At 38.1% G+C, this 60,948-nt stretch overlaps 2 protein-coding genes across 2 annotated transcripts; one reads left to right on the forward strand and one right to left on the reverse strand.

Annotated features, from left to right (window-relative positions):
- Positions 1-28,012: 28,012 nt before the first annotated feature.
- On the reverse strand, positions 28,013-30,086 carry LOC110163304 (leucine-rich repeat transmembrane neuronal protein 4). Its single transcript, XM_055162022.1, is given in 3 exon segments — positions 28,013-28,125; positions 28,128-29,585; positions 29,995-30,086. Coding segments are annotated over 3 exon segments (1,626 nt in total). The 5' UTR covers positions 30,050-30,086.
- Positions 30,087-39,101: 9,015 nt separating this feature from the next.
- lrrtm4l2 (leucine rich repeat transmembrane neuronal 4 like 2) lies at positions 39,102-40,757 on the forward strand. The gene has a single exon (XM_020928233.2). It carries the CDS (start codon positions 39,102-39,104, stop codon positions 40,755-40,757), a length of 1,656 nt encoding a protein of 551 aa, XP_020783892.1.
- The last annotated feature ends 20,191 nt before the right edge of the window (positions 40,758-60,948 follow it).

Raw genomic sequence — 60,948 nt, forward strand, 5'->3', positions numbered from 1 at the left:
TACTTTCTTGGAGATATAACTGCAGTTTCTATGTTCCACATTATGTTCCACAATATGGCAATAAATGTGCAGTATTTCCATGGAGATATGTAGAAAATTTACAAAAAAAATAAAAAATAAATAAATAAAAAAAAGCATATAAATTCAAAGGAGCTCAAAGTAAATTAATCTCCATCTACTTTCTGAATGATGAAAAACTAGGACTGTTCCCATAGCAATCAACAGTTTAAAACTAAGTATGAATGGAAAAAAGTCCTCAAAATGTTGCATTTATCATGAAATTGAAACAAATTAGTGGTACATGCCCCAAAAATCTAACCCAACCCAGCCCGAATTCAACCCTGCACTGACCCAGACTGAACAATTTCCTATAGGCCTACGTTAAGACCCCCACAGCAGAACCCACACATGTTCACACAAGCAATCACTTTGTAGTACATAGGCTTACACCTCAAGCTGTGCTGCTTTAGAGGCTGCGATTTGAATGGTTGTTTGTGTGATTTATCATATCAAATATACAAAGAAAATCTTGTCCCTGCTCTGTGCTGGCTGACGTAACCGGCGTGTTGAGTTCACACAGGCCTATAATGATGTTACAGTAGTGTGTTAGCGGGGGTGGTGATGCATGAGTAAGCCCCACACACAGTCCAGCTTTCCTCAGACTTGACAAGTTGCAGATTGAACCAAGCGCGATGGCAATTTGCTTTTGTGTGCTACGTGCTCCACTAAAACGCAGAGTTAAAAGAGAGACATTTCACAATACGTTATAGCAACTGAAAATGCAAAAAACATTACAACTAAAACCGATGCTGGCACTAAAATGTTGTGCAGAAGAAAGCATCTACCCATCATTGATTCACTGATATGTTTAGCCAGACATTAGAGGCTGAATGAGACAGCTTTAATACACTGGATTGCATTTGCTGCGTTTAAGTAGATGATTTGGTTTGATCGTTTTTGACAACAGAGACACACAATGACATTTAGGCTAAAAACAGCAAAAGCAGTGAGAAGAATAAAAAGTGCACTGCCTCTTATGACTACATCTGGGTTACACTGTTACAGAGCAGAGGGAGAAAAAGCAAAGAAATATCATGTGAAGTTGAAAGAACAAATTCTATGCTATATTATTAAAAGATACTGATAAAATAATAATTGTAAAATATGATACAGTAAAATACAAAAAAGGGGAAATGGATTAAAACATTTACTATGTATAGTGTGTAATTTATTTTTGCTATAAGCAAATATTTTTAAGTTTTGTGATCAATGTACATAAGCAACCACATACATTTTTACTATAATAACTATGTAATGAATGGGGGGTGGGTTAACATAAGTTTTCTTCTTCCCACTCCTTTTTCCAGAAATATGCTTTTTTTGTTGTTTACAATGTATGTTGTTTACAATGTGTGTAGTATGTATATGATTATTTTTTCTCTCTTGGCACAAACTTGAAACAAAAAACAAATCAATCAATAACTGCACAGCAATGAAAATGCTTCATCTGTCTAGTATGGAGCAAAACTAAAAAAAAATAAAAATTCAAATGTCTAACTCCTAAATATTTTTGTACCGATCCCCTATTTCTTCAATGTTAATGTCATAAACAAAAACATTTATCTGTGACATTTAACACAAAACAATAGTCAAATGTCCGAACTCCTCTTCAAACATCTTTCATGTGCTACAGAGGATAAAAAGCCCCTAGCTTATCTTTTGACCATTTAAAATAATTAGATCTTGTTTTGATTAAAATCCAATTAATTGGCCCACCCCATCTGGAATTACTCAAGCTATACCACAAAAAGAACATATTAATGCAATAGATTTCAAAGTTAATTTAAATGGAATAGAATTGTTATTTATAGTGTTAAGTTGACATGAAATGTCTTCAAATATTGTCTTTGCTTATAAAATGTCTTCAGAATATTCAATTATAATGTTTTCTTCCCGCAAAAAAATATATGTAAGAAAATTAGGAAATCACACTATGACAAGATGATGAGTTGTGAATACTGCCAGAGAAAAGTTGAATGGAGAAAGAAAGTAAATCCTTTCTCCCGTGCAGTAGAAAGACTATAGAATGACATTTTTGAGAAATAATAATCACTAATAATAGAATATACCTGAGTAGTAACACCAACCAATAGGACAGAGAAACCAGACACAGGCATTCCCAGTAATGTCTGACATGCATGTGCCTCTGCAGATCAATACAAGTCCTGATCTCACATTGATGAAACGCTGTGTGCTGTAGCTCCAGGGATTATCTTTGTCAGTGATTTATCGAGACCTGGGGCCAGTGTCCAACATACTCCCTCTGTCTCCCTCTGTCCTCCCCATGTCTCAGCCTGCCCACCTTTCATTTATACTGGTGACAGCACTCTGTCATATGAGAGCCGGATACCACAACTGCATTGTTCATAAGGAAAGCAGATTCTAATTTGTATCCTTTCAGAAACACTCACACACAATTATAATAGGTTCTACAATATTCTGTAATGCTATAATCGGAGTCTTTGCTACAAATGAATGAGTTTTTTTTTCACTAGATTATGTTTCAAATTGCTCAGTCATTCTACAGTTGTTTAAGAAGCCATTATTACAACTCAATTTATAACAAGTGCCAGTTGAAGCAAAGCCAGGATACTGATGACAAAGTATTTTTCATATTTAAAAGGTGCACTAAGTAACTTTTTGGTTGAGAATCCACCACCTGCTTGTCTCCACAGAGTGTTTATTGCTTTGCCTAATGTTCCAGTATGACATTAAACAAACTGATCTCTAAGGAGACAAGCAGATGAAGTCACCAGGACAAGTTAAGGCCTATTCATACTTCATAAGAACATAAGAACTTTGTTTTTGTTCTTGAGGTTGTAAGAACAAGAACAAGTTAGTTTGAGCTCCAGCATTTCATATTTCAAAAGATGTTCTGCTGCCGAACTCCCCGCCCCCTCGCTCCTATTAACCAAGTATTAATAGTTTACCTCCATTTGACTTGGAATATGAGTCATATTGGTGGATGTTTCCCTGTGTTTGACAAGGGAGTCCAGCCACTGCAGGCCTCCAGCCTGACCGCTCTTTTTTTGGTGATCCGCCTTTTGGCTTTCGCAAACTTGTCATGCCATACTCTTCTGCACTGATTTTCATCCGAGGCTAAAATGTCCGCGATCTCCCTCCATGAATTTCTTGCCATTTGGCGTCTTTGTAGTCATTGAGCGTCGTGTCGTATAGATGTTTGTATTTTCTCACCACTTCTGCCAGCTGTGACTCAAAACCATCAATTTTTTTCTTGTTCCACACCACGGCCACATAAATAACCAATCAGAGTAAAGATGTCGGACGGTGCTGCCAAACTGCTAAACAAAGTTCTGCTCAGCTGAGATGTCGAGAACAAGCCATAAGAACTGCAGAGCAAGAGCTGACTGAACAAAATGACATTGTGTTCGCCCAGTTCTGAGTGAAAGAACAAAGTTCTTATGTTCTTATGAAGTATGAATAGGCCTTTAGAGGTCAGATGTGGAGAGGTGAGTCTATTCACAAGAATATATGAATTTCAAGAGAATTTTTAGCAATAAAACATCTTTATTTGAATAAATGCAAAATAAGCAAGTTTAATGCCATGCTGTCGGAGTATTTAGTCTTTGGTTCACGCGGTATTACCCTAAATGTAAATGTAACTTGTTCGGTTAAAAAAATACAATATAAACAATAACATTCATTCTTCTTCTTTGATTCTTCTTCCTTCCTTGCTTCATTATTCATGTGAACAAGCTTATTGCAATTCATTAAAGGGATACCAATTATGACTGGCCCCTTTCACTTGTCAACACTAAAGGTTAAAGTTTATTGGCAAACTGTACAAAACTCCTCTAGACAGAATCATCTCATGTCATTGTATCCTCTGATTATAGAAATCCTGAGGTCCATAAAACACATCTTGGTATTGACATGTTGGTCAGGGCAAACAATCAAAATTTGTCTGTATAAAACAACTATAACAATGTTTCAGATTAGGTTTCCAAGGCACACCCTATATTAACGCCTATTGTCTAGCTGAGAGAATAAGCCAAAAAGATGAATGAATTCCGAACCCGCAGAGCCAGTGTGGTCTCCGTGCCAAGATAGACAGACCAAATAATCGCACACAGTTTCTCTTCTCCACAGTTCAGCACATTTGAATGCTGTGCCCAACAAGTGAAAAATTAGGTTAATATTTGCCTGATACCAAACCTGCAACTGATTTGACACCACCCCGGGCTGGAGACAAGCCATCCCACCTATCAGAGTGAATTACATGCTTTTTAGAAAGAGTCATGTAAAAATATTGCACTGTGACAAAGGGGCCGTCCCATTTGTTTGGATACACAGCTGTCTGAGTGAAGCGGGGCGGGCGAATGGATGCTATCTCCTCCACCTCACCACAATACCTGTCAGTGCACATGACACGGAGGCAAATATTGGGCCATTTCCACACTCATTTTCACATCCAAATGTTGTGGCGGCGTTTTCTGCTCGTTCGCTGTTTGCTCTGATTGCAAGGATGGCTTTGGGGCAATTCTATTTATAGGCTCTTTGGACCAAATGTGAAGAACAAAATGTGGGTGGTGCTTTTTCATAAAATGTCAAGATTGTGTTACTGTATGTCCTGAAGAAGGAAATATGTATAAATAAAGTAGTGGCAGTCTGGGTTTTCTCTTAGAGACATTAGCAAGTATTCTGCATGTGAATAAATTTAACTTCATTATGCACACATTGGATGACAAATGGATTCTGAGTATGTAATTACTTGTGCAACTTTTTAAGTAGGTTATGTACTGTGAAGTTTGAGTGACAGCTGTTACGGGTTATGGTATATGAGCAACTTCTGTCATGAGAATACAAAATCAAAATGCCATAGACCAAAAACATGCACAAAAGGTAAAATCCTACAGCTAAGGTAGTCCTGACCTAGCTCCAGATCTGATGCCACCACATCACTGAAGGATGGCTCAAATACAAAGGACAATTTTCCCTATGTCACAATAACACCTGTGCCTTAAAGGGCCCATATTATGCTATTTTCTGATTTCTGTGATAATGCTGTTTCCTTGTCACAAACGTACCTAGAGTTGTGTTTTGTTTCACTGACACATGTTTAACATATAAATCCTGCATATTTAGGCTGAGTTCTTCACTTAAAAAGAAACCACTCAGTTTCACCTTGTGATGTCATGTGGTAACACAGGAAGTGCTCTACTGTGTTTTTAAACTCCATATGCCTTCACTTGAATTATTTGCATGATTTCAGCTTTTAAAATTGCCAATTTACACTGAACTAAAGGTTCAAAGATAGCTGTTAATTTGAAAACTACTCACAAGGTGAAACAGTGCATTTGAGTTTTGGAGATGTAGAAACAACAAAACACAACTCCAAGTATGTTTTTGATGAGATAACTAGATTATAACATGGCTTAAAGCTCACAAGAGTAATTTTAAGTAATACACAATTGGACCCTTAACCTTACCTAATTTGATTATTTTGTGGTAACATCTTGGTAGAGAATATGTTTCTTATTGCATACAGTTACAGACAATTTTACCAACTACCAGAGCTAAGTCTAATATTTAAGTTATTGATAATTTCATTTTATCCATGTTGCCATGGTAAATTAAGCTCCATTGTAGGCCCATTCACCACTTTGTGTACCAAACGGCAATGCTGTACCATCATATTCACTTATGCTTCAAACACCAGAACTGATTTTGTGGAGGTTCACCACCATCTTGCCAAAAAAGATCAGTCAAAGTTGCTCAAAATTCCGTATTCCCCTGTGGGTTCACTTGCATATTTATTTGCTTGAAAAATTTAACAAGAGAGTAAAATTTTAATCTGATTTATAATTTTCCGCTGAGTGTATGCAGCTTCATGACATTTCAATCAATTGCAGCCATATCTTTAGCATGCTAACCACCAGCCTATCCTTCACCTCACTTTGTCACTGCCGCATAGGGGAAAAGAAAAAACTGCTGATGCTCCGGTTCACATTTCTATTATGCTCTGGTTTTCCCTGAAGATGACAGGGCTTTGATTCGGGATGTTTGCAGTCATTTGGGATCATGTGAGTTTCCGTCACTCACACACCGCCAGGCTGCTTTAGTTAGTGGATCCTGATGGGATTTCTCTCCGATCCGAGTCCCACATCCGGATAAGACGGCGCTCCCGATGATTCCTGCGCGCTGCATGTAAAAGGCAGATCTCTGTTGTGATGGGGCCCAGGCTCTGAGGACTGACACAAAAGGCCATTACAGAAACAGCACTGAGCTCAGACTGTGTGAGCACTACTGTCTAAAACTGATGTCTGCAGCTCACATGTCTGTCCTTATATAACTATAGAGCTGTCCAAAAAATGAGATTCAGATACTCATTGATTCTGAAACAAGTATTAGTACAGAAACTTTTTTCTACTGGAATTGATACTGAAAAGATTGCTTAAAATTGGACAATGTTGCTAAATAGTGTTAGAATATCATCATCAATCTGTATTTATAGAACACACAAGGTGACCAAAGTGTTTTCCAGTAAAATCAACACTAGGGCTGGGTATCATTAAGAAATTGCCGATATAATACACGCCTCGATACATAGACCAATACAATGCACTTTTTTGATACAATATATTTCAAATCGATTTAATACGGTTCAATAAAAAACAAAGGCTAAATCAAGGATGTGATTCTAAAAGTCCTTATTAAACCACTAAGTCTGTGCATAGTTAAAATGAAAAATGCCCAACTTACTCATCAAAATAGTGAATATGTCAAATGTATAGCACAAAAAAATATCCTTTCTACAAACAAGCAACACAATTGTAGCTCTTGCACAAAATAAATAAGTAGAATATACCAAAAAACCCTATTATTATTACCCCAATATATTGATACCACAGCCCACGATATCAATACTGTATTGTCAGATCAAATTATATGATATGTAGATATTGCAATAATTTTGCACAGGCCTAATCAAAACAATATAAAAACACACAAAACATGAAATAAAACAAATTGTGAAAAGAGTTGCTGCATTACTGAGAGTTAAAATCCAGCCTGAATATAAAGTTTTGAGCCTGGATTTACACAGGCCAAAGTCTGTGATAGTGCGCATGTCAGGGGCAGTTTGTTCAGAGTCTGGGGCCAGTGACAAAGAAAGCCTGATCACACCAGTGTTTGAGTTTGTCTCTGGGGACTTCCAGCAGAATAGTATTATGGTAATACAAAAGGAGTATTTTTAAAAAAATCAGCATTGCGGTATTGAAATCTACATTGAGTTTGACAAGGTGAGGTAGGGTCACTGGCATTTTACCACTTCTCCATTCACACACATCTATACACCAGTGTATGCAGACAACAGTGGCAAGAGATGTGCTTTGCCCAAGGACACAACACCAGCATACACCTAATGGAACTGGATTTGAACCAGCAATGCTAAACCCAGACATGTATCAATATGTAAAAATAATGGTATTCCAAGCACTTTCTCTAATTAGCTAAAGAGAAAAACGCAACACTGCAGCAGAACCCCCCCAAACTACGAAGACCGCTGCCAATGCAATGATTAGCAGCCAGACCTGGATTCAATGGATGTAACATTTTTTTAGTTCACAGTTCAACAGTTCACAGAGTACACTAGAAGCACTGCAGGTGCTGTGGTGCTTGTTCAGCTATAAGGAAAATGATATCCTTGAAATGTGAAACACTCAAACAAAGTCACGTTTTTGATGTTGAACACTGTTTTGTTACTTACTGAAATGCCAGAATCCATTACCTGCAATCAATTTGAGAACCTTCAAGCATACTATCTTTGCAAATACCACCAAGTACATTGAGGTGTTTTAGCCCATATACTGCAGTTGTTCAGTTAATAAAATAGCTGTACTTTTGGTTTCTCTTCTCTTTCCTTCTTGAACCATCACTTTAAAAACAAACATAGCAGAATTCTAAAAAGCCAGAAATGCACAAATCCACTGACATTCCATATGCTGCAGTGGTACATTTGGCGTGCAGTATAGCAGGATTATCAAGCATTTGTAAAACTCAATATAGCAGACACAAAAGGATTAATTTTACAGGCTTAAACTGTTTATGACATCTTTTTCTGCTTTATAATGAGATGGAGAAGATTACGTGTTCAGGCAGGAAGTGTATTTTGGAGCAGCTTTTGAGAAACATTGAAAATACCAAAACAGGCTTGACAACTTATAAGTGTAACAAGATTATGCTAATTCCTGCCCTAACTGTTTTAAATTAGTGTTCCTTATTCAAAAAACACTGCATAACATTTCAGGTTGTGCTTATTTTGGACAAATGTATGACAGGGCTGCCATAATAACGAACAAGAGTTGGCAGCGACATTGACTGACTCTCCATTTTGTCCCATCACCGTAGCAACATGATGAAGAGCTGAGAGTTCCAGGGGAAATCACAATAGTATCTTGAGCTCGACTGCAGTCTTACAAACAACGTCCCTTGTGGCAGGAAAAATAGTCTTGTTTTGAGACAAGGCAGAAAATACTATTTGCCATCAACAAGCATCCTAAGGGTTTATGTGCCAAGTCATGGCATCATTTGGTCTTTAGTACGAAGCACTGAGTAAAAAGGACACCTGGAGTACAGTAAAGGTCCTATACTCCAGTGGTTAGATATAAAATATAACTTGTACTAAAAAAAAGTCCATAGTAAATACTTACTATTGCTGGGAAAAGACTAAAATGGTGTAAATGGTCACAGTTTTAGAAACCACTCATCCATTCATACACACACTCACACACCATTGTATGCTGACATTGGAAGCTAGGTGAGTTAAATGTCTTGCCATAGGACACAATGGCAGCATTCATCTGCTGAAAATGGAAAATGGAATTGCACTGCTAACTTGTGGGTCAGTGGATCTGACCACTGAATCAATGGTGTTGAGACTGGGATTTAAACCACCAACCTCAGATCAGTGGACAATCACTCTACTAACTACTAGCTACTGTTACCCCAAATAAAGTAGTAAGTGGTTTCATTATCTCTCCTGAATGGAAATAGTATTTTAAAAGAGCATTATATAACAATTGTGGTGGAGACTCTGCTACCAGCTTCACTCCATGGAGATGTTACTGGTTTGCCTTCAATGTTCCACATATAATCTCCATGGAGAGAAGCAGAACTTTTGCAGACCAAAGCTGCAGTTACAACTAAGTTGGCTCACAGAGAATACGTATTTTCAAAGTATTTCAAGAGCAATAATACACAATTACATACATTAAATACTATAGAACTTTCCAAAGACAAGAAGGTGGCAGCCCCTGTAGTGCACCTTTAAAGAACATTCTGGCTTAGGGAACCAAGTCAACAGTTCATTCATCTCCAAGTTCTTAGCTGTGAATAAAACTGACAGAGTCGCCTGCAGTATGGCATCCCAAATGAGTGTAATAACCCTAATTAAATGAATCATCTCCGAGTGAGGACCTAAATAGGCAGCAATTGCTTCAAACTCTGTAGAGAAACGAACATGGCTTCTGTAACTATAAAACAGCATCAAACACAACGTCTAATATTCTGCTGGTGTATTATTCATTCTGTCAGTGGTGCCCGACTTTTCATAAAGCGCCAGATAAGCTGTCGAATCCCATTATGGAGAAGTATCACTGATTGAGTACAGAGGCTTAAAGAGGCAGAATTCAGGGCATGTGATTACTGATGAGGAGATAGACCACAAGAATGGAACTCTCACTATGGGATTTTTTTAAGTACAACATTCCCAGAGAAGCAAAACTGTTATTTGAGCAAGACATTTGGGAATGTTTGTGAACTAGAATTAAAATATTAAAAACAGACTCTGACAGTGAATTCAAGCAAGAAACCTACAGCTGACCTTCAACTTAAGAACATTAAAAGTACACTAATTCAAGTAGGCCTGTGTTTCTAGAGGTGGACGATGGTGACGAAAATGTATTAATAATGTAAATATTTCTAACATTTCTAAAAATAATAATTAATTTTGGCAATCTATCAAAAATGTACCAAAATGTGTCTTTAAATGTATTCATTGAAGTTTAAATTTAAGTATCACACCACTGTGAAAGGACTGTAAAATTATCCACAAAGGAAGAAATATCACTTTATAGTTTATAGTGGAAATTTACAACATAAGCCAGTATCATTATTATTTTTTTAACCAGCTGATTTTGCAAAATAAATCTGAAAAAGTAGATCTAATATTCACATTTTGCAATAAGCAGCACTGAAAACATTATTCATAATTTCATATACTGCAAACCTTTGTTACCAAATATTATAGTGTCTAAGCCCTACCTTCCACATGAATCTCACTGGATAATATGCTTTTCACAAAGAAAATAAAATGTTGGAAAAGAGAAATGTCTTTATATGCTACACTGCACAGAAAGATCATTGTGATGAGATGAACATCACACAGGTACTGTAGGAAAGCTGCACTCATGTAGTAATAAAACCAAACCAAACGTGTGTTCTTAGCCAAAGTTTCAGGAAAATGACAACTGACAGACAATGCAGATAAGCATCTAAACACATTTTCTTTGAATAAAATGCTTCAGAAATGCATTCACTATTGTATATGTTTAAAGAATGATTCAAGCACTGGACAAGGGGGACTCTGAGAAAAAAACTCTAATGAAAAAAATCACTTTCCATTACCCGTAGACAGACACATAGTGAGTGTGCCAAGACGGATTTAGCAACAAGGTGACATCCAATATTTTTTAAGTTAGAAAACTTTAGCCATTTCTCCTTTAGTTAGCAGTGGCCTGTGTTGTGCCAAATGGCGTTAGACAGGGTGGGGTGGGTATGTGCTGGTACAGACAGCTCGGTGACAGTGAATGCTCAGGGATATAACAACTATCTACAGTCCCAACTCCCACCAACGCATATATACCGTATATGGACTCCCTGACATTTCAAATAACAGTACACCAATTTTGACCTTGGATTACTATATGCTACCTACACTATAAGGGGTATTATTGTAGAATTACATTATTCTTCCTTTAGGGTTTAAGTTGTATTCACAGAAATAATCTACTATGTAAAGAAGTTTCATCTGCATAAGGAATTTATTTTAGGACTTGGCCATATTTTGCAATTACTGCAATTCACAGCGCTCTGTCTGTCTAGAAAACACAATAAAAAAGCTTTATTACAGCAAGAAATTCACAGACAAAAATTACACCCCAACACATTTAGTATGACCTTAGTAAGGAGGCAGTCCTTTCTTATAATTCAGCACCTGCTTTAAAACCTATTTTTAGATATCCATCCTAATCATTTTTATTCATAATAGGCCAATGCATGTTGCCCAGACTTAATATTAAGACAGGAGCCATCATAGGGTTTATTATAGACACTGGAATGTTTATCCAAAACTATTTAAAGCAAATGTCTAAGAATCTCCGATGAATTCCTTTGGGAATCATGCCAAAACCTCTTTCTGGGTCTATTACTGATCAAACTCCATCCAACTTTTCTAATTAATACGCTTGAATTACCTTACTTAAGACAAAATAAAAACGGCAGCAAATGCGCATGGGAAACAGAAAATTTACAATTCAGTAAGAGTAATGCTGTCTGAATCTGCAAATAATATTCTGTTAATTTATCAAATCCACCACCTTTGGAACAGCAGAAGTCACACTAAATATTGCTTTAATTTGAACATTTGGTGCAGTGGACCAGCAGAATACTAATAGCACATAGGACTTTATTAAAACACACCTTTAATAAAGACTAAATTTGTTTTAGCTGATTTGCCATTTCCCGAGCATAATAAGAGCCCTGAGTACAATGGAAGAGAAGTTTAATATTGCATTAAATATTCATTACGTTTGTGTGGCTGCGGGAGCCAGGCCGCTGCAGATAGAAGGGCAAAAGTTAGAGCCTTTCATTCAAATCACTTCAATGGAAAATTTGATTCACTGTCAGATCTTTTTAACTGGACTAGCCTGGATTGATTATAATATTTTGTTTTTCTTCTAGGTGAGTTAGCTACCTTACATTATTAAACCTAAAGTCGAAACTACATAAAGTGTTTATTTCATTACATTTCATCAACTCGAGTCTATCGATTTTTATCTGTAATGCTAACTTCAAAGCAGTTAAAGGGAGTTTTTCACTGGCTCCAATCCAATATGACTTAAAAGCACAGAATTCTGCAATTTTGTACCTTACATAAGATACAAAAAATATATCTGGAAAAAAAACCAAACCTTTAAGACAGTTTCAGGTTAGTGCCAACAATGTACCAACTACACTTAACAAAGGTTTACCCTCTCCACCCATAGTGTCTGGTAAGTGAATGTGTGATTATCTGATATGAAGTGCATATAGGAGTTAATGATGTTGTCAGTCAGAGCTGCCCTCAATTTAAAACAGAGGTTTGAGGGTCAACAAAGCCTTGACTTCTATTTCTCTTCTCAAACATTTCTTAAACTGCAGATGTGACCACAGTAGAAGAGGTACTCCGTATTTGTTACGATCATTTCAGAGCTAGAATAGTCAGATTTCAGCTTTGAACCATGAAGTTATTGTTTTTAACCTTGTTTGAAATTCAAGCTCTAAAGAATGTACAAACCATATGAATAATGAATAAATTGTAGGGGTACTGTCTAAGGAGGTCCACCACCTGCTTGTTTCCTGAAGATTTTATTGTGCTGGCAGTAATGTTCCACAGTATGGCATTAAACTAATACATTTTGCTTTTTTTTTTTTTTTTTATAGCTAGACAAACTTACTGTGTATGGACTCTGCTCTCCTTAGATCTAACAGTCATTTGGTGACAGATGTCATCTACTTGTCTCTATGGAAACAAAATAAGCAAGGCAAATGCCATACTGTAAAACATTTCAAGCAAAGCAATAACATCTCCATGGAGACAAGCAGGTGCCACTCCATCAGAAAAGTTACATAGTACACATTTAAGATATCCATCTATCAGAATGCAGTTTAAATCCCAACTTAATGCACACTGTTGTTGTGTCCTTGGGCAACATAGTTCACCCACATAGCAGGAAAGGCATCTGACATTAAAACCAACCCAAGCACTGTGAATATGTAGTAGGGTCCAATGGATGTGGATTTTTTTTGCTGCTGATATGACATCGATAAAAGATGACATTCTAGTCTGTAAAGAAAGTAATTAAACACTATTAGCCTTTTCTGGTAAATTTACGCGCCACAGTAATAAATTATATGCATAAATGCTGATCATTCACACCTCTGTTCACAGCTCATCTACATACCAATGCATCGCTCCCCACTCACACAGGCTCCTCTCAGATCACAAGTCTTTGCAAATAAATGTCTTTTTAATCCTGACTCAAAACAAACATTTGTAAAAAGAATATAATCCAGCATGTTGACAGCAGCTGTGTGTGTCCTCTGTCTATGGGACAGTCCTCTCTTCTTTGCACTTGCACTTTGATAAAAACAAGCAGTAGTTTTGTTGCTGGCTTAAACTGCGCTAGTGAGTATTGTAGATCAGACACAAGAGCATTTAAACCAGCGCTTCACTGGTGTAAGCAAGTGCACATGAGTCACGTGATGTGTCTCTGGAGGTGCGTTTAGGTGCAGTATGGTGTCATAGACACAGACAACTTACTCCACAGATAAATACTGATGTGGCGCTACATATTAGGACATTTATCCTAAATTAGATTAAATGGACATAAGGTATAACATGCCGACATGGACTATCGGCCCATATCAGCAAGATTTAGTCCAATAATATCAGCAAACCGATATAACGGTCGGGCCCTAATATGTACTGTGTGATATTTGTTGCTATTCACTACCTTTGAACCTGTTCAAACTTAAGCTCATTGTATACGTTATTAGGTTCGGTAAATAAGGACATCTAACGCAGAGTGAAATTCAATAATCTTCGTGGTGAAGCGTGGAGGAAGTGCATCGTATTTTCCGGCTCTCCCATTTGAGGCATTTAGCAGGTTGGGCCGCACGCTATTAGCGCCACATAATGAGAAGCATCAAAAACATTAATTGGATCATGGCGGAAATGCTACCATGAATTATTAAAACAACATTGTCGCCATCGCCACATTTACAAGCTATGTTTAGATACCAGTGCATTACAGTGTAGCGTAGAGGGATATGACGGGCCTCACGTGGTGCTGGCTTATTAAATGGATTCCACCTCTTCACCGGAGCAAACTTCACACCTCCAACGCCAACATCTGTCAAAATGTGAATCATGGCTCAGACCTGGGAGTCGGACTGTGGAGGCATGCACAGCTGTAGAGAGAGGAACACAAGACCAATCTACAGACAACCACACACTTACGGCTTGCATCCTTAAGGCACTGCTATTTAATATGTATAGTCTTTTTTTTCTATAAGATTGATGTTCAAAACGATTATGCAAATCTCCTATTGACCGCTTGTATTCAAAGGTCGGGAAAGGCTAAAGGATTCTCAAGAGATGTCCAGAAGTTTATCAGCTCTGCAACAATCTGGCAGACCTATGCTTGCAATGACTCACTCCAACAAATAATAAAACAGAACAAAACAAAGTATGAAATAACATAAAGGTGGACTATGTAACATTTTTGGTGGAGGGACTGCTACTTGTCTCTAAGCTGTAACTGATTTGCTTACAATGTTTCATATCACTGTATTAAGTTACATAGTTCATTTTTTTTAGAGAGCCTAGATAAAAGAATCTAAGGCTCCAGTGGCTTCCCATATGGAAGAAAACTGGGAAAAAAATATAAGAATTTACCACTGTCTTTGTAGTAAATCTTTATATAAGGTTTATATGTGTCATGTGTGGTTTACTCCTGAAAGTGGCCCCTTTTGCATTTTTCTCATACAACTATATTATGAAAAACTAGTAAAGATAAAGTGAACATTTTGCATGACATTTACAGGTAATGTGCATGATAAACTACATTTTCTTTGTATGTTCCATGTAATGTTTGTATTCTTTAATTATATGTTGCAGAAAAAACAATCAGAGGCTGAAGGGGGATTTGAACCCAGGTCTCCATGTGGAAGTCCACTGACTTACCAATTGAGGACAATTACAAGTATCGATATGTACTGATATGACCTCTTGTCATTTGACACATGTGAAAAAAACATAAGTGTATAGCTGCTTTTTGGAATATCAATATAGACCTTTGTAACAATTAGGATTTTGCAGAGTAAAAATGTTTTTACAGCCTGTATGTTCACTGTGATATCGGTGGAACATGTTTTTTAAGGTTGTAAAGCAATATTTGCATTACTGTGTTTACCCTCATGCTGACCAACACACACATGCACGCACACACACACACACACACACACACACGTCACACACACACACACACACACACACACACACACACACACACACACACACACACACACACACACACACACACACACACACACACACACACACACACACACACACACTCACCCACACACAAACACACACTGTGATCATTTTCTTTCTCACTCTCATACACACACAACACAGCAATCAAGTTTAAGGAAACAATCATCATTTCACTTGTTTTTCTATGAAATAAATGACCTTTGTCCAACACTTGTAAGGATCTTGTATGTGGGTTAGTGTCATATACAGGCCTTGCAGGTTACAAAGTTTTATATGTTTCATGCTGCACATATTTACCAAAGATTTTGTAAGTGTTTTCATTGTCATATACAAATCTTTTAGGATTCATATGAAAGATGTTAAAATGGTGTGTCTATACCTTTTCCATATGGGTTTACTTTTGTTCACTGCAAACGACGTGGACTTGATCAAAGCCCATTTCTCATGTGTACAACTAAAGACTCCTCTGTATGCTTCTGTTACACTAATTTATGCATTTTATATTTCGGCTTTAATAATTTTAGGTTATCAGAGGTAAAGAATTGCTGGAAAATAGAGCAGTAAATTTGGATCTTTGGTGGGATCCTGGACACTGACTAACAAGATGCAGCGTAGATAGGTAAATGGACATGTCTTCAGAAAACATGCAGACTGGCTAAATATTGTTCTACTACTGCTGCTACTACATGCACTTTCATATTGCAGGTATACAAAAGATAAATTGAATACATGGTGTTAGGACTGTCAAAAACAACTGCAGAATTAAGCTGCCACTAGATAGATACTCATTAAAAATGTCTTAGTTGTCCATGTTTTAGAATTATCTTAAACTTTATCAAATCTAGTCAAAGATCCCCTATTAATAAAAAAAATGCTATGTGGTGAAAAAGTAACTAGAAAAATTAAAATCACATTTGAAATCATAGTATTGTGACAATACTACAATGAGCCTATATTTAAGCACTAAAAGGCCTATTTTTAAGCACTAAATAATGTGTAAATACAAGGATGATTGTTTTACACGTTGACTGATTGTCTGCCTTTTTCTCAACCACACACTCTACTGCATCTAATTTGCCAAATATACTGAAATCTTAAAATATGACTAAAGAATCCACCATTCCAATCAAACCAACGATGGTTTTAAATCCCGCACAGTTCTTTATGAGGTTTTGATCATACCCGGTCTCCCATAAATTTCCCCATAGACGAGCTGTTGTAGTGATTATATTGCTAACCTTGATTTTGCCATGGCAGAACATGCCTCTAACACGTCTTATTGCAGTCACATGATGGAGGACTGCAATCTGTGCTTTTTACATGCCACAGATGAGGAGCAAGCTGCCACACTGGCACACAACTCCCAATATTTTCATCATCTCTCCACATTTCCTCTCCCTGACATTTTAAAGAAAAGTCTTGAGATGTATGATCTGAATGGAAATAAGAAATACAGACTTCCTCACACAAACCATTACTTTTTAATAAAGCTACAAGGAGGAGCTGGATTGGAGGAGCTGGAAAGTATGAAAAATAAATTTATGAATGATTAAGGCTACTTCTGACCTCAATTCAAACTTTTAAACTAGGTTACATTCATTGGCCTAAAGTATACACAAGTAAAGGTGAGTCAAACCATGCTTTGTAAAGTAACTAAATGCTTCTACCAAGATCATGTATACATTTAAAAACACAAAGGAATAAAACAAAAATGTATATTTACAATACCAACTGTGAGAAACTATATTCTGGGACTGTTACACTTTCATTTGGTGGTATTCACAATACAGTAATTAAGTACTGTAAAGATTCAGTACTTATGATATACAGCATACAGTATACAGCTGCGTCAACATGTCTGAACACTCACAGACAGTGGCTCTCTTTTTTTCTGCATCAGTAGAGGAAAAACAAAAGCTAAAACAAAGTCGCTACAACACAGTACTCAGGTTGGACCATAACACAGTTTAACACAGGTATTCAGTATACTGTAACAAAGTACAATAAAAAAAAATTAAATCTTTCCATCAATAGTAATGCAAATTAAAACTGGGAAAATATGTTTTATGTTCATTAAAGATCATCATAGTTTGCTATCAGCATCAACAGCTCTTCAAAAACACAAAGCATAGTAAAATATAAATGTAATATTTCTACCTCCTAAGTGCTTTATATTATGGAATCACTCACCCATTCAAACACACATTCATTTGAGGGTGTCTTGCCCAAAGGCACCACAACAGTATACATGCTGTTATGCTTAAATGTTTATTTAGAAAATGCTCTTGTTGTTTTTGTTGATTTAACTTCTTAGAGATGTGTCAAATTAGAATTTCTATTTAGCTTCTGTTTGAAATTTAATAAACAGTAAAAATGTCCATGTTTATAAATACTGACATTTACAAACCCTTTCAACAAACTCTCCCGATATTTAAGTATGGAAGTTGTAATCTACTTCTAACAGTGCTTACCAAGTCTAGTCCTACAGCAGTCACTAGCTTCCCTTAGTGAGTCTACCCTTTTCACAGCCAGTTTTAATTATCTCAGAGCAGGATCTCCTCACCTTATTAATGCCACGAATTCTGCCAAAGAACAAGAACTGCCTTTGGGGTTTCGGCGGGAGGAATTTCAGCGTAATATTTCCTACTTCTCCTGATCTGGTGGGTGGACAGTGAGACTTGCAGCTGCCGTATGAGCTCCAGAGGGTGGCACACAAGTTTTTTATGTTCTCATTTTTTGTCAAAGAACGTGTCACAGGATGCTTCAAAGTCTTCCTAAAAAATCAAGTTATTCCTGGTTTCGTCCCATTTTACCCGAGATCTAAAGCAATTTAGTATTGCTTTAGAATGTAATATAACTTTAGATTTGGTATTGCCAGGGTTTTATCTTAACAGTTTATTTAATTTTTTTTCATTTTGTGCCAGTATGGTAACATGACACTGCTGAACTCTACGTGAATAATACATTTCTAAAATAAAATAAAACTGAATGGGGAAAATACAGAGTAGTGAGCGGGGGGTAGGGGAAAATGGGAATGGCACCTTGAATGAAGGGCAAAATAAACTACTCAAACATGCATGAATCATTCATATTACAACTTCAAGTGAGTTAATGAATAGGGGAAACCCATTATAACAGTAAAAAGCTCAGGGTCAATTTAGCATTTTTATATCTGGTTTGGTAGTTGGCATTTTATGTCCTGCCTTTTTTTCTGGTTTAGTTAAGGCTTTAGTTCTGGTTCAGTCCTGGTTTAATCCTGATTTAATCCTAGTCTAGTCACAGTTTTGTTCTGGATAAAACCTAATTTAGCCCTGTTTTAGTTCTGGTTTAGTCCTGGTTTAGTCAGGATTTCATCTTTATTCATCCCTGCCTGGTTTAGCTTGGCAGACCTTTTTATAACCATCTATCTTGGTTTCTATCTTAATTTCTGGCATACTTGCTGCTGCAATCCCCACCCCACATGTAGTGCCACAAGAAGAACCCAGTAGAATCTCAGTTCAAAGTGTTCATCAAAATTCACAAGTGTAGTTTGCAGCGCTGAAGCCGACCTGCTGAGCTGTGCTGGAGGAAATCTATAGTAACAAATTAACTCCAAGTCTGATGAGCATGTGCAGAAGATAACAGGCGTCTATTAGCAGCCCCTCTCTCCTAATTGAAAAACACTCCTAATAGCATAAGTGCTGCCATGTGTGGGGCGATTAAATAATGGACCAGAGGGCACAGTGTCTTTCACCTGTGGTTCTCAAGCTGTGGTGCAAGTTTCTGATGAGGTTTTCTGATTGTTTAGTGAACCAGAGTTTTTCCTATGTCCACGAACTCAGACACGGTTAATAATTTCAATACTCAGAATGCACAAGGTAAGTGAGAAATAACTTTAGTCCACTGCAAGTGCAACCCCTTTAAAATTTATTAGCACTGTTTTTCAGATTATAAGACAGTAAAAATCAAGTACAGCACCTTTAAAGCATTTCCTTGTCTTCGCTATGCAGATTTCATACAGAATTAACCAAGTTTAGACTAAATATTGTGCTGGTTAAAGATGCACAATTTAACTTTTCTTGTTTGTGCTCAGAAGTAAATCACACTTTTAAAGTCTCAAATCTCCCAAATTTGTGCAATACATTCAGTTCATACAGTTGCAGTATGCTGTCACCATAAAGCTTACTAGCTCCCAGTGTGGTCTGGGGTCAGTACGGTACAGCTCTAGGCTTAGTTAATGACCAAAAGAGATGACTGGGCAAGAGAGAACACAGAGTCAAGTGAAAACAAAACAGCAAAAAATAAATACAAACATAAAATAATAATTCCTCACCAAACACTGACCGACACTGAATGATCTTGTGATAAACTGCTGTAATTCCAGTTATAGCAACTTTAATATTGAGTGCACATGCTCCACAAAACAAAACTAGCACAAATGCAACAGATGTTTCCCGTTTATGGATGTACGCCACTCACATATAAAGATCGAAATTATTATATTTCCAGTGCATAATGCACCTAACATGAGCCAAACTCAATGCATTACATTACATAATACATGACCCGCTCCAAGGCGGCCCCAAGCGAACCGTGCCAATGGAAAAGAGGCTTATGTAACTTTTCTGATAGAGGGTCCGCTACCTGCTTGTCTCCATGGAGATGTTACTTTTTCTGGAATGCTCCAGAGTATGGTCTTTAACTAATCGATCTCCATAGGGACAAGGAGGTGCCACAAGATAGACAAGGAAATGCCCAACTGTCGAATGCCATTAAGATGAATATTACACAAAAAACTGAATATTGGAGACTTTAAAAGCATGACAAAAATTTGAGCTAAGAAATAGGTTAAAATTGTCAGCTTTCTTATCTTTGAAGTAATACCTAATATAAAATATTTGAGAAGGGCATATTGGACCATCTAGCCATATTTATAGCTTTGGGTTTGAGGCTAAAAGGCATGTTTCAGACATGGCAGCGCTCTTACTTTGATCTTCCCCGCACTTGTCTGTCTGTGAGCCATTCAATAAAAAGTGAAAGCCTTCTTCATCACTCAGACCAGAAGATTGTGCTACATTTGGAGTATTGTGATGCAAATAGCTACAGACACCACCACCTCACAACACTACTCTGTGAGACATGGGCCCAAATCAATTCTCTCTTACATCTCCCCAATGAAGACTGCTTCAGTAGTATAGCACTTATAACATACTATTCAGTTATATGGATGGGTGGGTGACATTGACAGAAATGTATATTTAAATTTATTTGAGTATTAACCTGATGACAATACAATGTGTAGGGTCTCTCTGATTGGTTAATCTACCCTTTGAAATCAAGGAGACAGGATACAGTTCCAGATCAACTCGTCTTTGCAAAGTTATTTTGCCAAAGCGTGTGGTTCTGGCTGGCCAGATAAAGTAATAACCACAAAAGTACATAAATCTCACTTTATAACCTGTTTTGAAAGATTGCTTTAAGTGCATGTTCCTTTTGCAGCCTTTTTGATTCATTTTTATTATAGGTGATATATTCCACATTATAATTTTACATATCTTGAGAATAATAATTATCTCACACCCATACGTGCTATAATCAATCATCTAAATGCATTTCAAAATATCAAGCTCAGATGGTGTGTATATTTAAAAGCAGAAAAATTTTAACGATTTTTAAGCAGTTCGATTGATACAGCGGGTCTTCATTTTTCTTACATGACAAATCACCAAATCACATGGTTCTGGCAGTGACCCAACCCAAATGTGACCTTCTCATTTTCACTGATGATATACTGGTAGATGAACTAGATGAATGTTTGGATTTGACATATGATATTTGGCTAGCTGTGTAAAACTATTACAAAAGTGTATTTGTAATGTCAGCCAGGCTCAACAAATACTGAAAGAGCATCTGGTCTCTGGTGAATATTTACCTTTCTAAAAAACACTAAAAACTAAATTTCTATATTAGGTGACGATACTGAACTGTAGACAGGAAAAGAATCCACACAGAAAAGTCACAGATGAGACTCTGTACCTCTGATGGGCTATTAGTTATTCTAGCTAACAGAAGCCCCATTAGCTCTGCCATTTAACCACGTTCTTGCACCAAAGCCACAAGATTGATATGCCGACCATCTCGCCTCCAGCTTCCCTTTCCGCGTGAGAAATGCCCTGCCACACACAATCTGACAAAGAGCTCATTTACCTGTGTACCACATGGAGAAAGGTGTGGGATTGTGACATGGCACAAGGAGGGAACAAGCCAAGATATCATCACTACTACTACAACTACTACAACTACTAGAAATTTAATTTCTCTCCAGCAACTAGGTCAGGAATCAAAATACAATAGACGTTTCACAAAAACTCCGGAGGTGTAAGTTTGGGCCAATCAGCGAAGCCAATCAGCGAAGAGCCATATATTCAGGGTTGTCAACAATTCCCAAGACTGAGGATTTAAAGCCAGAATTAAGAGAATGTTTGGTGAATTTCATCAAGGGGAGAGACATTATTGCCCTTCTTTCTACAGGATTTGGAAAAACTTAATATACCAGTTAGCCCTGTTAGCGGTGTATTACATAAGTGACTACCAAATAGCAGCGAGTGATTAAATGATAAAAAGTACCCACCTACTGTCGAGCGAATGAATTCTAACAATGCAAGGTCACGCGGTTTCTACAAAGTGAAACCCGCTGATGAATCAGGCTAGCCTTTGTTCCCTATTAGTTAAAGTTAAAAACCTTTCTATTCCAGTCACAAGGTGACTAAAATTGATGTTGAAATGATATGGTGTAGCCAGGACACACCATAATGTTACATATCAGTTTTATCCAGCTTTTCTACAACATTTCAGACATGATCAACCTAACACAATGAGACATGTCAAGCTCTGGATACAGTCTCCAGTTGAGGACACAGAGAAAGTGGGGCCTGAGTAACGCTCAGTACATGGCCTCTTTCTGACTTAAGACATATAATACAATGATTTATAGAGTCTGTGTAGAATATAGGAAATGAGTGGTGTGGCAGTGCAAGATAAAACTTCCCTCACAGAGCAGAAGCGACAGACAAAGAGTGGGAGAAAGATGTCGCACTAAAATGTCTCCTACAGGTATAGCTGCGAGAAATCTTCTAATACAATTGTCCCGACCAAACCTGTCCTTAATATCCATGCTGACGAGAAGCGGAGCGAGCAGGACTGTGCAGTGGAGCTACTACAGGTAAAGAGGTCATAACTGTCTATGCAAAGTTGCTAGTTTGAGTCCCAGTGTTCTTGTTCATACAGTCATGTCCCTGGGCAACACATTTTGCCAACTGTGCCTTTACTATGAGTGTGATTGGAAGTACTAATCCAGTTTTTTCATTTCTGATACTGATTCTGATACTATAGCAACCGATACCAGTGTAGAGACTGAAAACAACATTTATTTCCTTAAAACAAAAAGTATAAAATAAAGACAAAACTGATCCAAATGGATTATGTAGCCATCATTTATCACACTAGAAACCACTGAACAACTTTGTATATATAAAATTTCAAACATTATGGGCCAACTATGAGCTGTAATCAGTCTTATTGCATAAATTTATATGTCCAGGCTGAACCTATATTTTTGAAGCCAATATCTGATATAGCAACTTTTTTCAGTATGTGCACTGATATCCGATACCAGTATCAGATCTGCGCATCTCTAATTGGAGGTAGTTTGAAAGCAGAATGCCTACTCCAATGACAGTGTCTGTCAAGGAGGGCATCTGATATAAAACAAAAGTGCATTATATAATTTTTTTTTGGTGGGGGGTCTGTCACCTGCAAGTCTCTCTGCTTTACCTATACTGGCATTTAGGCTTGTCAAAAGTACTGAAAATCAGATACTAATCAATTATAAAATTAGTATCGAGAGACTACATATAAGACCAGATGATAATATAAAAGAAATTACTATTGTTTAATACTGAAAAACTGCATTCAGTGGTCTAAAGAAAGAGTGATTTTTATCATTATTTTTTACCATTCTGGTATTGGAATCAGTATTGAGCACTAATGGCATTTAACTGATTTGGTAGGGTATACAGACAAGTCTTCATACAGACAAGCAGATGGCACCATTAGGCAAAGTTACAGGTCAGATCTGTGTTTTTGATTGTATGTTTGAGCCAAACAAACAAACAAACAAAAAAAACAAGATAGATCAGTATAATCCCATACTGTGGAACTTTGAGCAAAGCATTACCATTATGGAGACTTGCAGGTAACTGACCCCCATCAGAAAAGTTATATAAAGGCATATTTCATGGTTTTTGTCTAGCACAGCTCAAAAGAAAGTAGGTTTTGTTAAATTAAAAAGGAAAAATACAAGACCGTAAAAGTCAAATTAAACGCGAGTAGATTGATCTGTCTCAGTGTCCAATGTCTCAAAGCAGTTCTGTTCAGGGTGACTCATGTGAAGTCCTGCTGCCCCGAGCTTGATTCATTCATTCATTTTCCCCAGCTTATCCTTATTCAGGGTCAGGCTGGCTGGCACCTGTCCCAGCTGACGGAGTGTGTGAGGGGGGCACGGAGGAGGAGGCGGGGGGCACCGGGACAATGGACAATTAATCGAGAGAGCTGACACTGTGGGTACAGCCAAACTCAAGGCTAAATCTGTGCCGCTCCTATCAGAGGGGGCAGGGTACAAATGTGGACTTTAGTGAAATAAGGCTACAATGAAATGTGTTTGAATAAGAAGTTATAAAGGTTTACAACATCTAAAGTTTAATAAGAAAACATGACTTGTTGAACTACTGCTAATTACTGCTGCTACTAACATAATTTCCGTGACATTGCTAATGCCATTGCCATCAAGGTCAAATAATTTAAGAATAACAATGAATGATAGAGTGAAAGAAATGTTGTTTAAATAACAAGTTACTTCCTACTTAACATTTCTATTAATTATTGTGAATGTTGTAAGTATAGAGCAGAGGGTGATGGTAGGCCTGTCATGATAATTAGTATATTGACTTATCATCTTATATATATGAAAACTGGAATATTTTGGAGCTTAATATTTGCCAAGTGTACAATTTCTTTGCAAAAATGTGGAGCTTTTGGATATTTTTGTTATAAAAATAGATTAGAACTGTAGAACAATGAATAACGGTCATTCCACGCCATCTAAACAAATGGCCCACGCACTTCAATCTCAAAAAATTTAGAAAAAATTACCAGCTGGTCCCTTACTATCATGTACCAACTCTGTGAAGTTTTAGTAATTTTCAATCAATACTTTTTAAGTTACAGCTCATTTAGTGAGGGGAGTATGTGTCAATTTATGGGCCAAAAATGCACGTCATTTTTTCTCGGCTGTTTTCACAGCTTGATATCTCCATAAGTAGCACACATACAGGGCTGAAATTTTGTAGGCTTGTAGTCCTCTACTATGTGATCAAATAACATCAATCGAAAGTTTGGTATCTCAACTCATTGTCATTTTTTCTGAACTTAAAAATGGAAAAAAAGCTTTTTCATTTCCATGGCATACCATATTTAGCCCCTTTTTAAACCTACTTGTAGGTGTAGTAGACCCTTAAATATTTTTGAGGATCAAGATATGTACTAGGACTGTTAAAAAAAAACACCAGATGTTGAAAATTTGAAAAAGGTTCAATATGGTTCGATTTTCACATGTAATTTTGGCATGCGGGTAGTGATAAATAATTGCCCATGCCTAATAAAAAACATAAAAATAATTTACTGGGATTATCTGGGTTTATTGTTATTCAGTCACTAACAAAGTAGTTTCACTATTATTGTTTATTGCAATATATCTCTGTACAATATATCATGTTTCAAAATGTGTTATCTTGACAGGCCTAGGTGATGAGAGATAGGGGGTAGGTAAAAACTGAGATTTTCAGGGCACTCAAATGCAGGGTGATACAAGATTACTCAACATACAGGTTTGTGTAAGCAAACTGTTAGGGAATACCATGTTCATTAAAGTAGATTTTTAATATGTCCCCTTTAAGCATAATACATTCTATTAAACCAATTATCTTCACTATTTTGCACTTCCTTCCAAAATCATTAGAAATCAAGTCACTAGCCTGCTTGCCTCACTTTCTCAGTAAAACACAGAGGGAGCTACAATGTCTTGGCTAACATATCCCTACATACAAGACAGCTCAGGCAGCTGCTGGGTTCACCATGGGGACATTAAGCTGTTTTACATGACTTCAGTATTGAAGGCAACACTTTACCCTGACACTAAACAAAATGATAGGAATCAGTCTGGATGCTTTGGCCTGTGTTTTGCTCTGTTTTGTTGATGTAGGTTAATTTAGGTCAGTAAGGCACAGTTCATGAGGATGGCATTTACACTCACAGAGTCTCATTTGCTTTCGCCAAGAGCTCGCAGAGGCAGTGATTTGTTGTTTTAGGTGACTTCTGTTAGAAATTGACACTATACAGAAATGATTTGGATAGAACAACTACTGGTAAGTGTGTATGAGTAAGTGGACTGTAAACAGGATGTTTGGTGAGCAAGAAGAAAAAGCCATTACAAGTGGGATACATTGCCTAAAATGGAGCAAATTGATGCATGCCAGTAACAGCAATCAGACAATATGATGTAAATACAACAGAAATGTGTTGTCTTTAAATGTATGTGTTTGTATTTGTATTTTGTCTATTAGCCAAATGTGAAATCATGGTTTTTGTCTTCATTTTTTACAGGCTCATTTTGCTGCAACATTGATTATATTATTCAAATTTCCAAAAAAGCGGCCCACCTCCAGGCCCTATTAACCCTGATTTCGTAGTAGTTAGTCCAGTGCCCTCATTATTGCATTATTCATTTTTTTTTTTCTAGTGTGGCTACATTTGTGCCCTGACTGAGTTCTGTCTTCAGTTCTAGCCAGGCATATTGAAGTTAAGCCCCAGTCTATATTTAGTAAGCTTTTTGTTCTCAAAGAAAAGCTAAATATAAATGTTTTTTTTCTTTTTTCTGTTTGACAAAGACTGCGATGGGCAGGGGAAAGCAAGCCAGGCAAACATCCCAAACAAATGGACAAACCAGAAGGGGTCGTGAACTTTTGTGCTTTGTGGTTTTGCAGTACACAAAACAGCATCCAATATTTGAGATTTAATTTGTGCCGTTAAGCTGAAACTCATTCTGGCCAATACAACTTTACCCCAAAAATCTCTGAACAGCATAATGCAGCCTGAGAGCTATTCCTGCAGTAGAGCTCCATTGCCAAACAGGGATGAGTGCATAATTTATCTTTTATTTGGCCGAGGGCTTTTATTACGCTGCGTTCTGCCTGCTGTGACTGCATGAAGTCAATTTGAACTAACTAGCGAGTAAAACCTTAAACACACTATCCCTCGAGGTGGGGAAGTGGATGGGAATACATACATAGTTAGTTTATATGACTCTCAATATTTACAGATGCACAACTACACAGAGTATACAGTAATTCTCACAAGACACAAGACGAACGCACAAGGGATGGCCACCTGCACAGTAACTGGATCCCATACATCATAATCAGGACAGATGGTCATTTGAGCAATTAACCAACTGGCTAATAAAATGCAGGGCTGTTTTATGCCAAAAAGGAAAGGTAAAAATTTCATAGTTGCTTGAAAGCCACTTTATTTTGTGGGCAGAAAAGCTGTTGCTACACTCCAAGCTGATGGTGTGTATATTTTAGCTGTAAAATATGATTCAGAACAGCAGCTGGGTAATCATATGGAAACAAATAGATGAGGCATATTGCAAATACAGTCACTGTGCATGGAAGCTCCTTACCAGTGGTTCTCAAACTTTCTGAGAAGGGCCTGAACCAAGATTAAACCAGGCCAGAAACCAGACTAATTAGGATAAACCATCCTACACTAGAACTAAACTAGCAGTATTGTTTCTAGCAATAAGTCTGTCTTAAAGATGCACAACATAATTTTTCTGTTAGAGGCTCCGCAAAATTATGTTGACGTGGAGATGCAAATCCACTCACAGCAAGAATGCTTTTTTTTCCAAGATTATTTTGACCACTAAACACACTTGATGATAGATTCTTTTAATTCCATACTGTAGAACATTACAGAGAAAGCAATAACAGAAGAGTTACATAATCCAACTTTTAATTAACATTAATGAAAACTTTAAACCTGACCTTAGTCAAACTAGGATTGACAGGAGTTAACAGTAAATAAATGAAGCCTAATCCAAACTGAACAGGGACTTAACTGGAAGTATAACTAACCAAACCAGCACTCAAGCAGACATGAACCAGAAACCTAAATAAGCATGTAACACAAACATAATCAGTAACCTATTTAAGCCAAAATCAGAGCTAATGTGAGCCTAATTCTAAACGTGGACTTATCTACAAGCTCTTACCAAACTACAACTACTACAACTACTTACCAAAACTCTACAATAATCTATTTCAGTTTTGTAGTGTAAAAAGTTGCAAACAGCGGTGGAGCCTTATCACAGTTTGAGAACCACTGCTTTGTACACACCAACACAGACAGAGGAGAAAAGAAAGTCAATATCTTTTTTCCTCTTCCACAGATTGTTAGAAAATTTACCTCTCATGCCGCGCAGTGGAAATGGATTTTGGAGTAGGGGGGCAACGGTCATACCTCACATTCCCTGGAGCCTGAGATGGTGTACGTGTACGGTCCTGTTCCGTTAACCAACACGTCCATAGTCTCTGAGTGGGACGGCTTGTAGTCCACATAGTACTCTGCAGTGGGGAGCTTAGGGAGCGCTCTGCTTCTCTTGTCTTTTTCTGCCTCTTGTTAACCGCTGCTGAACGCTGCTGGAGTTGTTTGATACTACTGGGATAGCGCTTCCAAGAGACATAGATAACAAGGAGAATTATAGCCACTGATAGGAGCAGAGCCACGCTACCAGCTATGATCTTGTGGAAGGACACAAATTCGCTATCGGGTAATGGGATAGTTGGGGAGGCCTCGGTGGGGCTTGCAGTAGACGTAGGGGGTGCAGTAGAGGTGGCTGTCCTGTTGGAGATAGGCGTATTATCCACAAAGGGTTGAGTGGGCAGAGGCACAAGCTTGGGTTTAAACGTGCTTGTGACTGTTGTGGTTGTGGTGGGGTTAGGGCTTGGAGTTGGTCTGCAAATATTGTAAGTCTCCACAATATCGCTCACTTTCTCGCCTTGGGATTCTTTTGGGCTGGCGCATATCATAGCGGTTTCCTTGTTACCCTTAAAGGCCTTTAACCAAGCCGCAAGAGGGCAAATGTTTGGGTTGCAGTACCAAAGATTCCCAGCTAGACTTATGGTAGTGAGAGAGATCCACGTGTCCACGGTCTGCTGCGAAATGTTGGTGAGCTTGTTTGAATCCAAGTTGAGAGTTTGGAGATTCGGGAGGCATTGGAAAGTGCTCGGGTCTAGTTCTTCTAGTTCATTTCCTGAGAGGTCCAGCTTTTGCAAGGAAGTCCACATCCATGGCGGGCCCTGGGTTAGCAGTCTTATCCGATTCCACTGTAGGTATAGTGCCCTCAAGTTGGTCAGCCTTGGAAAGTGTGCCAGATTTATTTTGGAGAATTGATTGTGCTCCAAGTGCAATTCAACTAGCTTAAGGAGTCCAGCAAAAGCATTCCTCGTCAAGCTACGTAGTCTGTTGTAGCCAATATCAAGAAATTCCAAGTTGCGACACTCAAGGAAAACCTTCATAGGGATAGTCTTTAAGGAATTGGATCGTAAGTGCAAACTCAACAGTTTTCTTAAGCCCACAAACTGACTGGGCTGGAGAACTTGGAGCTTATTATAAGAAAGGTCAAGGTTGCGCAAATTGGGGACATCATGAAAAGTGTTATTTTTCAGAACCGTGATTTTATTTGAACTTAAAATGAGTTCTTTGAGTCTCCGGATACCATGGAAAGCCTGTCCATCCACAGCGGTGATGTAGTTGTGGTCGAGATAGAGCCAGACTAGTTGGCTCAGGCCGGCAAACTGGTGAGAGCGGAGGTTCATGAGGCTGTTGTAACGCAGGGACAGCCCTTGTGTGGTGACTGACACGTTCCTGGGCACATCTCGAAAAGCGTTGGACTCGCAGTAGATTATTTTCCCATCGCATCTGCAGCTTAGGGGGCAGGGGCGCTCCCGGGGGCCACTGGGGGCAGCAAACAGCCAAGCGGGCACAGCCAAGATGAACACAAGCCATCTGAACAGCACTGCCAGCCCTACACACATAAAGAGAGAGGAAACTAATTTGGTGAAGAAACCTGCACTCAGCATTCACAGAAACAAATGGAATAGAGTAGGCAATGAAGCAGGAAATCAAATATTACAACCAACCAGTGTCTCTATAGCTGTGAGGCGCCATCTGCATACTGCCCGTGACAAATAGACACTTGCATGTTATCACAAAGTCGTGTTCTTGAGACATGGCAGCGGCTAAGTGATAACCGGGAGCATCAGGCGTGATTTGTCACAGAGTTGGGGGGGAAAAAGTCCCTCTCCACAGCCTGCAGTCATCACTCAGAATCCGCAGGGGGCAAATACCAAACGTCCCCTTTTTTAAGTTAATCTAATCAGGAAATCAGACAAGACTTCAAACAATTCCCGTTACATTACTTGAGTCGCACTTACCCATATTGGCACAGTGTCTTCTCCCCCTCCGCTGCTTCACGGCTGGCTGTTGCATGCGTCCCGGCTCCACATGTTAGAAGCACTCGGCGTTGTGTCCAAATAGTTGGACATGGACCCTGGTACAATGTGTGCGCGCGCCGTGAATACAGCCTCTTTTAGCGCGACGCTGCAGCCCGGGTCCCCCCTTCGCGCACACAGCCACACACCTGTCGGAGATGGAAGTAGGTCCAGAAGGTGTGCATTCAACCTTTATGCCTTTAGTTTCCACAGGCGCCGTACAACAACGACTCGCTGCATATTTTAGTCCGTCACTCTGTCACTAGAGGAGCTCAAGCTTTTTTCCTCTTGAAAATCACATTGTCTAAAAGCTGTGAAAACATTTAAAACCACGAGATGCCAATTGTTGAATCTAGACTGACTGGAAGAAATATGAAAAGCATTCAAGTGAAGAGGTACAAAGTGGTCCGGAGCAGGATAAGTTAGCTGTGTCCACGCCTGGATGATGGCTGAGGGGCTGAGGGAAAAGGCGCAGTCTTCAGTGGATTACGCCGGTTGACCGCGGCATCAAGAATAAATCAGTTGTATAGCAACAGGAAAGATGCTGGTGTGGGATTATGGCGAGTGCACTGCTGCTCGTTCCTAGACCCCGTACGCCCTCTGCTGGACATTCCGATGCACCACAATGTGAACCCACGCGAGCAGCACGAGCAGGGAGCGTGTCCATCACGGGAAGGACAAGGTCGGGAGAAAATCTTTTCCCCTACACTTTGTAGTTTGATTTAAAAAAAAAAAAACACCGTTCATGTAGCGATCATGGAGTTGAACTGAATAAAGCACAAATGACAGCATGCCATGTGACAGCACAAGAAAATATTAAAACGGCCCGTTCAACATTGAAAGTTTGCATATGCATAGCCCACATGTACTAGACATCATTACACAAAGACCCGGATCTTGTGATTGCACGTTGAACTTTATTAAATGACTATCAGATAAGCGATTTATTATCATAAAGTAATAACATCGCAGACATTGATCTGCTCAAGCTGCACATTAGGCTATTGTAGGCCTAACTTTCCCAGTCTTGGTATTGGCCTAGTTTAGTCCGGTCCAGTGCGGGTGTCTTAGATGAATTTCAGTCCTTATTGTCTAGTCTAGGACTATATTTTGTCTTGCTTTTGATCTTAGATAGTCAGATATTTTCTGTTTTCTGTTTTTGCCACAGTTGCTGGAGTCATTAATTGATACATGTTGTGTGATCACAGAAGCTGATGGCTATCTAATTCAAATGAGAAGATGACATTAATCAGTACTGTAATGCATCAGAAAATCTTGACTGACAGTAATTCCTGGAGCAAAACAACAGATGGTGTTGTGCTACATGTGCTTATTTTTAAGTTATTTTCTGTTAGAAGTTGTTATTTTAATTAACACTATAAAAACACAATGGGTTATTAAAACACACTGCCTATCAAAAAGCATTATGCACAAACATAGGGTGCTTTTAAAATCCCATAATGGGGCTTTAAGTCTAGGTCAAAGTCATCACTTGTAATGACTCCCTCAGCCCTGCCTCTGAACGAGCTGCATAATTACCAGTAATAGACATTAATGAACATTTTAGCCTCCATCACAGGCAGTTTGTGACAAAAATGTGAGAACAGGCAAATAAAGCAGCGTCGCCAAGTGCATCGACAGCACATACTGATGCTGTTACTGTTAGATCAATGGGCTAACACGAGGTGAAGGACGGACCAGCCACACTCAAACACCAGGTACATCCAGAGGACAGGCTCGCCCTAATAACTTAAGTCTTAAGCACACACAGAGGAATGACTAAGGCTGACTTTACAAAGATTCACTTAGGCCTATACAGTATTTAAGTGCATTTTTAAACTGAAAATGAAAATACTTGAAATTATAAAAGAAACTAACTTGTTGCTATAATTTACCTTTTTTTTAGTCTAATATCTTTTTAAGTTACAAAATAAGAACATTATATTTTCCCACCACCTTACTCTACAGTTTTTCTTTTTACTAAGCACAATTTAACTTTATTGACAGTAGAACATACTTTACCAGGTATGTTTGTAAATCCCACCATTATTCATATTAAAAAAAACAGTCTTGTTGCCTGGGGAAGAAACCTCTGCTTTTGTATTGGCTTCACTTTGAAATGAAAGTTTTTGTTCTGTTTATTTTATGAACACACATACATGAATATCAGGAGACAAATACTATTCCCTTCTGTAACACTTCAGATGCACATGGTCCCACATTGGTTCACATCGAGTCCCAAAAGAAATCTGGCATGCCCTACTTTTTACAGTGTATCTATGGTCCCTGCTATCACTGACAGGTATAAAATAATACATAGCAAAATGTATGCTTGAATAATTTAGTGATTTACAGCATCTAGGTTGTGGGTTTGATGTTTCGGTGGGCTCACTCTGAATGGGGCCTATACGCTTATAGTGATTCTGTGGCTGGATTCTCTCCCTCCCACCATACAAAGCTATATAGAATAAATGCTGCACTTCCAGACACACAAGTTTAGTAGAAAGTTGGCATCAATCATTCATTATCGCATGTTTTTTAAGTATGTAGAGAGCTGCAGCTTAAACCTAAGTAAGAGTTTCATAACCAGGGTTAGGGAGACCCCACCCCCCGCTTACTAAATAATTAGATCATACGTATCGGGGTCCTTGAGTATGATGTAAAGCTTAGGGGGTACTTAGGGAACCACTGCCCAAGGCTATCGGTCAGTATTGGTTACTTTCTTATAGATTCATGTTGCCCCAGCCTCATACTTGTTATAATACAGCAGGACTCTGTGTTAACCTTGTCACCAACTGGGGACAGGACAATAAACTATAGAGATTAACACAGAAGACAATAATGGTTCATGGTACATTTTGTATAATTGTGATAATCACCAACAAAGACGATCATAATTATACCACCACACTGTACCTGATCCATTTTGTTCTCCTCTAAAGCATTGTTGTAATCTGTGTCTACAATAGTTCAAGGTGCAACGTTTCTGGTGGAGGGTCCGTCACCTGCTTGTCTTCATGGAAATGTTATTGCTTTGACTAAAATGTTCCAGGGTAGAGATTCAACCTATCTATCGCAAGGGAGACAACTATAGTCTACATTCCAGATCAGATCTGTGGAGACGCAATCCTATTTACAGAGAGATTTATTGTATTGGGCAACAGGAATGAATGTTATGACTGAATGCTAGATAGACGTGTTTAATACATTCCAGGCAAAGCAATAACATCTCCTTGATGACAAACAAGTGACAGACTCTCTGCTAAAAAAGTTGCGCAATGCATCTTTTAACACATTAGCATAATAAGATGCTATTCATGTCTTTATAAGTCAAATTTTTTAACAATCCGAAATAATAATAAAGTTACAGTGATATTATTGTTAATTGCAGTTATTTTGGCCGTGACAATCGTGACACAAAATTTCAATATTGTCCAGAGCTTATACCACCAACAAGCCCTGTTCAGATACAACAGGAACATCATAGAGTAATTAGAGGAGGACTGAATGGCATTTTTCAAACAAACTCTTTCTGAGCTACTTGTTTTCCACTTGTTTTCCTCAGCCTTATCTTGTATTACTCTAAGGTCAAACAAGCCCAGACACGATCGGAATACAACAGTGACGAATGGGCCCACATCAAAATGCCAGCAGCACAGCGTCTTTAAAAGAGATACACTCATGTCATATTAAACAACAAAGATATCGTAACTCCATATGCATTCTCCTCACTTTGCAAATAACTCAGCCACTAAATTGCTTCCTATGAAACTTTAATGACTGTCTGTGAGTGACTGAGCCCTGAATAATACAGGACGAGAAGGCCCTGCTTTTGCAACATAATGAATCCCGGAGCTAGTCGGTGTAGAGGTGTGTAACAGCGCCAATAATTAGGGCATTTTAAAAGACTTGACGCAGGTCCACTTTACCTTGGTCTCCTGTAGCTGTAATTACATAGCAACAGCTAAACACTACTAAAAAGAGGTCTACTTGAAAAGCTGTCACTTTACTCACTGTTTCAATAAATCACACACACAAATCAGACCAAAATGCTTTCTTTGTTTGGATTATGCAGTTGACCTTGAAATTGGGCTTGTCTTCCTTGCCGACTACTGACTGTGTCGCTGATTCAAACTTTCTCCACTTTTAAACCTGGAAGCACCAAGTAGTTTTCTGTGATTGCAAAGTAAAAAAATGATTCCCCTGAACCTTTGATTTTTGATTTATATGCTGTTTTATTTTGGGGGTACTTTGAGAGTTGCTGAGTCTCTGAACGTGCATAGATTTAAGTTAATGATAGATACAGAGGTGACCGACTTTACACAGTTCAAGTAAATTTTTAGGTAACTAAAGGACAAATGCTTTAACTTGTTGCCAGATCAAACTGTTACATTAATGTATAGACATTCTGGCAACTGTCTAAATAATAACAAAACCAGGACTTGGGCAAATCTACATTTAATGTTAACATGTTAGGCAATTTAACAGAAATAAGTAACATTTTTAGTCCGTGTAATAGTTAAATACATAATTTGGGGTGTTTGAAGGGCCAGTCTGTGGAAAAAATAAAAATAAAAATAGCAAAATGGTTGTCTTCAACCTGGAGAGAATTCTTCTGGAAAACCCTGGCTCTCTTTCATATAATGTTAAATAATTTTCTATGTTATTATACCGCCTTATTTCAATAAGCAAGAAAAAAAAGCATAAAAACAACAAAAGCTTTTTGATCTGATTCACTATGTGTAACTTTTCTGGTAGGGAGTCTGACAGACATTATTGCTTAGCTTGGAATGTTACATGGCAATAGTAACAATCTCGGCCTAGTAGCTGCACTTGCTTGACTCTATGGAGATACATATGTTTATTTAACTACTATTGTATTTTTACTTTTTCATTTTTAGGTATAATGTTTGATCAAGCTGTTCTGTTTTGATTCACATTAGCATCTCAATTCTCAGTAGCAGGTGAAGTAGTTGTTGCTGTTACTTTATCCAGCGGCCTTGTGTTTGAGGACACAATGAAGCCCGGGAGATCTTCAGAGTGCTTTGCTGCCAGTGCATTATAAACATGGCGATAACAGGCTGCTAACCACTGTGTATAGTTCCTTGCAAAAGGAGTTTCATACAGAGTGAATATCAAAAGTGTCAAAAGTTTCTTCCATCCATAACGCAAAGAACAACCATACAGACTGGAACACTGGGTAAACAGAATGTGAACATGTGATTTTGGGCTATTTCCTACAACATTTATGAGATTGTGTGCTGCCATTGTCTTGAGGTAAAATCTGGAATAGTGTGTGGGACAATGAGAAGTTGATAGTAATGAGGGCGGACAGGCTTGTTACGGCAGACTAGATGTGACCCTAATCTAACATGGCTCCAGAGACATATTACTGTAGTGTGGTATATGTCTTACATCAGTCTCTGCCTCGGCAACCGTCCAGCTGCAGGTGATAACAGCCCATTGTGCCAGCGCCTCACCGTTTTGCATCAGAATCCAATTGGAAGATCGCGTCTCGTCCCCAAAATGGTTTCCTATTAAAACACAAGAAAGACATTTGCAGTCACAGCTTGGCAGATATTTTGATCTGGAAGAGAGACAAGTGTATGTATTCTGTTTGGTTAATAGAAAATGCATGGGGAATGTGCCAAAACATGTCATTCAATCACATTTACTATTCCCGCTGTTGCATAGTTGTTACAGTTATCAAATGTAAAGGACGCAAAGGGGCATTGTCAAGCCTGTGTTATGCAGAGTGTGGATGGTTTAGGGCTGGAAAAATCCTGGGGGAGTTAACATTTTTTATAGCAAAGCTGCAATTGAAATGTCAATAAGGAACAGTTTTATGGTTTAGAAACATATATCACATACGAATTACTACTGGTGAAAATTGGTAAGATTCTGCTGTCACATGGATCTTTTGACCTTTCAGTTTGATAGTGTTCTTCTTGTATTTGATAATAATATAAAATATATATAATAATGAAACCACCTCTAGAGCCAGTGGTTCTAAAACTTGTCACACGAGAACTTTATCATGCATGAATTAGTGTTAAACATAGTCTAAAATTAAACTAACCCATGAATGAGGTAGTTCTTAATCATGGCTAATGCAAATTTGTCTTTAAAAAATCTAGTGGACATCTTGAAATCTTGAAGAAACATCTGCAAAATGTGATAAAACAGTGGTAGAGGATGTAACATTCCATTGTGCCAATATAGTCACATGTTGAGACAAAAACACAAAATGAAAAATGACTAAAAATCTCTGGTTATAAGATTACATTTCCCAGCTATTGAATTATGTTTTAACTCAGTAAAACCCAGGATTGTTCGGAGAGGGAAGCTAAAGGTCAAGGTTAGATCCCTGAGAAGCGGAGTGCATGTCTGGGATCCATCCATCATGTCTGTATTAGTGACAGTAAAGCTCCAGATTAGAGTTCATATACTCGTTCACATTCACCTTAACACAGCGGGCAGGAAGCTGCAGCCGCACACTATGAACTAAATGGGAGGAAGCAAGTGTGCATGTAAAAATACTGTTACTGTGATATACATGCAGCTATCTTTACAACTACTGCTAAGGTCAAGTGCTCACCACAGTGGTATGAGCTTTAAGGATTTGTACTTATAATATGTCTAGCAGTGACACAACTAATGACTGCTGTCATTACAACCTTGTATGGATCACCATTGCAAAGATCAATCAGTCAATCTTTATTTATAAAGCCCTTTACAGCACTCGGGGTGACCAAAGTGCTTTCCAATAAAATCAACACCACATAAAATATGCAAAACATTAAACAGTGAAATAAAACAAATGTGCAAATTGTCACTATATTGCTGAGTATTAAAAGGAGATCTGAACAGAGCCCTTAGAGCCTGGATTTAAACAGGCCAAAGTCTTGAAGATTACTCCTACAATTGTGACTAAAAATACTAAAATTAGTTGATGGTTCAATCCCCATTTCAACATACTGCTGTTGTTTCCTTGGACAAGACATATAGGCCTAATTGATCTTAAACCTCTAATGTCCACTGAATTAATATATATGAATGAATGATTAACCAAAAGAGGAAGGACAATTACCTACAATCAATTTTGCAACTACCACTAAGATTCTGCCACCATCGTGACAATTTGAAATCCCAAAGCACAGTTTCCTCCAAAAAATGTGCAGATAAATAATACATCTTCTACCACCGCATGAACACTTTTTGCTTCAAATATATCCACTTCTATTTGTCTAGATTATCTGATTCAGACATTATCTAAACTGCACCTTGATTTTCCAAAAGAAGATAAGATGCTTTTGATGCACTGATAGCAGCTCTCAGACACAGAGAACAATCCATCCCTCTTCTCAAATGGTATTCTTTGGCCTAAATTTCACACATGCTTCGTCTCGCTATTTTCTGCACACCCCTGCACGGTTTACCTCAGTTTTTCCTGAATGACATGTGATCTCCTGAGACACGTGCGCGAGAGGAGTCCTTTGAGGGGCAGATTTGGTTTTGACATTCAATAAGAGAAAAGTGTGTCAGTGAACGCGCTCTCGGCATTATCAGATATAACCATCCCGCTGTGGTATTAACAATCACACCTTGCCTTGATCCTGGAATTATCCCTGACTCCCACTTAGTATTGATAGCTAGTCATTGTGTGGTAAAGGGCATTTTAGATGGGTTTCCTGTCTTTTTAACTGAAAGCAGGCGCTATATCAATGTCAAAAGCTCAAAACATGTGTGCATTTCTCTTTGTGTGCACAAGGGGTTGCTGTTACCTTGCACTGAAACTCATTTAAAGCTAGGCAAGGTTCTATCTGATTAAAAGCAGCAAGAACAGCAAAAAAAAATTAAAATCGGGAATCAAAAAGCAATTAGGGTAAACAGTCCCCCTGGTGTCTTTGTTTTTACTTAAACTGCAGATACATTTTGTTGGACTGGAAATCACCAATGACCAGCAAGAATCTTAATCAATGAAACGCCAGAATTGCATTGGAAAAAACTTTGCAGACTGAAGATTTGGCGTTTGAGACGTGTGTCCCTGAAGACAACAGCACGCCTCATTTGCCTTCACATAAACAAAATGCATGCTGTATATTACTTTAATGACTAAACAAATCTAATAGCTGTATTAATTTTAGCTGCCTTTCCCCGAGGCAAACAACCAACAAGCTAATTTGCAAATAAGGCACAGAGACGCAGACAACATCAACAGCTTATCAAATGCTAATTATTACGCAGCGCAAACGAGCTTGATAGCGCATATGTGTGCCTTAAAACGCCCACCCGTGAGAAGAAGGGGACAGAGAGGGAGAGAGAGAGAGAGAGAGGGAGAGAGGGAGAGAGGGATGGGGCGAGCGAGGAAAAGAGGAGAGGCAGACCGCACGTCGCGAGGAGAACAGCGGGGAGGAGGAGAATGGGGGATAGGTCCACTGGCGCTCGGGAGCCCACAGAAGAAGCTGCTATTGCGCACACACACTGTACTCCGCTCCAACTATGAAGCGCGTACCTTTTCTGTGCGTGGAGAGCCGTGTGGACATCTATGGAAGAACTTGTGTTTTAATTCTCTCTTCTAATTGAAGGGGAAAAGTGATGGTCGGTGCGGATGCGCGGGGAGGCTGTGTGCATGTGAACTGGCGTGCTCCCTTGATGACGGCAGTTTAATGCACTCCTTATCCGGCTATTTCAGAGGATTACTTTTTCCATATGTGAGGGATGGGTAAGTCATCTTTAGAAATATTGTGACACAGTTTCAACCTCTTCAGGCTAATTCATGATAAAATGTTATTAGTCACTTAATTTGTCAGACTGCAAATTAAATTACTAATAGCAAATGAAATGACTAATATTATTCCTTTAACCTTACATTCTGTGTGGTCTGATCAATCCATTATAAATGCAAGCTAAAAAGTGATCCATGTCTTTCATTAATTCTTCATGAACAGTTTTTGATGTGTGACATGGACATCCAGCTGCTACTCTCCACACAATCTCATGCTTGGAGATTAGATTTCTCATTGCTTCCTTTTAAATGGTGGCCGAGTATGATTTTTGCCCTTGTGCCCGACCCAACAGGTTCTGGGATGCTGGACTGGAGGTTGTCATGTCTCCTGGTGCAGGCAGCGGTCCTGCTCCTGCTCAGCGAGGGGGAGAAGATGTGCCCAGCCAGTTGCCGCTGTGAAGGCAAGATTGTCTACTGTGAGTCGGGCATCTTCCAGGACGTGCCAGAGAACATCACAGTGAACTGCCAGGGCCTTTCTCTGCGCTACAACAACCTCCTGGGGCTGCTGCCGTACCAGTTTGCCCACCTCAACCAACTCATCTGGCTCTACCTGGACCACAACTCCATCAACACTGTGGATGCTCTGGCGTTTCATGGAGTCCGAAGGCTCAAGGAACTCATTCTAAGTTCCAACAAAATAAGCCATCTTCATAACAATACATTCAGTGCAATTCCTAATCTGCGAAACCTGGACCTATCTTACAACCAGCTTCAGTTCATCCACCCAGGGCACTTTTTTGGTCTACGAAAATTGCAAAACCTACATCTTCGCTCCAACGGCCTAAAGCAAATTTTTGTTCGTACGTTTTTGGAGTGTCGGAGTTTGGAGTTTCTTGATTTGGGTTATAATCGGTTAAGGAGTCTTACACGAACAACATTCTTGGGTTTGTTTAAGTTAAAAGAGCTTCACTTGGAACACAATCAGTTTTCCAGGATTAATTTTTTTCTTTTTCCACGTCTCACCAACCTACAGGCCCTTTACCTACAGTGGAACCGCATTCGATCCATCAGCCAGGGCGAGCGCTGGATTTGGCAAAAGCTGCAAAAGTTGGATCTTTCTGGGAATGAGATACAAACACTGGACCCGGTGGTTTTTCAGTGCATGCCTAATTTACAGATCCTCAATCTAGAATCAAACAAACTCAGCAGTGTCCCCGTGGAGGCAGTGGCGGCTTGGACCTCTCTCACTACCATCAGTTTGGCGGGAAACTCTTGGGACTGCAGGCCTAGCATCTGCCCGCTAATGGTGTGGCTCCTAACCATCCGGGACGCCAAAGACATCAGCATGATCTGCAGCGGTCCCAAGAGGGCGCAGGGCGAGCGAGTGGTGGACGCCATAAGGAACCACTCCACGTGCCCGGACAATGTGTTCTCAACCACTGCTCTACTTTTACTTCACACATCAACCGCAGCTAAAAACACCACAAGCCAGGATCTCCCAACTGTGCCTCCAGAGCTGGATGTTCCTGAAGCCACAATGCAAATTCTGACCCCTCCCCCTGTCTATCACATAAGCACTGACAAAAAGACGACAAAAGAACCAACTACTTTTACAAGGACCACTTTACCTTTCAACCCCGAAACCCCCACTACATTCATCCCTGAGATACAGTTCGAACACATGTCTTTCCACAAAATCATTGCAGGGAGCGTGGCCCTGTTTCTGTCTGTGTCATTGATTCTCTTAGTTATTTATGTCTCGTGGAGGCGCTATCCCAACACCATGAGGCAGCTGCAGCAGCACTCCGTCAACCATAAGAAGAGGAAAAAGACCCGCAAGCAAGAGCAGGACCTAAACTCTCAACTCCAGGAATACTATCTGAGCTACCATTCCAACTCGGAGACAATGGACTCCCTGGTGAATGAGGTACGGCCTTGCACATGCACCATATCGGGATCCATAGAGTGTGAGGTCTGAGAGAAAGCTCATTCAACCCTTAAGAGAAGTGCAATTGCCCGGAGAGGTGTCTAAATGATGTTTTCCGTGAGTTGAAATGCTTTTTATCTCTTAATACACGGTGATGGATTTTTACAGAGCTGAAAGAAGTACTTGGGGGCATTGTGCGATATAATTACGTGCATGGGAAGAAAGAAGAGGAGGGAACAGACGGGCATAGAGATATATTTGGAGCGGGGCTAATTATTGTGCAGACTGACACGGGAGCTCTGAAGGGGTCATGCAGGTTGGCCATGGAAGAGGACAGGTAATGACTGGGCCTGCTACGAGGGGAAACTCGCAGTGGCAGAAAGACTGGCCGAACATTGTCTCTTGATATGGCCATAGACTTTTAAATCCTACAAAGGCAATTTATACAGACTGATTTTAATTTATACTGTACGGCACCGGGGGGGTATGAGAGCATCTTTGGGTACATGTGTGCATCTATCTGCCATTTAGTCACTGCTGGTTGTGTCCCTCTTAAGTTGAAATTAAATTAATTATTTGGCAACACTGCAGAATATTTGCCTTACTGCAATGTATCTACACTAGAATACAATTAAACAAATTGTTAAGAAATACAATTATGGTTTAATTTGTTCATGCTAGAGTTGTTTCAACACAGAGACAGCTAGAGACTCTTTTGGTTAAGTCACATTTTGTGACTGTAAAAATAATTCTTACACAATCAGTCAATGCACTTTCATTTTATTACAAACATGTGTCCTTGTTAAATTGTTGATAAACATATCAAATCTATTAACTATGTGACAACCAATTCTTTCATTTGAAGAACAGTTTTTTATCCACTGCAAATAAACAGTAAGTCAAAACCAAAAACACCAACCCTCACAAAAATACAAGTTGTAGCACTGAAAAACGAACAAAATCCATCTTTGTGCAGTGGCTTATTTTATTTTCACCAATGTTATGTCTGAAATAAAACGCTAGTGAATATGGTGGAAGATACAAATTGTGAGCAAATTACAGGTCGTGTGTCCTTAAATTTAGAAAATGTAAAACCCTGAAAAGCATGAAAAAGCAGGATTATAACTTTTTATAAACTATCAAAAGCTGTACTCAGTTCATTGTTAAGAGAGTCTTTTACATCCAAATTTAATCAAGGCTGACTACATTTTCCTGGAAGCCCTAGTTTCAGTTTAAAAGATTTAAAAACCTGTGTCATACATAACCTTGTCCTGGCATTACACAATTTTGCATGAAAATATATGAACCTTCAGGACATGTTTGGTTGATAAATACAAATAAACCATGCAAAACGTTTTGGCAGGTGGGGAAATACCTTTTATGTCTGTATGATGTCACTGTACTCTTAAAGGAGACATATTTTGCAAAACTGACATTTTTCAGCGTAATTCATGCATGTTTGAGCAGCCTGTTTTTCTGCAATCAAATTCCCTTTTTCCCCTACCCCACATATGCTCCCACTGCTCTTTACTTACTTCAACCTTCTTTTTTTTCCTGAATCACACGCGTTGTCATTTTGGCTCAAATGAAAACAAAATGTGAACTACTGCTATCCATAAGCATGGTTCAGCAATGAGGCACTTTTTGATGACGTTTAAGGTGACGTAGCATAAAGGGGTAGGTCAAAATCATCACCACAGTTACCAACTCAAAGTCAGTGGACTTGTTTGTTTTATTAAGTTGTTTTAGATTGGTATGATAAGAGTTAAAATCTCCAAAATATAAATACCGACCCACAGGTATAACACATTATAACTATTTAACAGATGAGAGCATAATATGTCTTCTTTAATATTGGTCAGTAATAGCCCATTAAAACAATAATACCTTTGATTGGAATGGGATCACTGTTCAGACCCATGTTTGCTTTAACATTTTTTACAAGAAAATGTATCCACGAAAATAAGAAATATTTTAGTTACAATCCAGTTCTGACCATTGCTGTTTGTCTTATCTCCATCATTTGCAGCTTTCCTTTCTGTTAATATCCTGCTCAAGACTTTTGCACTGTCGTATGGGTCCAACAGAACTCAATCATGAAGATATTGACTTTCCATAATGGATTTTCTATCATTTCTGGATATGCATCATTTGTGTAAAGACTGTGAGGCATTCAATGTAATAATGATGTATGATTAAAAGAACCCATTGAATTTAATGGAGAAATTGTGTGTTTGTCAGAATGCCATTATGCTACATACAAAAGCATCCCCCTTACACAGGCTATGCATTTAGCTCCCAACGGCACACATTTTATTGGATGAGCTGATGTATTGGGCTATAGTAGACATATTTTCCGTCACGTGTCAGTATATATAGTGTTTTCTGGCTTCATTTCACTGTCCTCTGTTGGCAGTGTATTGACATTATTTATTAAATCTAGGTCTCTCCAACTCAGGATATAGCAGCCCTGAGACACTGCCAACCATCTTCTTTTGTGAAATAAAACAAATGAGTGGCTTCATACTATTTTACAGCTCTGGTTGTAAATAGCTTTTAATGGAAAATGGCGCCAAGACATTTTTGCTGTATTGAAACAAAAGCTGGATTAGGCGAATTTTCTTTATTATACAATCACAAGCTTGGAAATAATTCACTTTAGCCATGGAGGAAAACGAGTGCAACATCTGAGAGACTATGGGTGTTACGGGTCATGGCGGATATGCTATTAGGAATACTTCAGTACCTTGGTCTGTCTCCTCCTCTGCTCTGTCCTACTCACCCCTCCTCCTCTGCCCTCCATTTTGTTTCTCAGAATTTTTTTCTTTTTTACTTTCACGGCTAGCTGACTGTGATGAGAGTAAATTAACCTGCACCAGGGGACATATGTGCATGTGTTAAGCCAGGCAGACCACTACAGCGCCTTTTAATAGACAACAAGAAGAGAGGATTTGTGCTCAGTAAAAATCAGAAGCTTACTTGGGTTCTTAATTGTAATTAGTTGAGCACAGCGCTTATTTTTAACACATTTTAGAAGCCTCTTATTCTTCTGATGTGAAGAGGGAGTCAAGAGCTGTAATAAAGCAAAATGGTGTACTTGCGAATAAAACAAGAATTAAAAAATGTTTATATTTGTAGCTTATCAAGTGTCTTGCCCAAGGACTGAAACGCAGTACATAAGATAATTTGAGAGTAGCTTGGGAGTTGTAAATAGAGATAAGGCACTACAAATGTCTAACCCAGTACAAGTTTGTTTACCAGTGGGATCCAGAGATATGAACAGTTAGTGTAATGTGTTACAGTCTTTTCAAATCTGTCTGTGCTTCCATTACCTCTGAAGACAGAGATCATAAATAGAACTATCCACAAAGAAATATAATAAAGGCTGTGCTGGACCTTGGAACAGCTGTGCTATGGAAATTTTCTCATCAGTAGTGAGAGCTGCGAACCCAGAATCAGTTCTAAACATAAATTTAATATATAAATGGACATAGCCAACTCGCTAGCCACGGAGTTTCAAATAGGAAGTGTTCATAGAGGCACTCCTTCAACTCTATTTCCAGTTGACTTTACATAGAGAAATTATCACTGCTGTCTCTGTAACTACTGCTGTGAGCCTCATAATATTGGTCTTCATGTTCTTATTAACCCGCTCTACACAATCCTGGTGTTTTTATTTTGACATTTTGTCCGTTAATAAATTCCTGTTCCTAATATGGTGCCTGGCTTCAGATTCGCCCCTACAACCACTAGCACTGTGAGCTTTATTTGAGTGGAACTGATGGACTGAACTGAACACTATGGGTGGTGTCACACTCTCTTAGTCCACTTCTTTATACAGTCTATGGTTATAAAATGATAACTACACCACATTTTATGACAGTCAGTGTCAGTGAAAAAACATCAAAGAATAAATCTATGCCAAATCAGTACTACACTAAGTGGATAGTAGCATTTCTTAGCTCTAAAATGCAATATATGAACTAATACCTCTAGTAATCAAACTTTCATTAAGTTTTATGCACACTCCACTTATCCCCAGTCTGAGCAGTGTGCAAAGAAAGGTCAAAGGTCATGTGGATATAGATTTGTGATCTCATATCATTCACCGTCTAAACATGACTCAGGTTTTTCTCTCACTCTCTGGGCAGGAGTACGGCACACTGCCAACTGAATTCATATCCATATATTTACCTCACTGCGTGCATAGTATATGATTAATTTCTCTCCAAAAGCCAATGAGAATATTAATAAGGCCAAAGAAAAAAATCCACAAAAGGAAGAATGATTTGTTGACTCTACTTGTGGCACATATTGTAATTAGTGTTTGATTTGTCATATTGTGAGCGATGAAAGGCGATTCTGCAGGTTTTCTTTGTGTAGCCAAGAAAAGAAGACTGATTGAGCAGCGGTCAGCATTACACATGTTTTGTAGAAAAATTATAGAAGAGCTCTTCAGGCTACTGCTGAGGGGTGAGAATATGGTGTGCTAATATGGTGCCATATAGCGCCAAGAACTACAAACTGCCTGTTTTTTAATACAGAACTATTTGTCTGACTGTGTACCTATTGAGCGCATCTGAATATAAGCTGCATCATTATCAGACTATGTCACTTGGCTCTCTACTCTGCATGTCTCCTGCAGAAAGTCCTCTCTGGTATCATGTCAGTGTCTTGTAGAATTTCAGCAGATTTCCACCTCTCCCGGGGGCAGGGCTAGTTCTATCAATAAGGGATGAGTAGATGTCCGGCTACTGAGTTCATCTACTTGCTGCCTGGACATGTTACCCACTAGATTTCTAAAGTCTGTCCTCAACAGTTTACTTTCACCACTCACTCACATAGTTAACATGTCACTTCAATCTGGAACATTCCCAAACGCGTTGAAAACTGCGGTCATTAAGCCTCTCCTAAAGAAGAGCAGTCTTGATGCCACAGTACTGAACAATTTCCGACCCATCTCAAATCTGCCGTTTTTTGGCAAAGTCCTTGAAAAAGCTGTTTACCAACAGCTTAAAGAACTTTCTCCAAATGAACAACTCCTTTGATGTTTTCCAGTCAGGTTTTAGAGTCCACCACAGCACTGAGACTGCTCTTATCAAGGTGACAAATGACATCTGCCTGAACACTGATGCAGGCAAAGTCTCAGTCTTGATCCTGTTAGATCTTAGTGCTGCTTTTGACACCGTCTTACAGAGACTAGAGGACTGGGTGGGCATCTCTTGTACTGTACTAAACTGGTTCAAGTCCTATCTAGAAGACAGGAAGTATTTTGTTGAAATTGGAAACTGTCTCAGATCACATGGCCCTGACCTGTGGGGTGCCTCAGGGGTCAATCCTGGGCCCCCTGTTGTTCAATCTCTACATGCTGCCATTAGGCCAGTTAATAAGCAGCAATAATGTGTCCTACCACAATTATGCAGATGACACTCAGATCTACGTCTCTCTGGCAGCAGGAGACTATGGACCAGTGGAGTCACTTGGTCACTGCATCCAACAGATCAGTGTGTGGATGCAAAACAACTTTCTCCAGCTAAACTCTGACAAGACTGAAGTCATAGTGTTTGGTCCACAGAAACAAAGGGACAGTGTCAGCAGTCACCTCCAGTCTCTCTCTCTAAAACCTTCAAATCAGGCAAGAAATCTAGGGGTAATAATGGACTCAGACTTGAACTTTAACAGCCACATCAAATCAATAACATCTGCAGCCTTTTACCATCTAAAAAACATAGCAAAAATCAAAGGTTTACTGTCTAAAGTAGACTTGGAGAAACTTATCCATGCGTGTTTGTCTCCAGTAGATTAGACTACTGTAATGGTCTGCTCACTGGTCTCTCCAAACGAGCTGTGAGACAAGCTGCAGAACATCCAGAACGCTGCAGCTCGGGTCCTTACTCGAACTAGGAAGTACGAGCACATAAGTCCTGTGCTCAGGTCTCTGCACTGGCTTCCTGTGCCTCAGAGAATAGACTTTAAAGCAGCTCTGCTTGTGTACAAGTCTCTCCACGGCCGAGCACCAAAGTCCATCTGTGACATGTTAGTGTCATATGAACCATCTCGCACTCTGAGGACCTCAGGGACCGGCCTCCTGCTGGTGCCCAGAGTCAGGACTAAACAAGGGGAGTCAGCGTTTCAGGTTCATGCAGCTAAAACCTGGAACAGTCTTCCTGAACATGTGAGACAGACTCTTCTGTGACGCTGTTTAAATCCAGGCTCAAAACATTTCTGTTTAACTGTGCATATAACTGAAAGGTTTTCATTCTGCACTCTTCTCTCCAATTTATGTCTCTCTTTTTTAATTTTAATCTTCATGATTATTTATGTTTTGCTTTGTTTTTATTATGATTTTAATGTATTTCTTATTCTGTAAAGCACTTTTAATTACTTTGTGTACGAATTGTGCTATACAAATAAACTTGCCTTGCCTTGCCTACTGAAGTTTGAGCCATTTCTTCTTGTCATTTATGCACTCACCTGCATTTAATGTATATGGGTCATTAAGACGTATCCCACTCACTAATGTTAATTTAGCATCATAACTTATTTTATCACATGGTTATAAACCATTTTAAAGTGCTGACCACATCGCTAGCTTGTGTTGCAACTTCATGTTAACTGCACAGACACAGGCGCTTTCTGCACTCAGGTTGCACGCGCATCAACTATGCTGTATAAGCCACAGGGTTCAAAGTGTGAGAAAAAAGTACCATCTTACAATCCAGAAATTACCAACAAATCCACAGTGAAAATAATGAATATAACAACTTTTTTGTCATAAACCAATAAGAAGGTTGCACTGGTGCAACAGCAATAAGAACAGAAGTTGAATTGAATTTTTGGGGTTGTGAGTGCAATCTGCCTCTTCTCATGCATTTTGAGTCAGATTCTTTTCAGTGTTCAAATATGAGAACACTGGAACATGACCCCTTGTGGTGGATTGAAAAATTGAAATTGATGGATGGTTCAACACACAAGCCAAGAGACCTGATAATAAAACAGCAGATAACTGTAGAGATTTGAGCTGGAAAAGCCATTTAACATGAATGCCAAATTATTTGCAAACTACAATATATGAGGCAGACTGTTTGCAGTAGTGACCTATAGAGGGCGAAGTCACAAAGAAAGATGAGAATTATTAAATTATATGACTATGAAATACGTCACCATTACTGCATATATTAGTTCTATAGTACACTGTGCTTACACCACTGGCTCTACAATACATACTAGCACAAGACAAGAGTTGGAGAACATATACGCGCTTCAGAGATGAAAAATGTCTTGAGTTAATCGAGGTCTATTATATGGTGCCATAGGTTTCTGGTGCAGATAAACACACTCCCATAAGAAAACCATTATGTACAGCTCTAACTAAAAAACACCACTAAGCCATAAACATACGCTCTGCTTATATCCACTGTTAAATATGTTTGTATATAAATAAATAACATTATATAACACATTATTGCATGAGTTTTTATGTACTTCATTATTGCTGTGCCCATGCTTTCACACTCAGTGGCTACATCCACAGACAGGGACATTTTCAAGGATGATAGCGTCAGAGAAGGTCGAAATTAGACAAAAAGAGATCAAATAGACAGGTAAACAAGAGATGTTTTTCATGTTTTTTATTCTGGCTGTTGGATGAATTGCTAGGAGATTTTATGGAACATGTCAAAGTCAAAAGTAATGGGTCACAACTATGATTAACATGATATAAATGTGAAATATGAACAGCCAGAATGATGGCAACAGCGTTATATGATGTGTTAATGGCAGTTGTAGTAATTGAAATACATAATTGTCAACCACTGGGCCACGGCATGTTTTAATCTCTGCATAAAATATAGTTTTGTACAAATGAGGTAGTTTGTAAGATAAGCATTTATTGATCTCACAGTGGAGAAATTCACTTGGCAATACACAAGAAAACGAAAGTAACAAAAGTGTGCATGCAATGAAAAATGAAGATAAGGATGTTTACAAATAATGATTTGCCCAAAATTGATTAACCCGTGCCAGAAGACTGTAGATATTTGCACAGTTGTGTTGCAAGGGGATAAAATGTAGTGACCATAGTGCACAATCCCACATTAGTCTGATAGCAATGGGCTGTACAATCACATTATACTGTATTTTTATTCTGGCATCTAAGAATATTGTAACAATTTATAAATAACTACAATAGCATAAATTCATAACATCAATTCAGTCTTAAATTCATAATTAACCTTTCTTCTTCTTATTATTATTATTATTTTTTTTTTTTACAAATGTTTCTGGCTTAGTACCTACATTTATAATATGATTCATAACCTTAACCCCTTAATTAAGCAGTTACTAAGCCTGCTCTTAACCTCCCTTTATAATTTAAGTTAAGCCTATATTTGAAAATATGTTACTCACAACTGAAATGGAAACTCTCCATGGATGTGCATTCACTGTAATATAAAGGGGAAAGCACTACAACTTATACTGTAAGAGGATATAAACAGGAGCAGTTTTCGATAACTATTTGTTCATTAGAAATAAGTCTTTGTTCATAGGTTAATTAATATTATAAAATGGTACCAAAATAATTTCCTACTTTTTTCAAAAGCCTAAGGTCAAAATGCTGAGTACCAAGTCAATAATGTGAAAAGATTAGCCTGGCCCCAGAATCGACTCAGTGAGCTATGACAGGACGTAGTGAGAGAAAGTTTTCCAACAGGATTGCTTCTTTAGCTTGTCTTTTGTGCGGTGCATGTCACCTGTAAAAACCCATTTGAATATTAATGCTGTACGGCCTTTGTTAGGTGTCTCTGGGGACATGGGCGACAATGGCCTCTCTTCTTTGTGTTCATTTCAAACGCAGCCGATGAAGACCTCTCACTGTCCTCAGAGCAAATCTTTACTGGGAAATGGGCACTTTCGCTCAGGTCTCTTTGACTGCTTGACAAATAGAAATGATTTGTGTTTTCAGAAAATATTCCCTTTCAGTCATGTTCATATCCGCCTCCCACTGTGCTGCAGAGCAAATCTGACCACCCACCCTTCTGTTCAAATCAAAGCGATGGAAAACTACACCTATAATTGTGAATAAAAGCTTACATATTATTTTATATATAATTATATCTTCTAACAACATCTTTGTTCCCTTTATATTATTTGTTGTTTTATTGGTAGTAAGGTCACTTGTCTTATAACAGAAGTATCATCCATTATGTTTTACTCAAGACAAAATACTGTGTTGCTATACATGTCCTACCCTGCAGTCTATGGGTTATATACTGTGGCGTTTCCTGTCCTGAAGCACTACTCCTTCACATTGACAAAAGTGAGCTCTGCCAAGTTGGGGTCAAAGTATTCTCTAAAGTACTTAAGTGAGTTATCCAATCAGAGGACAGACGGTGCTATTGTCATCATCTTCTGAGTCTGTCCTTGTGTGGAGAGGGGGTCGATGCACTTAGTTCATATTGAAACTATACTAATCAGCCAGATCATTATGGCATGTATAAGAGGTAACTCAGATTATATATATATATCTATATCTATCTATCTATATATATAGCAGACTATATATATATAAAACTACCTGTTTTCTGGCATCTGATTTGCCTGTATGTATTTCTGACTACAAACTAATAAAAAATGTCTTTCAGTGATAATTTAATGATTTATTGAATAGCCCATTTTATTTCTCTGAAGTCTGCTCCAAAGCACATGCTTTTACAGGCAGAAGATGTCGAGCTCAATTAAAAAGACCCAAGTTGATCACTGATGATGCGAAACAATTGGATCTCGATTAGATTAAAATATTGACTAATTGCACAAGTAGGCGTTGTGCTTGTTCCAATCAAGAGGCTGCATGAGTGAATATTATGGGTTTAACAATTAAAATATGAAAGAAAATAATACAGTAAGAATATGCATAATAAAAATCACATAATGCTAGCACATCACTACTGTTAATGCATTTTGTACTTGGGATTAATAAGGCACTGCAAAGTATCTGGAATTTAAAACTATATATCTGGGACATACAATTCCTGCAAAGAAAACAGTAGATGGATAACTTTGCAATGTACTTTTGGCAGCAGGAAAAAAGCTATCACAAAGAAATGGATGACACAGACTAAACCAACTGTCAAGCACTGGGCTCAAGTAACAAGAAGCATTTCTAAAATGGAAAAATAACCTTTTAGTTAATTTGAAAATGGACGCGTTCATCAAGCAATGGTCTAGATGGGACAGTTCAGTCAGAGAACATATGTTAGACAATGTCTAGATAGAAAATCTAATTAAGCAACTAAAATAGAGAAGCCTTTGTCTGTAAATAACAGTGGTGGAGTGTGCATTTCACACCTAGGCCTTTAGTAGTGCTCCGTCTGAAACAATCCACTTCTCAATAACTATTTTATGGTTATAAAAGCATCTTATTATAGAGAAACACAATATAAACAGCGGTGAAGATCCCATGCACGTAGAAGTGAGGAGAGGGGGGTGCGCAGTGCACGGAGAAGAAGTGAGGAGCGATGGGGTGCTAAATCAAGACTAAACCAGAGCTAAACCAGGACTGTTTGTCGGGACTGGCCCGAAGGTGCGCCAACATAGACTGTTGGGTGACTGCAGACGAAAAGGCTGCGCCAGGGCCAGTGCTCCACCGCGCTACACGATGCCTCGCCGCGCTGCATGGGGCTCGGCTCCGCACAGTGCTACATGCTGCACGGGGCTCAGTGCAGCTGTCACCCGATCGCGCTTTGCGGACACTCTCTCACTCGCTCTCTCTCAAAGATAAGATTAGTCCTGGTGTAGTCCTGATTTAGTCCTGGTTTAGACCGGGTTAAGTCCTGGTTCCGCTACTGATGCATTTTGCTGCTTTTGCTGGTTTGCTCTCTGACTGTCCAATCAGCTGGTCTGAATCCGGCGACGTCGTACACCCGCTAGAAGGCCCTGGTAATACCAACTCAAAATCTGATTGGTTGAAGCAACAGTTTCATCGACATTTATTTTGTGTTCGAGGACCTGCAGAATGGATTGTGAAGGCCTCAGGGATGCTTTTTTGACTTTGACTCGGCTTAGCAACAAGTGACAGATGAAATGTGATTGGTCAAATGCTTTAATATGAAAATGCATGTGTGGAAGCAGCACAACCATCGGAAAAGCTCTGAAAGGAAGCGGACAGACCTTTTGAAATTATTTAATAATAATATCATTAACATCAACAGTCTGTGATTCAGATATTTTTTTAGGCCAGCACAGAAGGCCTTGAAGGCCGTGACACCCGCCACTGGTAAATAATGACACTTTTTGATAGTAGATACTGAAAAACAATACAGCTACCTCTATATTACTAATATTACCTCTATATTACTTGCTTTTATCTGCTTAGCCTGGTGTATTCACTAACAAGCTCATTTGTAAATCAAATTTCCAAGGTCTATAAACATGCATTGAAATATTCGTGTATTATGTATTATGACCCATAGATGAGGACATTAAACTGTAGAGACTGTATCCACATTTCTCATTTGCCCAAGAAGGTAATTAACTATTGGCTCTTGGACATGGAAAGTCATTTGCTGACCACAAAATGTAAAATTTATAACTCCAGTATTTATGTACATCGATGTGGAAATAGAGGCCAGATGAGAATTTTCTTTTGTCTCTGAAAACATGCTCAGTGCTGATACTGTTGAAAATGTTCATATATTTTTATTAATAGCCTAACTTAAATCTGCACAATATAACAAAAACACAACTAGCATTCAATTTGTAGACGATCCCCAAATAACCTCAGTGATTCCAAAAAAAAAATATATTTCCATGACCTTTAGAGCTGCATTTTTAGCTTGTGTCAAATGTCAACATTAAAATTTAAAGCACCACGCCACAATTTTTTGGAATATGCAAAGACAAAATAACTAAGAAGTAAAGGAGGGAACAGCTGTAGCTATCTTCCTCTGGACTGTCTGCAATCTACATTTTCTTGATTAAATCTGCAAAACATGAAGAGAAAAACATTAAGATTACATTACATTACAAAAGGATCTACCTCACACTCAAATATGTACAAACACCCACATCTGGTTTTTATGTTTTACTAGAGTTAAGGGAAACTGTCTTTTAGCATGGCACAGCAGTACTTTTATTCATTATTTTTTTCAGTCCTGTAAGTGCAAATTTTAATATGAGTTTAAACTAGATACACAGTTCCTGGTCCAAATGTGGTAAGATTTTTTCAGTTTCAGTGATCAGTGATTCAGCAAAAGCATTAAAGGTGCATTGTGTAACTTTTCTGGTGGAGGGTCCGTAAAATGCTTTTCTCCATGGAGATGTTATTACTTCGTCTGGAATGTTTCACAGTATGGTATTAAACCTTATGTCTTCATGTTACAGCTCAGATCTGTGCAGAGGGAACACCATTCACAGTCAAAATGCACATTTTTCTTATGTCTGAGCTATAAAACCACTTGTAACTGAATATATGTACAGCTGTTTAATGTCATACTGTGGAACATTCCAGGCAGAGCAATGACATCTCCATGACAGACCACCAACCAAAAAGTTACATAGTGCACCTTTAAGCTCAAACATAGTGAGACATTAGTCTGGCCAGTTGTTCTTATTTGGTATCCCATGTTTGTTTAGATCAGTCCTGATACACCATCTGTGGCAATCCATCTCAAATTTAAATCAGATACCTTTTTATGCATGTTAGCCCACCACCCACCGCAGGTATTTCTCTGTAAATGATTCAGAAGATGAGACCCTGGGAATAAATAAGTTTAAGTAAGGAGAGATAAACTCAGAGATATAGGAGCCTCTCAAGGGCATACAACACAGCCAGATCTCCAGCTGTTCAAAGTGTTGCAATCTGTTGGAAATGCAATATTTTTAGATGTTTTGGGCCATTGAACTGAAAGTGTTACAAAGTGGGGTTACATGGTGCTACAATCTCGAAGCAAAAATGTCATGTGCAGTCATTTGCATAAACAGATAAGTGTCTTTTTTTTTTTTTTTTCAAATCGGTTGAGGTAGACTGGGGACTGTGAGGTACCACACAGACACATCATCCTTGCTAGAATCTGGTGTTTATGCTGTAGCAGATGTTCATCAAAATGCACAGTCTCTATCAAATAAAACTGTAATTTCCTTTTGTATTATAGTGTTTTCAACCATCAAGTCAAGTTCGGTGTGATAAAAATATGAATTGAATCCTTGATCAAATTCAAATCCATTGAAGTTTATTTGGTATTTCACTAATTATTCGCTGCAAGTAGAGACAAAATAAAACAACTTATTTTAAAATATTACAAAACAATGTGAGCTCTCATTATTTTAAGTTTTCTTTTAATGACTAGACAACATGAATAGAAATGACAAAATGAATAAAATACTGATTTGTTGTTGTTATCATACATTACTATGGCTGTGGTTGAAGGAGGGAATTCTTGGTTGATTAGAAATAGTATGGTATGGTATGCTTTTATTTGTACAAGGGCAGTGCACAACAATACATAAGTCACGACAAAAGCCATAGGAGAGATACCAGGTTATAGTGTGAATTCTAATTAAGACTTGTAGTCCCTTAGCAGGTTGGTGGAAATATTGAAAATACATATTCAATGTATGTAGATAAATAGACCTCAAATAAGTTAAATAGATATTACCTAGGGTCACATTGTTCACATACTGTTCGAAAAGCAATATACAACCATACACATAAGCACATACATACTTACCCACTCCTCTTCATCCCTCCCGCCCTCTAGCAAGGCCCAATATATGCACACACACTGATCATTCAAATCAAATTCATGTAAGTAAACAACAGAAGAGGTTTCAAATTGATAATTTATGAATTTTTTCTATTAACCTCCTGCGTCTCGCCTTAACCCCTCCCACCCTCCAGCAAAGCCCTACATTCTACTGATCATTCAATTTGCATGCATCATAATGTGGTACACAAACTTGTTTAGAGCCACTTCTTTGTCAGACGTGCAAACATCTGAAAACCTCTGTGGTTTGAATCTCTGTTGGCAAATTATTCTTATGAGTCACAACAACAGAGAAAAAGGTCTGCTGAGTGCGGCCTTACATTTGGAGACAATGCACTCTCCATGAGTTTGTTACTACTACTACTACTACCACTACTACTAGTACCACTTACTACTTTTTGCTGAGTTAAAAATCTTTCAGAGGAGAAGCAGCACCATTCCGAAAAACAAACAAATATTTGCATATACCATTAGATTCTCAAAATTTTTAGGTAGTGATACTGACACTCTGACACACCCTGTGCATCACTTCACCCTGACAAACCCTGTGCATAAATTCTTAAACTAAAGAGGGTGTGGCACAATCTCAAAACAATCTTGAATCTCAATTATCTCCTAGATCTGTCATATGACCCAATCAGCATTTACAGGATATGATCATAACTATTAAGGATGTAGTGATAGTGATACTGGTATGGGATACTGGCACCTATACTGGAAAAAACAACTGGATTGAGTATCGGTTCCATGATATCAGTTCAGTCCATATCCTGGTTGAACCTTTAATTGGATGGCAAAGGAGAAGTTCAATTTGTCAAGTGAACAAAAGTTTTTTGTTCGAATACGTTTTGGATTCTACCTGGACAAATGAGGGATTTTACACACCTTTAATTGGATGTAATAAGGCTATTTATAGGCTGCTGTTTGTCTGGAGCATCTTATACTGTTGGAACTTTTATTCATACAAAACTGTTCACTAGTTATTTGAAGGATAAATAGCAGTTACAGAATGCTATTGGATCTCACCTGTGTAGTAAGTTAATTGTGTTTAAAGTCAAATTATCGATATTGGTACTGGAAAGCTGAATCGGTGCATTCCTAATAATTATACATGCAGTGAAGCACAACACATTGTCTTCATATGTAAAAGGGGGCACTACGCTCGCAATTTATTCTTAAGACTCCAGCTTTCTCAGTTCATGCCTTCTTAATAAATGAATCAATCTGCTAATAAAAATGCTGGTTAACTAACACTCCATCAAACTATTAATTGGCTAAATGACTGAAGGCCTACAGCCCTATGTGCCAAAAGTCGAAGTACCATAGCTACTGGGACATCCCCTTTCCATTCACTCCAAACCCTCACAGAGAAATGCAAAAATGAACACGGTTACATTCTCTTCAATGACTTTTATATCTCGTTTCACTACCTCTCACATCCAGACAGGAATTGTATTACAGCACTTTTCCTTTTGCAATCATCCTTTCATTGTTTGTGTGATTTATTCCCCCTGTTTCTGTACCAGCTCTGCTTCTCCGCACCAGGGAAATCAAGCAAAGGGCAACTACAATTATAAATGTATAAGATTTACAAGCTGCACTCGAGTCGTACTGTGTCATAATGTGGTCTCTATGGCAACACAAATGCTACACACAACCTCTTAGGATCTCTTTAATATTACACATGTCAAGTTCTTGAGTTCTAGACATTTGACATCTTTAAATGACAGACAAACTGAGACTGACAATCATAAATAAAGGATTACCGTGTCACTTGTCAGATGAACTTAAGTGAGTCCTATAATTCATTAATAAGGCTGTGTTTTAATGAATAATACACTATGACATCACTATTTCAAAGATGGTTAAAGTGCATATGACAGATATTCATGTTTTTCTAATTATTACATGGTTTAGTGAGTTGGATAAATATTAATGATAGTTTCACGTCAGTTAAGTCCAAAGTACAAAAATACAGGAAGTTGCATTGAGTTATAAAACAGAATATCTGTCTACCAATGTAATCAAAAATCCATCCAAAATGCAGGAACAGTTTACACACAAGGAAGGCATTTTTATAACATTTTAAATCTCCATTCAATAATATAAAGATGCTGAAGTGTATTTTTATTAGTCTAATCATAACTATTGTATGATTTAGGTTTGGCCTTTAATTATGACTGCTATCATTATGGAATTACCTACCTATTATGGAATGTACACTACCAAATCAAAAGTTTGTATTCATCCTCTCATTCATTGTTTTTTTTTTTTCCTATATGTTTACTACTTTTTACATTTGATAAGAAGACATCAAATATATGTAAATTATATAAATATGGAATTACAGCAAAGAAAAAGAAAAAGTTCAATAACGTTTTATATTTTATAACCAAATCCTCAAATTAGCCACCCTATGCTTGGTTAAAAATATCTAGTAGACTTTTTTCTTTACTAAATCATTCTATACATCTTACTTCATATATGTTTTTGTCTTCTGTTTGTAAATAGAATGTAGAAAGTAGTAATTCTATAGAAATAAACATTGAATGAGTGTGTTCAAACCTTTATGCCATATCTGTTGCCCACACATGTCCAACCAAGAATAATAATAAAATGATAAACTTAAAAAAACATATATATATATACACACACACACACACACATATATATATATATATATATATATGCCAGGTAAGATTATATATGTAATCTTATCTGTCATATGTACTTTAAGAAGTAGTGTTCCATCTTAAAGCATCACATACATGTGTTAAAACTTCACCAAACTAAATAATTTAACATACTGTTTAGATGTTGCAATGTCATTTGTAACTACAAGCCCACCTCCAAGAATTAAAATGAAAAACTTAATTAAAAAAAAGTAATAAAAACATTTAAAAAACTAAAAGAAAAAAAATATTTGTGAATGAGTATTCGTATATGTACTATAAGAAGTACTGTTACATCATGTACATGCGCTAAAACTTTACAAAACAAAATCATTTCACATACTGTTTAGATGTGCATTTGTAACTGTGAGCTCCCCGATACATGGCCTTACAAATCACTGTAACTTATTGCCCGTGTTACATCTTTTTTCCTGCTTTGGGAGGGTCCGGTTGACAGGCGTCCCACAGGCTCGGGGCTGTGGGCTTTTCGTCTGCCTGGTGAATGATGGTAGCATTAGGGGCAGTAGAGGCAATCGGAGCGCACAGAAACATCCTAATAAAGATTAAAAGTGCCAAGCCTGGTTTTATTACTAAGAAGATGTTACTGGCTGTTAAAGGCAGAGTAGAGTGGAAAAAAACACTACTGAAGATGTGTACAGTTACATGGCTAAAATTACTCAATATCCAAATACTACTGCTCCCAAATTTGTGGTATGCATGAAAAATACTACTCAAAATACTCTTCACTGCAAAAACTAAAATCTAGCAAAGTTAAGATTACATGGATTAAGACATTTTTATCATGATTTGAGTACATTTCACACACACAAGTAAAATGATCTATCAATGAAACAAGAATTTTTGTAGTTAAAATATGAAAACACATCTTACTATGTTGTTCCATGAGTAGATAATTTTCCTTGTCAAGTTGAATTTACTCAAATAAATAAATCAAATCAAATGTTCTTAATTTAAGTCATTTTAACTTAGTTAGATTTAGCTTTTTGCAGTGTTTAAAGCGATTTAGAAGAATTTTACATCTGTCTTTTATACAAAACTTGGTTACTGGCTAAAGGTTTTAAACTGTAGCTATGACAGAGGTCTGACAGTCATGTATTGGGATGATTGGGAGCTGTATGCAGTAGCTGTATGCAACAAAGTACAATTACAGGGCTAGAATAATCCTGAATTCAAAATACATGTTTAAAAGTACACTCACAACGATCTGAAATAACAACTAGATAATACAATTAGTAACATGGATATTTGTAATTAGTTACTTTGCACATGTGAGTAAGAGCAAACTGGCTGGACAGAGTTGGATTAGTACAGCTGAGCGGAGGCTGGGGTTTCCCATTGTTGAGATTATTCTCAGGTTGCTATGGTACCTTAGATGAAAAGCTTCAACAAGGGAGAGAACAAAAGGGAACAATAATACATCACAGAAAATAAAATAAAACAAGAAAAATAGTTATATTATATTAGTGCGACGGATCAAACCATCAGTCTCTCACACAGTATACTCATACTTGCTCAAGAACACAAGAAAAGTAAAGAACCATTTTAAAGTGACCATCTCTACATCTTATCTTATTCTTATTTTTGGAAGTGTGAAACCTGTTCCCCCTTTCACACACCCATTTTCCATATTTTTTCTCTCCAGGGCATACCATGGCCAATGTAATATAGTAATATATAATCAGTATGGAGTTTATAGTGTCTGGGGAAAAAAAGCATTTAGAGAAAGAAAGCAAAAACCTGATATGTTTGGGGGTTCACAAAAAAGGGCTAAAACCAAAAACCAAGCAATAATCACATTCTTTCCATGGATGAATAATGAAGTATCACATAGAAAATGCAGAATATTTAATAAGGAGTACTACAGTATACCCATGCCTTTCAAAAGTCTACAGGTGATCAGTCTCATTAGGAACCCCATTACTTGGAAAATTACCTCACCTGCCACACGCTGCAATGAAATGAGCAATAAATGATTAATCACTATACATTACAGATGTCATTATTCCAGTCTTACCAGTTACAGAGGTGAATCTAACATCTAGGGCACAAATAGAGCTGTAAAATATGGCTGTGAAAATGCATTCGCAATGTGCTAGGTTTCCACAGGGTCATTTTGATATGAAGCAACAGGATATAGTAGTTGTTATGTATCGCAAAAGAAAATTTGTGTGAATGCATTTCATCACTCATCTAAGAGTTTTTTTCAGTTCTGACAGGGTTCTGGTAAGTCACTGCCTTATATCTGTCTGAAGGGAGGAGCTATCTACATTGAAACTAAAACCAGAGGTGTTTACAGTGAGGAGTATCTGTAAGTAAGTCTATTCAAGTAACCCAGGTATAAACTGTAACTTGAGCCATAATTGGCAGTTTACATGATTGTTCAAGTGGCTGTGCAGTAATTCTGAGGCCATTTTCCTGCCTCGTTGACAGTTTAATTAATGTTTGATAGTTAAATAAACTACAATTTTACATTAATTTATTTTTGTCAACTTGAGTATTATAATAGTATGAGATTACAATATCCCTATTCTTTTTACCATGTGCCCTCCTTTTCATATTATTAAGCTCATTGTATTTTCAGATGAGGACTTGGATGACTTTGATCAGCGTGGGTGCACGTACATCACAATAGGATACGGTCTCATTAGTGCTGTCTGTTTGTGGCTGGACACTTTTCCTGGCTCCAGAGTGAAAAGGCTTTGGCCATTCACTCCAGGCGCTTGTTGAAGAGATGAAATTACACAGTGATGGAAGCAGTGGCTATAGAGCAGATAAAAGGCCCCCGTAGGCCCATCGCTAACACTGATGAACAATGTCTTCTGGATAATAATCCCATCATTTAAGAGCTGTCTCACGTTTATGACTAGGGTCTGCCCACTGTCGTCCAATCATCATTTAACACAGGCGCTGTTGATATCAGTGCTCAGTTCAACCGCCAGTGTCCCTTCTATTATGATCTGACATGGGATCAATAAAAAGGTAGCAACTACTGATGCGAAAGTGACTTCAACTTGAACCACCTTATAATGTGCTAGTATATTTTCCTTTTAAATTTGTGTCCCATATTATGTTAAAGGATTTCCTGGAAATCCCTGAACTTAAAACAGTAAAAAATGAATTTGAGAGGAGGCAATGAAGGTTAAGGTACACCATAGGGAAATCTGTCCTCTGCATTTGTCCCAGATTTTGACCTAGGCTGGGTCAGAACTAAGTTTGCACCTTGGAGAAGTAGCCTGATGTCTCTACAACATGCAGATGTAAGCCAGTGAGTTAGAGAAATTTGTTTGCATCAAATATCCATCTTTCTTAAAAGGTACTTAAATAGAGTTCTAGAGTTAGAAGGAGTTCTATTTAAGCTGTATTATTCAATTCGTATTTGTGATTAGAAATAAAAATAAACATAAAAAGAGATTACATTAGAGATTTACAGTTTTAATAAAGTATGAAGAAAACACTTAATTCATATTGAACACTTCAGATTTTACAATGATTCAGGCTTAATTATTACTTAATACTTAATTATTACTTAATTATTACCTTATTACTTAATTATGAGATTAGCGTTAGGAGTTAGCATTAGGGTAATTAAGTGTTTACTAAGCCTGAATAATTCTTAATAAACTAAGTTGTTCTTCATACTTTATTTAGGGTGATTGAGGTGTACTTATCAGTGCCTACACACTGATAAATGGTTTTGTTGTTTGTTTGATAAAGAAAAACAACATACTTGAATCACGGGGAGGCTGGGGGAGCTGTGGTCTTGAAGTTTGATAACAGTGATTTGTG

The sequence above is a fragment of the Boleophthalmus pectinirostris genome, unplaced genomic scaffold (assembly GCF_026225935.1).
Source record: "Boleophthalmus pectinirostris isolate CB_2022bp ecotype Guang Dong unplaced genomic scaffold, ASM2622593v1 HiC_scaffold_4, whole genome shotgun sequence".
NCBI lineage: Eukaryota > Metazoa > Chordata > Actinopteri > Gobiiformes > Gobiidae > Boleophthalmus > Boleophthalmus pectinirostris.

What these genes read in the sequence shown, in the direction of transcription:
- lrrtm4l2 (XM_020928233.2), top strand. Translation starts at nt 39,102, where the DNA reads ATGATTTTTGCCCTTGTGCCCGACCCAACAGGTTCTGGGATGCTGGAC.